Genomic DNA, 71118 nt, shown 5'->3' on the forward strand with positions numbered 1-71118 from the left:
TCTGCTCACGATCATAGTCATCCCAGTAGTTGCCTATGTCGTGGGCATTGTTTTCATATTAATTGTATCCGTGTTGGCATATGTTGTCTTTGTCCTAGAGGATGTCTATGGGAGGAAGGCAATGTCTAAGAGCAAGGCCCAGCTGAAGGGCAAGCTATGGAGCATTGTCTGCTGCTTCGTGTTGCTCGTTTTGTGCTGGTCATGGCAAGGTCTGAGTTCCTCATGGAAGGTGGAGTCGTGATAAAGCTGAAGGTTGCAGTCTGGGTCATGTTAGAGATCTTCTTGTTGGTCGTTCTTACACTCGTGACCCTCTTCAGTCTGGTCGTGACAACCGTCATGGACTTCGCTGCAAGTCTTACCATCAGGAGAACCTGGATGTGTCCTACCTCGCAGATCGCCTCGAAGTTTACCACAAAAGTATCAAGGATGTCCAGTTCGAGCAATCCCAAGTTTAACTGCCCTTCCCTAATAGCAAGAGTGCCTATATGGGTTCGATTTTACAACTGGTCCCTTGAACACGATATATATATTTTTTTTAATAGTAAAATTCAAAACTCCGCCTGTGTAAATAAAGTACACTTACATAAAATAGAATTTGTTAGTTTCAGAATACTTCAACTGGAGGACATTCTAGAAATTTAAGAATATTATTTATTTTTAGTTAACTAATTAAGTTTGTTATCTAGAAGTGATTTATATATTATAATAAAAAAAATCTATACATACAAATATATAAAAATGTGAAGCTGCTTAAAATCTCTCTCGATTTTTGTATGTTCCAAAAATGCCCTCTAAACACTAATAAGTAATAAGTATTCATCTTTCTTCAATTGTAACCGCAAAAAGTACCGTCTCGCATCCCAAACAACTTTGTAAAAGACCTATTCAGTTGTCTCTTCTGTTTTCAACCCCGCATTTTCAACTAACCGCTCCTCACGCTCCTTTCTTCCCATGACAAAGCTCTGCTCCTCCAGGCTTTGAGAATCGAACACTGATCCCCTGATGAACTTCCGAACGCCCAAGATAAATGGAGCTCTCTCGGCGGCTGCCCAGCAACCTCGTTCATTCGCGAGACAACAGCCCACCGCTGGCAATCGCTGCCTGCTGCTGCTGCTGCCGCTGATTGTCCAATCTACTCCGACCACCCATCTAATGTGTGTTCTCTCCCGATTTTAGCCTCACCCTTTAAGTCCTTTCCACTTTCGTGAATGCCCAATCCATCAAACAACTGCATTACACTTTTTTATTGATAGAATCAGTGGGTGGGTGGAGAGCAGAATAGAGGGACCAGTGGAGATGATGGTGGAGAACAATTTGATAACACAGTCACTGGGATTTGGTCAGGAACAATTACAGGGAGTTGAAATGGCTTATCCCCTTGTAATGTATTTAATAGTTAATTGAGGCTTATGGTAGTATTGAATTATAGATTAACTGGTCAATTTAATAGTTACTTAGCCTCATCTTGTCTCTTTTCTTTTTCGATAAGCTTATTCTTACTTAAATTAGGTTAGCGAGATATGGAAAGGAATTGGATTCAAAATTCCCTTAGGGGAAGTCCTGAATATATTGCTGGGTTGAATGCATTTATGGAAGTGGCTACTGTACGTGCTGATTCATTAAATAGGACACGATGTCCTTGTTGTAAGTGCTTGAATCGATACTTCCAACATTTAGATCATGCGAGAACCTTCCTAGGACTTTTAACGAGGCCAAGAATATCATGCGAGAATTGGGCTTGTCCTATATACCGATACATGCTTGCAAGAATGATTGCATTTTTTTCAGGAAGGAATATGATCAGTTAACTAAACGTCTAATATGTGGGGAACCTAGATATAAGAGTACGGTAGGGAAGAGAAAAAAAAGTTCCACGGAAAATACTAGGGCATTTCCCACTTGTACCAAGACTGCAGAGATTATTTATGTCAAGGAAAACAGCAGCTAATATGAGGTGGCACAAGGATAAGCGGGACTCAGAGGAAAACGTAGTGAGGCATCCTGCCGATTCTATTGCATGGCAGGATTTTGATGATAAACATCCATGGTTTGCAAGTGATCCACACAATGTCAAGCTGGGTCGTGCAAGTGACGGTTCAATCCTTTTGGTAAATGAGCAACTCTTATAGTGTCTGGCCGGTAATGCTCATGCCATATAACTTGCCACCATGGAAATGCATGAAGGATCTCTTATTGTTCATGTCATTGCTCATTCCAGGCCCTAGATCCCCGGGAAATGACATTGATGTTTACTTACAACCAATGGTGGATGAGTTGATCGAGTTATGGAAGCATGCTGTTCTGATACATGATGCAAGTTTGGGTAAAAATTTCCAAATGCATGCTGCAGTTTTATGGACCATTAATGATTTCCCTGCATATGGTAACTTGTTTGGATGGAGTACGAAAAGATACTTAACATGCCCAAGTTGCAATAAAAACATATTCTCTATGTTCTTAAAGCACAGGAGGAAGATATGTTACATGGGCCATCGATGTTTCTTGGACAGAAATCATATTTGACGAAGACGACCTAAGCAATTTGATGGTACGAACGAGGAGAGAATGAGACCTAAGAAGTTGACCGGGGAAGAAATGCTTGAACAGCTTCATAATGTTCCAAATGTTACCTTTGGAAAATTATGAAGCAATCGAAAGAGAAAACGAAGTGAATCAGAGTTGAATTGGATCAAAAGGAGTGTGTTCTTCCAGTTGCCTTATTGGAAGCTTTAAAACTAAGGCATAACCTTGATGTCATGCATATTGAAAAAAATATATGTGATAACATCTTGGGAACCTTGCTGAATATTGAATCGAAGACAAAGGACAATCCAAAAGCTCGCATGGATTTACAAGAAATGGGAATAAGAAAGGATTTGCATTTGATTCCTGATAATGATAAATTTCTCATGCCGCAAGCTTCTTACACATTGTCCTCGGAAGATAGAAAGAGATTCTGTGAATGGTTGAAGCTGGTCAAGTTCCCCGATAGGTATGCATCCAATTTAGCTCGATGTGTGAATGTAAACCAAAAAACTATTTCTGGCCTAAAAAGCCATGATTGCCATGTTGTACTACAACGACTCCTCCCCGTTGCAATCCATGGTTATTTGGATAAAGAGTTATACAATGTACTGCTGGAGTTCTGCTTCTTCTTCAAAGAACTTTGTAGTAGAACATTGAAAATGGAAGACTTGCAGAGGTTGGATAATGATATTCCAATCATATTATGCAAATTGGAAATGATATTTCCACCTGCCTTCTTCGATGTCATGGTCCATTTGGCAATTCATCTGCCCAAAGAAACAATGCTTGCAGGACCAGCGCAGTTTCATTGGATATATCTGATCGAAAGGTCATAAATATTCTTATTTGTAACTTAAATTTTTTATCTATCTAATTTTACATACTAAGTAGTTTCTATATTTTCGGGCAGATTTCTTCACAAGTTGAAAAAATATGTGAGGAATAGAGCTCGACCTGAAGGTTCAACTTCTGAAGCTTACATTGACTGCGAATGCTTCCATTTTGCTCAATCTAAGTGGAGTAGAATCAAAATTCAATCAAGAAGAAAGGAATTATGATGGATCAAAATTCAATTGAAATTCATCCTTCTCCCTTGAGGGGGGAAGCTGAAGCAGCACACTTCACCATCTGGTGTGCTCAATCTATTAAACTGCAGCATCTTATGTTGGCTGGTGATTCTAAAGACACCATTGAAGGACTCCTCTCTTCCGTCTCTGTCCAGGACTCGACCAGCTCCCCTCTCTTCTCAGTTATGTTACTAGATTTAGCTTACTTCTTATCTTGGAATGCTATGCATATTCTCCAGGCTGAAAACTTGCTTGCCCATAACATTGCCCGTTGGGCCTCTTTTTGTAATGTTAGTGGCCCTATCGCCATCTCCTCCATCCCGAGTTCCGTTTTTATCTGGGAAGAAGAGATGTGGTATGGACCACTAAACCTTTTGTTATTATTAATGTTATGTCCTTCAGAGCAAAAGAAAAAGGGCTATAGTAAAGGCCGTGGCCATTTCTAGAAAAGCCCTCACTAAAAGAACTTGTACGATGGGAGGAATGGCCATTACCGGTCGTCACTGCAGGTCTCGTCGCTAATTCTATTAGTTATTGTCAAGGACAGACGCTTACAATACATGACTTCTCGTGAAATCCCATAAAATGGATCATAAGTTCTCGGCGGTATAATTTACAAAAATTCCACATAATTCATGCATTTACGTTTGGATTAAATATACAAATCTACAAAAGTTAAATAAAACATAACCCATTTAACTAAATATAGAATAAATCAGCAATAACTAGAAAATAATAATTAAAGATATTAAATACAATGAGACCTGCCCCGTCCCTTTTCGGGGATGAGTGCTTACCATTGGTCCACGACCACCACCCCGGGTGGGTACGAAGATAATTAAAGATTTATCAGGACTTCAACCTCGCCCAAAATTCCTAGGGCGGAGCCACCAACTCGCAGGATCAGGTTGCTATCAACTTCTGAGTTCACAGCGGACGTCATCCCGTGTGATGGTACAGGCTGGTGAGGCGGCCGCCCCTAGTAAACACCCAATGGCTGGGGGTGGGTGTGAGTTACTTTTTTCTAAATTTTATTTTCTTTTATTATTACATGTTACTTTACTTTTTTTTTTAACAATTGACTATGTGGCGTGCATTGTGACTCGGAAAATTTGACTTCGATTAACGGCAAACTAGATTTGAAGCAAAAATAAAGCATTATGATTTTAAAGAAAAAAAATACATGCGAAATTTGAGAAAAATTGAATAATAACATTTGAGAAAAGTTGAACAATACGTTATTTTACACGTAATTTACCCTTTTGCTAGTAAGTTACAGTGGTTTACTGACCTTTCAGATTTTTCGAGATAAGCCTTGTTCCACGATAGGACTTGGGGTCGATAAGATATATGGGCTATGCATTAAAGTGATACTTAATAATTTTTTATATCCCAAGATGTGTCAACACTTTTATGACACTTCAAAATTATCTCTCGTTAAGGTATAAATAATTCATAAGCTCTTCATTCTAACAAAAACTGTGAACCCGTTGAGAAAGAGGGTGTTAGCACAGTAGTGTTGTCACATAAGAAGTTGTAGGTTCGATTCTTATCATGATACTACTTATTTCCTTAATTACCTATTAAAATTTAATTTCAATGTATTATTAGTCAACCACCTCTTTTATAACTGAAAAAAATCATTTTGTAAACAAAAATTTTGCCGACATTAGAGCATCCATATGTGAGAATTACTTTCCATGAACTTATCTGGTCCTAACCATATAAGCACTGAAGCAAAGTCTCTTTCTTTCTTTCTTTTTTCTTTTTTCAATAACTCATAAAAAATATCATTGATAAGGAACAATTTAAAGTGCAAAAGCAGAGATCATAAGATCCCATCAGACAGAACATCACCAAGAAAAAGATCAGGCAACAAAATCTGTAGCTCTAGTAACTCCCAAATCAGTCGAACAGTCCGCGAAATGCATCTGACTCTCTAAGAGAATGTTGGTATCGAAATTGCGTAAAATAAAGGGAAGAGAGATGGATGTCAATAAGGATGCTTCGATGATTCCATGACCAACGAGGGGATTTACGATCTAAGAGATTATATTTATAGCGTTGGATTCGATGACGAGGGAGGAGCCAAAAAGCAAAGGCAGCTAGCTGAAGAGCTTTCCATAGGGCAAACAAGTAAGTTAGAATTGAGTCAATAACTAATCATATCACCAGCATGTTGCGCAGGTCTTTGCAGTTTTTACTTTAAATTAATTTTTTATAGTAAATTTGTTAATATTATCGTGATTACGAAAGGTATGAAATAAAAAAAAATCCTCGAAAACAACCAATTAAGTTAATATGTTATGAATAATCGAACAAATTCATGAAAATTTGAAAAAAAAAAAAAACTTGAGCTATAATTGATGCAGAGAATTGAAGGGACAATCAATCACGAGTTGAGAGTTTGTCAAAAACGGTTATGTGGAAGATGCGTCACACACAAGGGTGAATTCCGTGAATGTAGTCCGAATTAATATATACAAAAAGGTGGTGACAAACTTACAACTAAAAGATTTGGTTCAGAATGTCGTATTCATTTGAATTAGTTTTTTGGCATAAAAACTAAGTGCAAGAAAATGAAGGGTCTATCTATCTATTATAAGTATTTAATTTTGACTCATTGGTGTTGTGCAATAGGAGACCTCCATTTGTGTAACCTAAATATCCCACATCAACACTTTGAGAACTTTAAAAGAATCTAAGCAATTGGCCTTAATTTTTTTGCATTTAGTTTATGTGCCCAAAAACTAATTAAAAAGAGTCCCTTCATTTTCTTGCAATTAGTTTTTATGCCCAACAACTAATAAAAAAGAATATGACATTCTTAGTCAAATCTTTTTATTTTTGGGTTTGTCACCCGCCTTTGGTATATATTAATTGGGACTATACATTTATAGAATTCTCCCTTGTGAGTAACAAAAAAATTCATAAGAAAATCAATTTAAAATTAAAACCGAAAACCATGGACAACACATGGGTTGTATAGCAAAGGTTTTAATTAGGTTTCGGCATACAAACCAAATGCAAGAAAATTAAGGGCCAATTACGGATAAATTGCATCATTGGTACAAAACCTTCTTGGATTGTAATAGTTTGGTACAAAATCTATTTTTTCGTGACAACTTGATACAAAATCTTCGAAAATGTTGCAATCAACTACATTTCGTCAACTAGATACTGACGCCTTTAGCATTTTCTGACGTGATAAATGATGTATGCTATGATTTTTGACGTGACAAAAGTAATATTATAAAAAATTATTTCTTAATATTTCAATTAAAATAAAATAAAAATAAATGAAATAAAAAGGCAAATTAAAAAACAGACTCTCGCTCTCCTCTCGTCTCTCTCCTGTCCTATCTCAACCCGATTCAACCAACAAACAACAAATCAAAATCATATTTAGGTTAAGAAAATACTTTCGCGATTAGCCCAAGAGTTCCCTGACATCCGAATCAATCAGAGTCCCTTAGGACATCTGGAGCGATCATCAACGCTTCGTCTGCTCCGACCAGATAATTGTGGAAGCTACGAGAAAGTACAGTTTTTTTCTCATCCCCATCACCGATTCTCCTTCCTTCTCTTGCTTTTCAATCCCCAACTCAACCCCATCATTATTATTATACCTTTTGCCCACATCTCTCCCTCCTTACACCAGCCATACATAGAGAAGACGAAGAGGATGACAATGTTGATCGAAATTAATCTGTTTTTCTCTAAATTTCGATTGAATCAATGGTGGGGGCATCCCCGCCGGCGACCCCACCCCGATTCAGTCCAAATAAACTTATTATAAAAAGGGAACAGAAGATGGAGAAGAAGCAGTCGAGAGAGAGCACAGGCAAGCTTCTTCAAATGGCTTGAGCTTCCGACGACTGGTAGCCAAGCTCCACAGTCCGGCCATGGGAGGATTCGAATTTGTGTTCTCCTCCTTACGGGGGTGAACTGCTTACCACTCAACCAACACTTTTTGTTGGTGAATGAAGGCCTCTTATTACACAATACCAAGGAGTCAAAATTAAATACCTATAATAGATGCCCAAAAGAGAGGACAAGATGCACAGATACGGAAGCAAAGTCCCGTATAGACTACTATTGACTCTCGTGTTATTGAAGTAGATGGAAGGGGAGGATAATGAATTTCTCATTCAAATCTTTAGAGTACGTAAGTGAGAATGTACGATGTCCCTTAGAGTACATAGGTGATGAGAATATACGATGTCACATGGTTTCAGCAAATCAAAATATGAATTTGAGTGCTATATTGCGTTAATTTGGAGTAAATTTTATTGTACTTGTCACACATATATTCAGAAGGCATGAACGATTTATTTCTTATATATCATTAATTCACGGGTTTAATGGAACTTAGGGCAAACCACCGAAAGAGTTCACCATCACAAAGCCAGAACAGAAGCCCCCAATCCAAATTAAATCAAACAGAAACCTCCCCAGAGGAAATTCAGATATTGCATGGAGTAAAGATTTACTTATTGCATTAAAACCTAAGCTAAGATCTGTTCCAGAGGCTTGGCATCAAGCTTGGCCTTCTCCAAGTCCTTAAGCTCCTGCTCCTTGGCCAGCTTCTTTAGCCTCGCTAGCTCGAGGTCCTTACTCATCTTCCTCCTGTACATCTCTGCAAAAGTGATCGGCTCCTCGAGGATCGGCTTCTCTCCCTCCCTGACCTTGAGGGGGTAGACTATGGCCTCTGGCGCTGGGTTCTGGAACGTGGCGATGGATAGCCTGCTGCAGTTTGAGTTCACAACCGCCTGGTGATCGGCATTCTTAAACCTCCCGTTGCTCAGATACTGCATTTAAAAAGAGAACCGGTAAGAGATCGGGTTGCATAGTGTATAGTAACTAGTCTTAGCCTATCTAGGCTCACCAAAAGAAAAAATTTCCGTTTGCAAATGGAACACTTCACTTACATGGCCATGATCACCGAGATTCACCACGAAGGCCCCCTCAACAGGCTGGACCGTGATCCACGTCTTCCCACCATCCCGGGTGGCCTGGAGCCCACCCACTTGGTCCTGGAGTAGGAGGGTGATCGTCCCAGGGTCAGTGTGGCGCTTGAGCCCGAGGGTCAGGTCAGGTTGTGGGCACTTTGGATAGTAGTTCACGACCACCTTCTGGTCCATGTCCACGCAGGCCTTGGTCAGCGCCTCCTTCTCGAGCCCCATGGCCTCCGAAAGGACCTCCAGCAGCTTACAAGCTAGGCCCATCAGCTTCTCGCTATACTCCATGGTCACGGATTTCCAGCCCTCGGGCTTGTCGGGCCACCTAGAGTAGTCTCGAGCACGGATGGGATAAGAGAAGTATGTCACGATCTCGCGCCAGTCTTGGACCGCCTCTCCCTGTAAATAAATCATCATAAGATAAACCCAAATGTTACTGATAAACCCAGCATAACAAATAAAAAGAAATTATAATAAGATTAACGATGTACTGGAGCGCTTGGCGAAATGAGCAATGTTGAGCGCTCGCCGGCCGCTTGTCGTAACCAAAGCACGGTTTTCCTAAGATTTCCGATTGTTTAGTAAACCGGTCCAAATTCGCTCTCCCCTTAGCATTTCTCAGTTAAAATTCTTGATTTTATGACTTTTTCGAGATAGTATTCGAGACCTGGAGGTGGCTGGAGACAATGAACCCGCCCTTCTTCCCGCCAGACATATCGAACCGGAGCTTCTCCTCGGCAGGGAGAGCAAAGAACTCCCTTGCAAGCCTCGTCATGTCCTGCACGAGCTTCGCGTCCACCCCATGGTCAACCACCTGGAATATCCCCCAGTCCTCGCACGCCTCCACGATCTTCCGGCAGATCTCAGCCCTAGCAGGCCCATCCTCGTCATCAATCCCCTTAAGGGAGATGACCGGGATCTCATTGCTGAACTCGTTGTAGGCAACAGTGGGTCGCTCATCCTCATCCCGCACGAAGCTTGGCCACAGGGTCGGCTCCTCCGCCAGTGCCATCAGGGTCGAGACCGTGGGCGCCATCGGGATGGTGGCGGTAAATGACTAAACTGGGGAAAGATTAATTAACTTAATTAATTTGGGCGGTGGGGAGAGATTATAGGGGAGAGTACGTAGAGGCTTGATGATTTTTGTATGGCTTTAATTTGAATGGTGAGTGATGCATGGGTCATGTGTGTTTGTATATGTACATATATAAGTGTGTGCGTGGTGAAGGTTGTGGTGGCAGCTATAACTAACGCTCCTCATGAGCTCGTGCGCAGGCGTTAACTTAACAATCCCTTTCTCTCACAGCTACCGAAAATGGGCAAAGATGACTTTCTTAACCTTCTAGAGGGACCAAAATCCTTACCTTATGTCTCGTCGATGTAACCTATGTGTCGATTCGAAATTCAGCACATCGTGGTCGGAGTCAAGCCATCGACCGAACGGAGTCAGTGTCAGTGATAAAATCGGTAAAATGAGATCAGCCTAGACGCTTATGTTTATCGAATAACTGGTATAAAGGGATCAAAGTAATATTTACACCGGGGATTTTCGTTCCATATCAGGGGCTCAGATTCTCCTTCCAGCTGTGAGACTTCCGGATAGAAAATACAGGAAGCATCAGTTGTGGATTCGATCTTATCAATCGGGCAACTTGGGACCTGGCAATAAACTATAAAATGCTAGTTGATTATTATTATTATTATTTTATTTTTGCTCGAAGCTAGTTGATTAATTAGGTCGACGGGGACTATAAGTCTGCGATTGCTAAAGCGACTATGGGTGCCTCAAAGGAGGAAATACAAGAAATTAAAGACGGTTGGTAATTTTCTGTCAAGCACTGAAGAACAAAAAAAAGAAAAAAGAATGAAGTTAGGAATGGAAATAATTATCTGGTATTAATTCAAACGAAGAAAGAGGGTGTAGTGCAATTTACCCAAAAAAAAAAGAGTAGTGCATATTTACCTGTAAAAAAGGATATGGCACATATTCTTTCCTAGTAATTTAGTGATTTCAAATTCGATATTTAATGAAATTATCGTTGTCCTTTTATTAGCTATTATGATTTCTATTTTATTATATCTCATGGGTCACCTTATATAATTGAAAAAAAAAAGGTGCAGGAAGGTACATACAGCATGATATGAGGCCTAGGAGCTGCCCCGAACAGAAGGTCGGCACTCTTTATGCCATACATTTGCACCGAATATATATAAATGCCATAAATTCTTGAAGAAGTTGCCGATTTCGGAGTCAATTTTTGGATATAAGATTTGTTTTGATTAGAAGGAAAACGCATGACCTTAAGGGAAATAAAAAAAATATAATAAAGAGACATGGGAGTTCAAATCTTTAAGATACATCGTATCAATATGTCACTATACTACGCTTCATTGCTTCATTTCTCTATTTCATCGATGGTTGAGATCATAATGGTGATTTGATGGAATAGGAAATTATAGAAAGCGATGTTGAAAGCAATCGAATAAAATGTACCATGAGAAAGGGAGATTGTATCGATATGTAATATTTCCTATGTGTCTAGATACCACACCATAAATCAGTTGATTGACACATTCGATTTGATGCGGAGAAAATAATATTGCTGAGCTACCTGGCGCATTCCGACTGAATTTCCGTGTCCAGTAGTTTGATTCACCTTAATTATCTACTATCCTCCTAATATAACACTAAACTAAACAATACTATGAGTTGTGTCAAAGGTATTTTGCTAAGAGAAAACCATAATTAATTCTATCTGAAATGAGAAAGTACCGAATAAAATTTAAAAAATATAAAAAAAAATATAGAATGAGCGTTAATAATTCGAGAATTGATATAATTATATTTTATTGTGACAATCTTATCGGATCTTTCTCACAACCCCATTTTGATGTAAAATCATTTAAGATACTTTCTTATAATGATGTATGGTAAGAAGGAACAAATAAGATTGTTACTATGAAGAATGCTTAAGACATTTACTCATAGTGATTAACAATTATTCTGACATTTGTTACATCTTATTAGTTCTTCATATTGCCATATGTTGAGATAGGATCACTAAAAATTCTCTTTTGGTACATATGAGCTCTAGGATGATTTTTATGCATACATCGAACTGGATTAATATTTTTCTTTCATGTAAGCTACTCGTACTTGGAAGTCTTAGACACCGATTGATCCATGTTTAAGTATCGATGATCTATTAAGAGATAAAACTCTATGAACCGTCATTTCTCTCTATTCATAATTAGACTCAAATTCAAGACCTTAATCTGGAATTGTATTATTAAATTAACTCATTAATGGCGCATTAATGTGGAGCCTAATTTGTTATGTCAACTAAATAAGAAAGGGAAATAAATCAAGAAACTAACTAGCTATTATTCATTTTATGATACTAGTTTCTTTCACTGGTACACGAGATTTATTGAACGTTCTACTTTAAATGTGATTATAATTTTTTTCCCGATGGAGAATTTTTCAAATTTTATTATAATTTTATTTATCTTTAAAATTTTACTTATCTAGTTTTTTAGAACCGTGTAATGCACAGGTTTTAGTTAGTATATTTTTTTAATTATAAATTTTAACGTAAACTTTATTTTAATAAAAATTAACCTGAAATTTATTTTAATAATTACTATTAAACACATTTTTGGTAGAAACCCAATTTATTAGAGTGGGAAATAAACATTATTCTTTTTATTTTCTTTTTAACTTTTCTATAGGAATTGACTTAAAATTTATTTGGATATTTACTATTCTAATTATATTTAATATGGCAGAATACAACTATATACATTTTTAATAAAAATATTACCTTTTAATATTTGTAATATTTTAGTAAAAAACTCAAATTTTATTTCAATATTTACTATTCAAATCTATTTAATAGGGTGTGAGATAAATATCCTTTCTTTTACTTTTTTAATAAAAATTAACTTCAAATTTATTTTGATATCTATTCTAACCATTTGATAGGATCAGATACAATTTTATATATTTTAATAAAATATATATTGGACTTTGTACTTATAAGTTTTAGCTAGTTTATAGATTGTATAGTTAATCTATTATTTGAAAATTAATTATTTATAAATAAAATTTTCTAGAATGAGGGCAAAAATTCCTACACAAAATAATCCAAGTGAAGTTTCTTGTTTGGTTTTTTCATATTTAATCACAAATAAAAATTTTCAAATTGACGAGAAAATACCTAGATAAATTAATTCAAATAAAGTTTCTTTTCTAATTTTCTAATTTTTATGTTAAATTTAATCTAAAAATATTAATAAGATATTAATCTTTCTAGATCTATGTCAATAAATATTTACATGTCTAACCCTATTTATTGCATAGATGTTAACCTTTCTAACCCAATGACAGTAAATATTTACCTTTCTAATTCAATTTATTACATGGATACAATTATATATATATATATATATATTAGACTCTCATGGATCTCCCTTATAACTGACAATGGAAAAGAAAAAAAAAGTTATTGCCGAGATATGGAACCTCTCACAGCGGCATTACGGCGTAATTCCATGTTAATCTGCTTTCATTTAATTACTGCGCACGAAAGACAATTTCCTTGGTTGAATTCTTTTTTCCCTTAAATACCAGACATTTTTAGCCTATTAATTAAGACTAAATAGGTTTGGCCTTGCTTCGGAATACTTCTAGTAAAAGATCATGTACGAAATGTTCAATAAATAACAAATTATTGAAGATATATTATATGAATTTTTCAATGTAAAATACAAATGGAAATGAACGGGTACCCGTACAGTATCAATATGGATTAATACAAAATCCGTAAAATCCGCGAGAGTATCAGCACTTATTGAATAGATCGGATTCAAACTGAGTTTACTAGGCCTATTGAATTTTTCTAATATTAGGGTGAACACCAAAAAGTGGAACCTGTACAATAAGCTCAAGGACACGGATGGATAATCAACTACTATTGCCTTAATTAAAACCTCTTGCCGGAAAAAATAACAGGTACTTTTCTATGTAAATTTATATTTTGGCTTTATTCTACGTCAATGATTGTTTTTCAAATATAAACTTTTATTTGCGAATATTGACAAAATTCATATAAGAAAATTATACAGTTCTAGAAGATTCTAAAATAATAGCTTTCAATTAAAAACAAAATCATTTCTGGATATTGATAACATCTATCTACCAAGGTTTTACAATTTCTAAAATATTTCAAACCATAACTTTCAACATAAAAGTACACGTTTAACCTGAATTACATTTTCTTTTTACAATTCATTTTGCACTTGTTTCCATAATTTATTATATTATTGTGCGTTTGTCATGCACTTTTTTTTAATGCACTACCCAACCAATATCTATAAACCCAGATGGACCTCATTTATCAAGGCTCGAGTCATCAAATCCATTAAGAGCTAAAACTCGTTCAATTATAAATTTTTTCGATTAATAAGAGTTAAATTCAAGATTATGTTTAGGAAAAAGTTGTAACGGATTATCTCATTAATCCGTTGCTTGTCATGTACTTTGAAAAAGTCTAACGGGACTGCACGTGCCACATGCATAACCACCTAACCCCAAATCTAACCCCCCCAATGCCACCAGTCCTCCCAGTCCCATGTGCATATCTGCCTTTATGCTTCGTCTCAAACTGTCCCTATCGATAATAGTTTTGCTCGTCTCTTTCTTAGATTGACATACCACTTTTTTTCAGATTAATCTTTTTTCTTCGATTTTGTTTTTAACAATGGAGCAGAAGATGTCAAGTAACATTGGATCCACAACAAAAGGCGGTGGTTTTTGTGGTTCTAACTGTACTTCCACAGCATTTGGAAATTGAAAGGTCCTAATTTCGAATTTCGTTTACGCTCTTCTATCAAAACAACTATTATAAGTGAGCTTTTTGCCCGAACTGTACTCAACTTTTGATGATGGTACGGTGCTAGGACAAGCGTTTACGCTGGTCGTTTAGTTCACCTAATATATTCGTGGTTGAATACGAGACTCTGAACATTACATAGCGAGACAATAAGATCACCCTATAGTTTCTCACCATTTTATCTAAAGAAAAACATTGAATCCCACGCCGGCTATGAAAAATGAGTGCAAATGTTCCATTATCCCTTGGTTCAAATTTTTGAATTAAAATGCGTCCAATCGGTTATAAATTCCGTAAAAATTTTAAAATCATATCAAAGTAGATTACACGCATGGAACATCTACGTGCTCTTATATGACGTTTGCACCCAAATAAGAATTTGATCATGAGTCTCCTACTAGATTTTCTCATCGTGCAACTACCAGACCGATCATATTGGATCACTGTAGTTATTTTATGGGACACTATTTGAAAGAGTTGCTCTTAAACACGACTTTTATAAATGCAGAACTGGAAACTGTAATTTCTTAAATAAATGGGTGAGTTTTCAACTGACACCCCTATAATTTCATTAATATTACGTGATAGCGTTGAGGTTCCTCGCTTACAAGTTGAGACCAAAGGGGGGCAATTACCGCTATAATTAATTTATTATCCCAAAATTAAAATAAATGAATGAATAAGCAAAATGTCAGTACCCTGCCAACAAACAACCATTTCCAATCTCCATAATTGTATGAATTTCTTGAAATTCTCTTGCCAGAATTTAGATTGCTCCATATCTTGATGGTACTCATACCAAACCATAAGGGATCGGGCAGTTGCCGAATCGGTTGCTTGAATCATTCTAGACTGGGTCAGCCAGCCCTGGGATATGGTCACACAAACCAGATTCATTGGTCGGACGAGGGCTGGCAGGGCTGGTTTTTATGGAGTTGGCGCCATGGCTAGACTTCCTGAAATACACTATATTTGAAGAGGTTATTTTCCACGCAGTTAGTTCTTTAGAAAGAACTCTGAAATCCCAGCGCAATGGATGAATGCAAGAGGTTTAAGATTCTGACATTCTGTAAAGAACATAACTTTGATTGGTCATACTCGGACCGGAAAGAGATCCACTCAAGGTTTAGAGGTCGACGACTATAAAGAAACGATAGAACGGGACTGCAATTTTATTCATAGAATGCTTCATGAAGGACTCGTTACTCTCCTGGGACTTCTTACATACTAGTTCTGAACTCCCGGAAGTTTAAGTCCGGATAAAATCCAGAGACTTTCCTCCACACGGTCCATCTCTTCTCAATGCCAACAGTTCGTACAAGCTACGTCCTAGAAAATATAAGTATCAAGACTGCCCTAAGTAATAATTTGAAGATACGGGTCAATAGCTGAGCTAAATAATCCAGGGTTAACTCTAAACTACTTGAGAAAAGAATGAATTGAATATGCAAAAATAAGAAACCTGAGGGTTCGGGAAAGCTTGGGGAGATCTCAGTTGAAGTCCTTGAGTCTCTTCTTAAGCATGTCCATGGACTTCTTCCGGGAGTTCTGCTTTGTGTTCCTGTTCGAGAGGCTCCCAAATATGCCATCAGCAGATTCCTTGAACTTCTCGCAGATTGTCGTCACCTTTTTGTAATCCAGTGTGTTGTAATTCTTCTGCCGAATGACCGGATTCATGAAATTCTCGGGCTGGCTGCTGAGAAGAAGATTTATGAGCTGCCTCGCCTCAACCAAGCACCCTCGAAAGCTCTCCTCTGTGTATACTGCACTCAATCCTGTGCTGTGGAACCTCTCATCTGCAAAGGTCTCCAACATCTTCAGATCATTGTTAATTCCCATCACTGCATTCACGTTGAACCTCTTAACGCTGTCACTCAGAAAAGCGGACACAATAGTGTTCGAGATGTGCTCAAAGGCGCCAATCCCGACCTTGTATTGAACATCGAAGGGCAAGATCTGCTGAGCAGTGGACAAGACAGTGTCGAGATAGATAACAACTTCATTTATGTACTCGTTCCCTCCCTGAGGCATCTCCTCCACTGTCCAGTTGATATTGTCAGCCAGAGCCATGAACTCGTTGAGCTTGGAGTTCACAAAGTTCAGCAGAGCAAGGTAAGCCTCATCCCGTGAAGTTCTCAGAACGACTTTCGCTGTTAAACTACGCTGAGGCCTCTCGGCTGCTCGAGTGGGGATACCACATAATTGGGCAGCATGACGTGTGAAAAAATCACAAGCCCTCTCGAGGAAAGATATGTCTGCTGCAATCTGCATTGCTTGAGACACACCAATATTACCGTTCTCGATTGTGCTAAGCAGAGCTTCATTCAATACATCAATCAACAGCTTGTCCAAGTACTTTCGGACTGTTTCATAGGAATTAGCTTGCGCACCGTACGACAAGTAATCAACTGAGCTCTTGATGAAGGACCGAACAGTTCTACAAACATCAGGGACCATGGCAGAGAACGGGGCAACATATGGAAATGCAGGCATAATATCCGAAGTCTGCAGGTGGAAGGATAGCACGTTGCTCTCATAGTCGGTGTCCTTCTTCATCACCATCTGCTCGTACGTGTCATTGCCCAGAATATTAACGAGCTGTTCCCTGCACTCCTTTAGGAGAAGCTCATGGTACTTGCTCCGACTATTATCAAGAGCCTCAAAGAGGGGCCCCACTTCGTAGCCATATTGCCGAAGAGTCGATCCAAGAAGAGCAACGTAGTCCTTTACAAGGAGGAGATGGGTCGCAGAATCCATATGTGAGAACTGCCCGTTCAACACTGACACCATCTTGGCAACAGCAGAGTCCCACATCGTCTCGAGCTGGTCAGCAAGTAAAAGTCCACCAGCAGTTCTCAGGACACGGTCCTCAACAATGAAATGCCCCGCAATTTGAGCGAAGTATGACTGGTAAGATTCGACAAAAGGCTGAGACGAAGATCCTTGCAGATCTGAATTAAGCTGTAGCATCCGATTGTTATAGTAGTAATCACGGAACTGCTGGGGAACCCCAAGACATATATGAATATGATACACGCGATAAATTGGTGTGAGATCAAACTTAAGTACGCAGTCCTCCTCAATTTCCTCAACATCAAGAGAACAAACGAAATCCCCATACCCAGAGAGGTCCTGTTCTTCTGCTTTTCTTTGACGCTCCAGCATCTCCTCATCTCTCTGACGGGATGAGGCAGTGTGTCCAATGGCAGTTTGACCAATACTTTTTGCTGAGCTCCTTACGTGCACAAGCCATTCGTTGACCTGGCTGCTCATTTTCTTCTCAATATGCATTTTTATAACTGGGATTCTCCTCTCGATGGCCAGTTTCAGGGTCAGGACAGGGATGTTCTGCAAGTAATTCTTCTCGATCAGATCGACAGTTTTCAAAGCAGGATAAAACTGACCCTTGGCGATATGGTCATTGAACTTTGAGCAAAGTTCAAGGACCTGCACGCAGTTCTTTGAGGTCCTTATAGCTTCCGTCACGTTCCTTTTGATCGAGTAGGCCTCTATAAGTTCCTCTACCTTAGCGAGAAGAGCCGTCCCTACCTCTTGCAATTTGAAGTTGTCACTGGCAAGCTCACCTTTCAATTCCTCGGCATCAACGAGGACCCCACGGAGCTCATCAACTGCAAGAATGAACTCCTCATAGTGTGTCTTGCACAGCTCCTCAATTTCTATTTCCTTCTTCTTCATGACGGTCTTGAGCTGCTGCAGGAGCGACTCAGGTCGCCCCATCTCGAATGCGAGCCTGACAATCGGGCCCAGATCCTCGCCATTGCTAATCGAAGTTGCAAGGACCAAGTCCTCGCTCGCATCTCCATTCTCCGCAACATTTCTCCTCTTCGCTTTGGCATTCATCTTGGAACTAAATTAACTAGCACAAAGAAAAATAAAAAATTGCATCAAACACATGAGCAGAAAATACACGAACTTCGGGCAAAATAATCATATCAGAGGACAAATAGTTGTTCATATGACAATAACACAGACACTGCTCATGCTAGTGAGCTATGAATTACCATAAAGAACTAGCAATCTCGGCAGACACTATGCAGGGAATTCACAAACTTCGGGCAAAATAATCGAATTGGAGAACAAATAGTTGTTGTATAACATAACACAAACACTGATCGCGCTAGTGAACTATTTAATAACCATAAAAAACTGGCAATCTCGGGGAACACTACGTAGAATAGTCGATTCGTATATTCCATCAATACGAACAGCAAACGACATCAGATCAACAAAATTAGCAAGATCAATCGTTAGAACAATCACGATAAACTTCGCTCACGACTATTCAACTGAGTCAACAAAATCACGCCGGCAACCAGAAAAAAAAGAGAACTTCAATCCAAATGCCGCGATTGTGATGATGAGAGAGGTGAAATTAAGGCTTTCGAGCTTCCATTTCTCCGATCGAAATCGCGAAAGGAGCTTACTTACTCACCTCTAAGAAGCCGACGTGGGGATTGCGACAGGATCAGGCGAGGTCGCGGAGAAATGCACGCGGGCGGATCGTTTCAGAGCTTGCTTCCAATTTCATGGCGGATGGAGAAATCTTCCACCCAAAGATGACACAAAGAAAGGAACAACGGCGGCAGCAATAATAATAAAAATAAAAATAAAATTATTATTGTTTTCTGGAAATCAAGTAATTTTTTCTTTTTTTAACAACACCACTTATAGGCTATATAACAACCTTATCAGAAAGAAAAAAGAAAAAACAACTCTATAACAACAATAATAACAGTAAGTAAGGACAAAAATAATATTATAATTATGATGGTTAATTTTTTTACTGCATTTAGATTATTCAATTAAAAATCCCCTTAATTAATTATTCAGGAAAAAATGATATTTTATACAGTCTAATATTGGTTGAATTAGTTTAACAGTGCCAGTTTGAGAATGTCTGAAGATCAGAATTCAGGTATTACCTTTCAAGCCAAATAAAAAATAAAATAAAAAGATCGGAATTCAGAACATTAAATACATGTATATGTATTACTATAATATATGATGAAGTGAAATTCAAGCTATACACGAAAAGATACATAGGGTATGTGGTTTGAAAATGTATGTTAGAATAATAATATTTCATATATGGAAAAGGCAACTCTCATCTCAGATATATATTTTTTTCCCTATTATTTCTTTTCAAAAATTATATTTTGAAGGACAACTTTTAAATACTTTTTAATTAATTAATAAGGAGAAATAATAAGATAATCTCTACCTCGTGAGATTTAGGGTAGGAGAATTTTTTTCTTTTCTTTTCTTTTTTAGAAATCAATGCTAAGAGTGCAGTACTCTTTAGTGGGCGATCTGACTCGAATTGAATGAGTCAATTCCCGTCGAGCTTTTGGATTTCAATAAAATATCCAAAAGCCACGTTAAAATAAAAAATAGGAAATAAAAATAAGCATACTAAATCCTAAGAATTGATGATGTATAGAAACAGCCGTACATGTTTAAATATAAAGGAAGTGATCTTCAACTTTTTCAATAAAAGAGACGCATGAAATACTGAAGGGATGAAGACGTGGGTTAAGCAGAGATCTAATGTGACTAGGCAAGACGGCCTTTCTCAGCTTGTAGATGTTAACATTTATTTTTTTGTTGGGTGATTGCAATGTCTTATTATTCTATGCCAATATTTCTTTTTAAAAGAATAGCAAAAATACCAAATATTATAAATTTTAAATGTATTTGGTCACCATTATCAAATAAATAGAGTAGTTAAGGTCGAGATGGTCAGTTGGGAGCTATTCTATACTATAAAATATGGCACCAAAAATAATCACCACGATTGTTTTATTTATAGCGATGAAATCCATTACTTAAGATCATAAATGTATACGTGTTTTAAATTCTTTTATTTTTAGATTCACACCCTCTTAGTTTGATTATCCATATTTTTTGCCACGCATCTTCTCGTCGACTCTCGATCTCGCCCGTGAACCAGCCGGATCCGTTTCGTATTAAACAGAACCGAATTGCACCGGTCAACCAAATAAAAATATAAATTAATTACTTTATATATATATATATATATATAAAGCCAGGCTACACTGTACGATGTCGTCTTCTCCTCCTCTTCCCAATTGAACAAGAGACAATCGAACCCAACATACAATCAGTCAAGTAGATGCCTCATCCCGTCAGATCTTGTTAGGGTTTGCTTCCTCTTGATTTCGCCATACTTTTGATGGATTAAGGAATCAAATCGATTGTTAATTGATTCTATTGTTGATGATTGATTTCATTGATCGATATGCCCAATTTCTTTTGTTCTTCTCCACCAGGTCGTGGAAGCTGGGTGAATGAATCAATCATGTTTCAATTAAATATATTTAAACCCCAGATTTGTATCAATTTCATCAAGATCAAGATTTTAGGGCATTCTCTCTTGACCAATTGGATTGATCTTGAGCTTCAATTGCTTATTTACGGTGATTTGCTTGACCAATTTGGGGGCTTGCAATTTTCAATCTTGGAGATTGATAATGGGGCTAACTCTAATTGAGGAAATCAAATAAAATGGCCGAATGTGGTATCCTTGATCACTGATTGATGTTGGGACAAATTTCCGGTTTAATTTCGAATCGGGTTTGACTTGTTTCAGCTGCAAGCGTTATCGGAAAGATTTGTGGTCGAAGGTATAACCAAAAAAAATATAGGTAAGGAATATTTGAGTTACATAAATATGAATACTTGTACGGTCCATATATTATCTACTAAAATCTAGTTGCTAAAATAAAAAATAACCACCACCAGTTATTATTTTTGTTATCAACCATGGTATCATCACCCATTCCTTCAAAGAAAATGGATTTGAGGGAAATGAGTCCAGAAAAGTAAAAAGAAACAAGAAGATCCACTTGCGGTCCCATATCAACAAAGGTTGGAAACTAATTAATTATAACCATTAGACAAATCCCACTCACCCACTTAATTCAATTGCGTTTCATCAAACTAATCTGTTTATCAGTGAATTGCGCGAGACTTTTATATTTATAAATTTTAATCAATGCTTTATGTAATATAAATTTGAAATACAATAAATTGATAGCTTATAGTAAATGTATTTCATTTTCAATGAGAATTTAGATTTTCAAGAAATGGAGACTTGAGAAAATGTACAATCATTTAATAAGATTTATATATATATATATATATAAGGGATGTGAATCAGAAATTAATTTCGAGCTGAGATATTATTTTTGAAAGCTCCTTATCGCTTGAATTGGAAACTTTTGGAAGCTCATTACTCGAGTGGAAGGCTCTCGTGACAGTATTTTGAATTATTCAATATATAGATTTTGCAATAAAAATCTTAGCAAAAATTTACCTGAAAATTTTTTTAAAAAAAGCCAAAGAAATTGTTGTGAGGGCAAAGTTCTAGTAAATCAGAAGAAGTCCCAAATAGCAACGTTATTTATTTCAAATGATTCGGCATTTGTTTCCTTTAAACGAGATCGGATCTGAGTGTTGTGAATAGAGAAAATCCACAGTTCAGAGAGTTTTACCCGTTAATGAGTTGACTAATCTCAAATTTAAATTAATCAGGACCCACTTAATTTTAGGATATCAAGTGGTGCACGCTAAAAAAAGAAAAGTGCCAAATATGAAAGTTGCCCTATAGTGTGAAACATGGTCTTCAAACCACTCCAACTTACCACTCTTACCTCGCATGTAAGGAAAGGAGGGGCAGCCCGAGGGAGCAAATTGACAAATGTGTAATCGATCCTCAGCAGTCAGCCCTCTTGATTTGGAATGAGATTGCTAATTCTAGTTTTTATCCCATCAGCCTTATATCTTTGATGTTTTGAACTCATTATGTTCGTGTGTCAAATATGCAATAAGCTTTTTAAGATGAGATAAGGCAAAATGGCCTTGATAAGTCATTCAGAATAGTTGGGATATCTTCCGTTTCAGCACATTTTATAGAGGTAGAATTGTTGATGCGATGTTAGAATTGACGAGTAAAGAGGTACATATGAGGAGATGGTTTCATGCCGCTCTCAAAGATCGTGGGTTGAGAGCTATGGGAGAATCACTAGCTTGAAGCCATATCTAAAAGTTGCGTCAAACTGTATCTAGTTAGCCATGCGATCACCAATATATAAGCAAACCTTGTGAGAATTTATTGTATATTACAACGGACTGATAATAATGTGGGTGTCTAGCATATCTAACTAGCTGGATCTCGTCATGCTGAACAAATCGTATTCGCTTATTCGTTTATCTCATTAGCGTAGAGGTATTATCGCAGGCCAGGATGCTAATATCTGCATTTAAAACATCCTCCTACTCTCACAAGGTAGGTGATACCTAGACATCCTTTGAATACGTAAGTTGATACTACAGCCTGCGATGCATGTACAAAGACATTATTAATGGGAGAGGAAATGACATCATTTAAGAACATTAAAGAGAACAAGAAAAATGGAGTTTATTGATATTAAAAATTCAATTCTCACTGTCTAGATTCTCTATACCCCTTATTTCTTCTCTTCCAATGTATCCATTTTTCAGTTATAATAAAGGTTTATGCATTTAGTACAAAAAAATGAAATTTTAATAACTAATAAAAGAGTACGAATAGTTATACAATGAGTATTGAACTTGTGACATCTTAGTTATCAGGCAAAGGTTATGTCACGTTGCTAGACACTTCTTTGATAATCTATTCCTTTTTAGATTTATGACTCTCCTTTATAATCGAAAATGGAAAAGGCAAAAAGAAAAAGAAAAAAAGAAGACAAAAAACAAAAGTTGTTGAACAAGTTGGCATGGAGATGGTATCCAGCTATTTCCAAGGCAAAGCTGGCTCCTTTCTGGCAGTTCAATACTGAGCTTTCCACTTACCTTCCCTGCACAGACTCTAATGTACATAGTCTTCACTAAAGATCTTAATTATTAGTTCTTCATGTTAAATGTTTTCCATTTTCTAATATTACTGTATTGCATGTCCATTCAAATATCACTACTACAATCTTTATGTAAATAAGATGGTCCCCCTCGTGTTTTACTGATCATCTCGTCAAAATCATGACCATATGATATCGAAAACGGGTCATATTCATCCCAATTTAAAGCCAACAAATAATGCGGGGGACCACGTGACTGAAAAATGGGAAGCATTACAACTCGGGCCTGGCCATCGTTGTACAAGCGAGGTCCTTTACAGCCGGATCACCGTCCTCCAGCAGTCTATATTCCAATTCGACGACTACCTGGTAAGATCTTTTGAATGCACCCTTCTCCAATCACTTCCGCCAACCGTCCCACATAACCACTATATAAATGCATGCATGCCCTCTTTATCTTCAAGTCACCGTTCACTAGCTATACTAAATTGTTCTCTTCTCGAATCTTACAAATCTCCTCTCTGGATATTGAAATCGATATTCCTTCTACATGATGTCCTCTACCCAAGTTACTCTGCTGGCTTTGGCGCTTCTCGTGTCGGTGATTTTCCTCTTCCATGTCACCGATGCTCAGAAAGTGGTAAAGATTACTTATTTCCGGAACCAACTTATCATTAATTATAACTATTTCATTTGCTGTCAGGATCTTAACGATGTAAGATATGAAGATGCTCGGTGATTAATTAGTACTTTCGGTAATGTTGTTGGCAGGATGGCTCTAAGGAAGCAGCTTCTCCTGTACCAGTGATAAAGCCCATAGGTAAGAAAAAGAACACTACTTCTCGTGAGAATTCGAAATATTGCACCAGGCATATCATTTAGCTTAGTCCGAGTAAATGATCAACAACATATATTTATGAGTTTATCTAATAATTATTGATTTGATTTGTTCATTGTCAATAGATTGTGGGGAGGCTTGTGCTGGAAGGTGTAAATTGTCGTCGAGGCCGAACCTTTGCAAAAGAGCATGCGGAAGTTGCTGTGCAAAGTGCAGCTGCGTTCCCCCTGGCACTGCAGGCAACTACGAGGCGTGCCCGTGCTACGCTAGTCTTACAACCCATAAATTCATCCGCAAGTGCCCTTAAAATTTGGTCTTCGCGTATTCCAACTTAGCGGGGCTTGTGCTACACATATATTGGGAGTTTCAGTATTGACGGTATCTTCTTATATATATGATCGTGTGTTCTCTGCACAACTTTGTGGTTTATGTAATTTTTTCGCGAATTTTATGTAATTATTCTGTTTTCAATTGTTTGAGCCTTACTTCCTAATCATGTTCAGCTACATAGGGATTTGATTTAAAGTTGATGAAAGATTGGAGGCGTCGTTTAAAAGTTTAAAGTTTGAAAAAGAGTATGAAGGGGCTGATGGGCACGGCACATATGTAAAGATGGCCTAATTGAAGAGTGTTATTCAATTTCACCCAAAAAAAAAAAAAGAAACTGTAATTAGGAAAAACAAAGAAAGTTAAACCAATTTCTCGATAAGAAGAGCTTATGACTGCTACTGAACATGGGAGGTCTCATCCAGTGATAATGGGTGTCGCAGGTACCTTACCCGAGCTCATAACATCTCGTTAACTTTCCATTTTCATAATTATATGGTGGCAGAGGCCACAGCATTTGCCAAATCCTCGAAAAATTGCCCAAATTATTGAAAATGAGAGGACCTCTTGATCTCGAAGGGAGAAGCTGGTACAGGAGAAGAATAGATCGCAGAGAGCAAGAATTTGATCACATATAATACTCAAGCAAGGTGCTTAATTTTACTCAGCTCGCTCGCATTAATTACCTCACCGTGCTGCTGCATAATCTGATCTATTTATAATATAAGAAAGCCGGTAAGTGCTTATGGGGATTCGTCTTTTGAAAACCCTCGGCTTGTGGTTAATCGTCTTTTAGATTGCTCAAAAAATCTAATTCTTTGAATGAGATTCATGTATCTATCTTGAGTAGCTCCAAGTGGATAAATACCTTTACCAAGTTCATGGACTTTGTTATCATATTCAAGAAATTTATTTTATAATGTGGAGATTCGTACATTTGACTTTTCATTTTCGATTAAATGAATTTTTCTATATTTCATTTGTAATCATATTCGTTAAATTTTGGATATATGTTCATATTATTTGTATGTATCAATACTTTTTTGAAAAATTAACGATGTGTTTGGTTTCAGAGTTAAAAGTAATTTTGATTTTGATTGTGGAAAAGGACAAATATTGTGTAGTGTGTTGAGTTAAAGTTAAAGTTAAAATTTTTATGATTTTAACATTGAAAACAAACATGCCATAAAAGTCTTTCTAGATAATTTAAAATAACTTATCAAAATACGTGATAGTTTGTCAAATTTAACGCATTTAATTTCCTATAAATAGTAGACTTAAGAACTCAGTTTATACCTGTCTTTATTTTTTTATTAGCTTTCTTGTACCTTACTCTTACACAATATCGCTATTAGGTAGATCTCATGCATATATTTTTTACGCGCTAAATTTACTATAAATAGTAGACTTTAAAATTTAATTTATACGTGTATCTTTTTTAGTGTTTTCTACACCTTACTCTTACGCGATATCTGGGCAAGATTTAATGTACATTTGTACATGTTGTTGTATATCCATAAAACCATGGTAAGTACCTATTAACATCATATGGGTTGATTTTCTGTATTTGATTATAAAAGAATTGATAAAATAATACCGCACGTTCGGGTAGAGCCTAGTTTGGTTTTATAACCATGGGATTTCACTCAAACCAAATCATGCTGCAATACCGTTTGGAAGCGCATTAAAAGAGTGCTCTTGTAATCATTGTCACAATTTCATTCTGAGAAATGGAGAGGGGAGGGTGTGCGCGCGGGATTAAACATAATTTCAATCTATAATGTATTCGTGCTAAGCGCGATTTCGTGTCAATTATATTTCATATTATTTTTTAGTTATATTTTAATATATCACTTTATTGTTTAATGCAATATATATTTGTTTTGTCTAATTAATTATTGACTTGCACCTGCATTATGTGCGGTATCGGGTAAAATATATAATATTTTTTTATTGCATACTTTTAAGATGGTAATTTCTTACTTAATGCGTCATTTTAATAATCCATGAAAAGATAAAATTATGCTATTAGTTTGGTGTAGGAGTACATGTCATAAGGTGAATTTGATCCTTGCCACTAAAAATTCCATACTTCTTTATTTAGATTTGGCTATTTTTGTAATCTTATACTAGGCCAAATCCCCTATAACCCAATATATGTGTGTGTGTAAAAAGGAAAAAATGTCACATTTGGTCCTTAATCTTTCACGCTTTTATCGTTTTGGTCCCAAACATTTTTTGTAACTCTCGTCCTCAATTTTTCGCCTTTTTCCACTTTGGTCCGGATGTCCACTTTCCATCAGCGCTTGCTAAGTAAACTTTTAATTTACGAATTTAATATTTACTTTGGAAAAATATCTTCAAATTTTAAAAATAAAATAAAGGAATGGGAACCGGCCCACGAGAAGAGCTGGTGAGGGAAAGGGCAGGGGCGACGGCCAGCAGCACCAACCCCCTCTAAAGTCACCAGCATCCACCCACGGCTAGAATCGAATTTGAGATCTCGGTCAATTTGGCCACGTCGGAGGCCACCTCTCCCATATAAGGAGAAATGGGGATTGCTTAAAAAGAGCACGTGACTTCTTCCCCAATGGACCCAATTGGAGTTCAGTGCCCACGGCCCAAAAAATGGTCCGTCGGCCATTTCAGAAGGGGAAGTGCAAGATATATATATATATATATATATATATATATATATAGAGAGAGAGAGAGAGAGAGAGAGAGAGAGAGAGAGAGAGAGGGCGCCCTCATTCAAAAAATAAGAGTAAATGGAAACTCTAACGGCTAGTTTCCAGCAATGGGTATTGGGGTCAGTCACGCTCTAACGGTCACATACCATACAGAAACGCCGTTCTCATTCCTTTAAAAACCCCATCACAGGGACAACACCGCATCGCTCTCTCTCTCTGTTTGTGTTTGTGTGATCGAAGCTTTTGGCTGCTTCTTCTTCTTCTTCTTCTTCTTCTTCTTCTTCTTCTTCTTCCTTGATCAGAAAAGCAAGTTTCGATTCCGAGAGCTCTCCCTGAAACCCAAAAATGGAGACCCCCAACTCGTCCATCAGAAGAGTCACGAGGTCGCAATCTGCCGCCAGTTGCAAGAATGTCCCCCTGTCCAGTAAGCCGCAAATCTCTCTCTCTCTCTCTCTCTCTCTCTCTCTCTCTCACTTGGTGTCTTGATCTGAATTTCTTGATTGATTTCACTCTCTCTCACCAAAATCTTAACTGTGGGGTATCATTAATTTTCATGCAAGAAGCAACTACGGGTTGTTCTTTATCGTTCAATCACGGATATCTGCGATGACATTAACTTTGTCTGACGATATGGCAGAGTTGATTGAAGACTCGGAGCAGATCCTTTCGAAATCGAGGCAGGGGAAGAATGCGATGCAGCACCAGCAACAAGAAATCAACAAGTCCTCCGCGCTTCTCGACATCACCAACAACTCCCCTATCGTCGGGCTCGCGATGGGGAGCTTGCAGACTCCGTCGTCTTCGGTTGCCAAGAAGAGAAGCAACTTCAGGAAGGTTATGACTCCTGGGTCCGGTGAGGCCCTGCTGAGGGGTCAGGTGAAGACCCTACTGCAGAAAGTGGAAGAGAAGGTTGAGCTCTCGAAGATCCCGCTCGAAACCCGACCCATCTTTCCTTACCTACAGGGCTTCGTCGACTCTCCTATGGGGCTACTTCTCGCTCCGACTCCTGCTAATACACCTCAGGTTTTGAACCTATCAGAGGATGAAAGTGCAAAGAATGGTCTCGACTTGGTAACGAGCTCTCTGAATCCCAATCAAGAATTGATTTCTCAGGTTTGTGCACACTCAGATCTTTCCACAAAAGTATTATTTCTATTGTCAAACGAACGAAAATTGACACCGGAGAGACCCTGACGTTTATAAACGGTGAAAAATCTTAGGTTGTGAATGAGACATTTGACGGGAAGGAGCACGGAGAAGAGAGTCTTGAGTCACAGAAGAGCCTGATAACCCGGTCCCTGCTACTGGACTTCTCTGACAAGTCAGAAATCTCTGATGCATCGGAGTGCTCCTCGGTGCTGACCCAAGCCGACGGAGACACCCAAGAGCACAACAAGGACAAGTCTCTCACTGATGAGGACAACTCGTCTGTTTGGTCTATTCAGGCCAATGCTAGCACCGAGAAGGAGGACTTCGATGAAGAAGCAGAAGAGGAGGAGGAGGAAATCGAAGAAGACGACAACGAAGACTATTATGATGACAATGATTTAGAAGAAGAGAATGGTGGGTCTGTGGAGGAACTATGCTCGGGAATTGAGAAGATATCGATAATGGCAGTCAAGTTCGAAGGGAAACACAAGAGGTTCGTGTACAACAATGATGATGAGATTGTCGGAGAAGAAGAAGAAGAAGAAGAAGAGAAGGAAGTTAGTGGAACTGGTGAAGGTGTCTCCTCTCCAAGCATTGTGAAGTTGAATGGGTTGCCAACTCCCAAAGGAAAGCATATGAGGTTTCCATTGATGGAAGAGGACAAGGAGGAGGAGGCTGACAGCTACTGAAGGAAATGGAATTCATGTTCTCAGTTCTTCTTCTTGTGTTTTTTTTTTGGGGGAATTGATGTTAGTTTTTCATCGACAAGATGAAAATAATTGCTGATGGATGATGAAGTTGTTGGGCTGAGAAAGGATTCTTTTTCGAAATAATTGTTTGATTGGCTCAATTTTAGTTTAGTTGTTCGTTCTAATTTCCGTAAGGCGCAAATTTGGATTAGTTGCACTTTGCCGCATTGTGTACAATGACCATTATGGATAAACTACTCCATCGAAATATCTCACTATACATATAATGGACTAACAGGCTGCAATGAAAGGATAACTACTCCATCGAAATATCTCACTATACATATAATGGACTAACAGGCTGCAATGAAAGGATAACTACTCCATCGAAATATCTCACTATACATATAATGGACTAACAGGCTGCAATGAAAGGATAACTACTCCATCGAAATATCTCACTATATATATAATGGACTAATAGGCGCCATTGCAGCACATCGATCATCGAAAACGAAACATTTTGCTCTGCCATAGCCATTTCATGTAAGCTGTTTCGTACATTCAAACTCTTTGAAGATGTATGCAGCAGGCACATTACTGTTGACCCTCCTTGCTGTGCTGCTCGTTTTTCTCGTGCACCCACTGATGGCTGCAGTAGCTGCTGGGGAAGGATCAGCAGCTGGGACTGAGCCAATCATTGAGCTGTACATGCACGACATTCTTGGGGGCAGCAGCCCTACGGCTAGGCCGGTCACAGGCCTGTTAGGGAACATATACAGCGGCCAGGTGCCTTTTGCGAGGCCACTCGGGTTCTTGCCCCCAGAGGACGGGGTGGCCATTCCCAACGCGAATGGTGTGGTTCCCACCATTAATGGAAATAACGGAGTCCCCTTGGGGACTGGCCTAGCTGGGACGCTGTTTGCACCCAATGGCCAAAACCCAAACCAAAATCCAAACAACGTCCAGACTCAGCTGGGTCCCGATGGGCTGGGCCTAGGGTTCGGGACAATCACCGTGATCGACGATATCCTCACTTCCAGTCCTCAGCTGGGTTCTCAGCCCATCGGCAAGGCACAGGGAGTGTATTTGGCAAGCTCTGCCGACGGAACGACGCAGATGATGGCATTCACAGCCATGATGGAAGGCGCTGAATACGGGGACACCCTGAACTTCTATGGAACGTTCAAGATTGGGAGCGCCATGTCGCGTCTATCGGTTACTGGTGGTACTGGGAGGTTCAAGAATTCGTGTGGATTTGCTGAAGTGAGGTCGCTCATCCCAGAAGGACAAATTGCTTCAGGTGGCGTCGAGTCACTACTGAGGATCACAGTCCATCTCAAGTACTAGTTGGGTTTTATGTTATTGATATGATGACGAACATTATCGTGTGATGTTTTTCGAAATTACAGAATCTAAGACATGTATGTTTCCAATTTGTGAAATATCCCAAAGCACTTGTTTCATGTCTAGCAAGTCGTGAAATCAAAACAAGATAAAAGCTCAACCGATGAGGTAAACTTCGAACATCCAACTTTGCGAATATCAATAATATTTTCATAATTTATAATAACTGTTGGTAATGTATAATTATCCAAAAGTTTTCCCTTTCGATGAAGGAATCCGAATTTTGAATTACAAGTTACTATCCCATCTAAGTACAAAACATACCATATGTACAGTAGAGATATACACAAACACACACAAACTTATCCTACTTACTACTGGAAGCTCTAACCCTCGGAAAATCTACAGTCTATCTCCTAAGTTAGAACCAAGGATGCCTCGTCGGATCCATCATAGATAAGTCCTGTCTCCTGAGTTAGAACCAAGGATGCCATGTCGGGTCCATCATACATAAGTTCCGAGGAGTCAATGCTGCTTCTACCAATTCCATCACACCCCGCTGTACCGACTGCGGTGGGTCCATGGCATTCTCATCCTGAATCATAAGAAGTATGAAAAGGAAACATTACCACCGTGAAAGAGTAACATCCGATAAGAAAGACTATTGCTGGTGGAAAATGAAAAAAACATTGCAGCTCGAGCTCAAGGTGGCTTTCATTCCATCCATCAAGATTCTCATGCCAAAAAGCTAACTCAAGATTAGAAATCCATCCCTGTATGTATGAGGGCTGGGTCCAATAACGACAGATATTCTAATTAAACACAATCACTTACCTCTTCGGAGTAGAACTGAGGTGATATCCTGTTTATGCGGCCAATCACATGCTCAACATTGTTAGTGATCTTGTGCTTGAAGTCTGCGGGATTCAAACTTCCTCCACCAGCGAGAGAAGCCATAGGCATGCCCAATGGTCTCCTCCAAGACCACGACAGCAGCTCATCCCGGAAGAACATGGCCAGTTGATGCCACAAATGCTGGTATTGCTGCAGCACATTGAACATGAGAAAAGTTAAAGATGCAATTCCTCAATAGAACAAGCTGGGGACTGATTTTGAAAAACAAATTTAAGTTTTCTTCTTTATTTTTTTTTTCATGTAAAACACACGTGAGATATTTTTCATCTCAGCATATTCTTAAGAAAAGAAAAATCTCTCGGCTTCCTTTTCAGAATAATAGAGGTCAAATTGTTATACTCTCAACTAGCTTGCCAGATCGCATTATAGGCACAGACTATTAACTAACGTATCTCTAAAATGGTTCACATCATGGAAATAAGTTTGCATGAATGATCAACGTCGGTCAGGTTTCCACATTTCTCTAATTCTTGGGCTGCCCAAGTTAACTGAAAAAAGCCACCCCATGCCTTTCATTAAAAACAGAATTTTAACCTTTAAAGAGAAGGAAAAGGAAAATGACACATTTTCCAACAAACCAACCACAGCTTACCTTCGGTGATGTCACAGCCTGGGCTGCCGCACACATTGAGGAGACGATGAGGCCTTCTACACCAAAGTGCGAGAAGAAAGCCTGCATATTTCTCGTTAGTCTGAAGGGAACAGGCTCGTTGAACTCTATCATGCCATTCGCATCATATGCAGGGTGGAAGTCCGTCTGGAATATCTTCCCAGTGTTCTTCGCAAACAAGATCTTGTTCGGAGATCTCCCACCAATCTGGAGCATGAAGGACATGAAGCTTGACAGGGCCAACTGGACGGCGAACTGCTTCTTGAAGGCCCACATGTGGTTCCCATTGTGGAGAGTCTTGTACATGTATTGGGAGAAGATATTGTCCGTCACAAGGTTCTTTGTTATGTCATTGTAGGCTTGGAGCCGGAGATCAACCACAGCTTCAGGGGAGACTTGGCCCGATATCGCTTGATTTAGCTGCTCCTTGAAGTAGGTGATTGGAAGATCAGCCTCCCGGTCATTGCGAGCACAGTGGTTCTCATACACCTCAAGGAACGTGCTGTACATTAGGTCGTCCTCCACCATCCGAACCTGTTGAGTAAACCCAATGATCAGCCCAGAGACCTTTCATCAATGCAAAATAACCATACTTATCAATGAATGGAGAGACCGCAATCACAGTTCATTGGTTAGTATATCAAACATTACTTTTAAATGTTTTTTCATTATGCACATTACTGAATGACGCTTGCCTCTTAAAAAATTTCCAATTTAAGTCAATGCTTCAATATTTTCCAACATCCTGAACAAAATTCATGCAGCTTTCTAATTGGTAACTCCTACTTGTTTCAAGTCATTGTCCTGTTCTAACCACCAATTAAAGAGAGAACTGGTTCAACCACATACACGATCAACCCCTCCACAAAGAAGCAAGCAAAATCTTCACTAGAAAGAGCTTACAACCTGTGACCAAACTGGGATAATGATGGGCGTGTGAATGTACAAGTGCCGCCTTCTCGACTCTTTGTGCTTGTCAAACATCTGGTTCATGACTCGGAATAGCTGAAGAATACGTTCATCACTCCGAGCATTAGGAGGCAGAGATGTCTGCACAATAAAGTGGCGTTGAGAGCCATCGGAGCCAATTAAAGTCAGTCGCCTGAAGCTGCTTCCATGTCTTCGCACAATAGGAATATCGGCTCCTACTCTGTCCAACTTCACTGTGTGGTCTGGTGCAATTTCCTATGCAATATGAGAGTGTTAGACACCACTAAGTCTAAATCTAAACCAGAAAAGCATCAACAGCTTCTGTTAATAAATATATGTAGGCAGATATTCATCCAGAATATTCACCTGGTCGGTGAAATATTGCCCTGGAACCTCCACATCGACAACATGGAAATCGCGCAGGACCCTGCTTTCCTCCTCCAACTTCAGAACAGCAGGGAACCTATCTTCCACATTGCTCTGTAGAATATTTTTCCAGTTCTTGAGCCGCTCAGTCAGCTCCGAGAGGGTGGAAGGGAAGGTGGTGGTGCTCTCTGGGTCAAGGTCCCGCTCGAATTCTTGCTTATACTCCCTTACGAACTCCACATGCTTATTGACTGCATCGGCCGAGAAGCAGGCTCTGCAGACTCCTGAGAGCTCCTTTTTGAGAGATTGCGGGACCTCTGCAGTGGTGGCAGTTGGATATTTATAGCAGCGGTGGAGGAGGGCATTGACCACTGCAAGCAGCCTCTCCTCGGGCAGAGTTACAAACCTTGAGCCAATCTCTGTGAGCAGGATCTGCAGCAAAAAAGGAGTATTCCCCCGCATTAAGAGAAAGTATAACAAGGCAATCCCCTTGGGAGGAAGGGAAGCTACAGTAAGGATAAAAAAATTTAACAAGGCGATCCTCTTGGGAGGAAGAGAAGCTACCGTAAGGATAAAAATTAGAACAGCCTGCCTAATGTTACTTTCTCCAGAAAAGGATCTTCGACTTTTCTGATTCTATATCAGGCTTGAAAAAACCACTCCTTACAGATTTCTGATGCTATTATTCTAGTTATATCTTTCCATATAGTCATTGACAAACAATAGCGTAGAGTTATATCCTATACCGATCAAGAGAAGTAGTGAAAGAACAAACATTTGTATTTTATTTGTCCAAAAGGGGGAAAGGAAATTGAGTAGAGATGAAAAGCAAAACATTGAAAAGGTGAAAACTCTTCTCCAAAGTAGACGCATTAAATATATCACAAGAAGGCATTAAAGAATAAGGATGCACATAGAAGATTTCATCACCTCAAGCTCAGTAGCCAAATTTGAGTGCTTGCTCCTGAGAGCCTCCATTATATCTTTTGCAGCATCAAAAGCACTAGCCGCAGAAGCTACCAAACCAAGAGCACTATTACGCCTTAATGCATTCTGACTGCTGTCGCCCATGTTTGAAGAGCCTTGTTGCATAGATTGTTGCTCATTTCCGCTGTGGATGCTGCTATCCGTCACTGCAGATCTATCAGGTTCTTGTCCATGACTTCCACCGTCATGAGGTCCCATCCCACCACTTGATGATTGTGCACTTTGATGGCCTTGATTGTCTGCGGCCAAAGCAGGCCCACTGTGACCAAGGGAACCTGCACCAGGGCCGGGCATATTTTGCTGCATTCTCTGCTGAGCCATCGCCATTCTACCATGCTCCGATTTATTGGCCACATCACGGCGTTCAAGCAGATATGTGCGGAGCCAGTAGTAAAGAGCCTGAAATTGGAAAACAACACAAATCAGTTTCTTTTCCTACCGCTGATGGAGGGATTTTTACCGAGCTAGCCCCAGCACCGGAACGCGCCACAAGTCCATTCCAAATAAATCTAGACCTCTTCAGGAAATACATGTGTATCAAAATAGAGACATATATCGCCACACCAGTGCACTCCTTGAAACACATATCTGGCCCACTCAGATTATTTTTTGCCTTTTACACCACTGATAAGATCTGTGAAATTAAGGTAATGGAAAAAGGATTTTCACCTGAGGGTACACGGTGGCGATCTTTAGTAGAACGAGTTTGCAATGAGGTGCTTCTGTCCTCTGTAAGGACAGGAGTAGCTGCGGAATCCACGAAAGCCAAACCCAGTGCGGAATTTGATCCAAACACTTATCAAATGCCCGACCCACAGGCTCATTGGGAGTGTCAAAACTGAGAAGATAGAGAACACGAGCGAGATGGCTTCGGGAGTTGGACACACCAAATCTGATACCTTGAAGGAAGCAGCTTACAGCATACTCTAACCAAATCTCATCATGAGATTCTTTGTAAGCCTGTGAAAATAGGCGTTCCATAAGCAAAGGGCTAAAAACTGTCTTGACTATAAAAACATTAAAGAAATGATTAATTACCATATCACAATAGCTTCCCCAACTTATCCACCCTTTGGGCAAATTCTTGAACAGGCTGAGGGCATTTGAATATGCAAGATTAGCACCTTCAGAATCATTTAGCTTTAGCAAGAAATCTCCCTTGATGCGGAAGATTTCAGCTTTATGTTTGGGAGGAAAATATTCCAAGTTAGTACTATTGATCAAATTTAGACCAGTGTTGAGCTCGCCCTTAGTTTCCAGGTATGCCTTTGCCTGTTCGCTTATCTTAACAAATGCCTCCTGTGGATAATAATTCATATCATCAAAAAGATGCCAACAAAGGCCCACAAGCAGAAATAGGAACAAGATCATTAGGATTTGCAGACAATCTTATCCGTAGTCAAACGTAGCCTAGATAACACACATTAACTCCCATTTCCAAGGCACAGTGATAACTTTATCACTCTGTCAAGTAGTTTCCTTTTGGCATGGTGTAAAAAATCTAAAGTTAACCATCACATGATCACAACCACCATAAACCCCACGATTTAGCCAGGGTTCTTATGGATATAACAGAGCATTATCTAATAAATACTAATAGTACATAATCTAATAAACTAACGGAAAAGGGAACTGGTAAGCAAGTGACCAACTCAATAAGAAAACTGGAATGGGTTGGCTGGGGGTTATGTAAGAACCAGGTGGTTTAATTATTTGCACATCTCAGTCAAATAACTGGAACTGCAAGAGCTCCAGTTACATGCGATTTGATTACCTGAACCTCCATTGTTGAATGTCCGTACATCTTCTCAAGTATGGTGACACAAACATCATAAAGCCCCTGCTTACGAGCAATGTGAGCAAGCTTGTTCACATTCCACGCTTTGTCTCGGTACCCTAGGTGGTGAAGCTGCGGGTTCGTACTCCCAAAATCCTTAAAGGCGTCGATCACAACGTTGTACATCTCATTCCTCCACTGTAGCAGATCATACCAAACAGACATGTTGTCCCACTCATTGGGTGTTCGAAGCCTCCATGTCTCTAAAATATCCTTCAGATCTGCATACAAACTCCCATGGGCCCCGACCATGGAATTCCCTGAGTGTTGCTTGTTCCCATTGGAGATGTCCATGAGAACCCTTGCAGATTCTTGGACTTCGACTAGCTGCTGAAACTGCTGTAGGAGGGAAACCCTTGCATGAACTGACATTTCAGGGAGTTGCCACCATTGTTCTAAAGCAAGATCAACCCCCTTCCCAACCATGTTCTCAGCATCTGTTACCCCATTTGTGTTTCTATCATGAAGAGCAAAGAACGCCTGAATTAACCGTAGTTTCGGGGTTTCCTCTACCTGGGCCTTGGGGATCACTTGATCCTTCAAGTAAGACCAGTCCGGCAGTTTCCAGAGACTGTCAAGAAGAATCTCATAATTCTCAACACTCTTTCCAAAGTCCACAAGGGCATCCCACTGACTCAGCTGAGTAGCACAATGAAGCCACTGCTCTTCCCATAAACACATCTCTGCCTTGGGGACAGTGTTATTATAAGTTCCCTGAGTTGCCTTCACCATAGCTTGATAAAAGAGGCTCTGAGCCCGATTCCAGTAACCATGTTGAACTAAAGAAAGTCCTGCCTTTGTTTCTGCTGTAACAGATCTCTTTTTCCACAGACCACATCTCATGTCCTCCTCATTCAGTAAACGGTAGAGCTCAGCAAGAGATTCAGAGCATTTGGTCTCATTCATGAATAGCATAACATGGCTTTCTAAAAGGGCCAGCGCAATATGCCAAGCATTGTAAGTTTTGCCAATGTACTTAATCAGTTCACTGGGCATTCGAGGCTGAGGATGGCTCAACTGAAGTCCTTCTAAAAGTGCTTGCACGACGTTTGGTCTGCTCGTTTGCTGCTTCTTGTGGTAGTCCTTTGATAATAGAGTGATCATGGGCTTAGCCAAAGTTACCTGTTCTTCTTTGTGTAGAGTTACCCAGACAATAGGAAACACAAGCACCCACAAATGGTATGCAACATTCGGATCGGTATGAGCAAGCTCTCTCAGGGAAACAACAAGATCCGCCACCTATTACAAGTTTAGTAGAAAAAGGAAGAAACAAGGCTTAATGTTGGAACTCAAGTCAAATGCAAGTGGACCATGATGACAAGAACATAAAGAAGAGCAATAATGAGATGCTTAGTTCTCACTAAAAGGGAAAATTAAGTTTTCAATTTGCAACATATAATGAGGAAATGAGATATATAGGTGGAGAAGTTTGGACATTAGTCTTGAACCAAACAGAACATGAACCACATGATAAAAGAAAACAGAAGGAATGGTAAAGGCATCTTCATTGTGGTATTCAAGAATCATTGTTAATATTTAGAATATGCTGATAAATGATTCTAAGAACAAATAAAAATAGATAAAATTAATATGCCTTCACCAAAATCGTTACCTGAAGCTTACTCATCTCATTGAGAAATTTGGCATGCTTAAGAACCAGCCCGTCAAATGTTAAAGGAGCATCTTCAGAGCCCTCTGGAACATCAGTGACCATGGGCTGTGTAGTCGTAGAATCATCAGGAGAAGAACTAGACACGAGAGGAGAAACCCTGGCAGAATTTGAAGCGAGTGTAATAGGTTTGTCCACCACTAGTATTGCAAGAAGGAGATCAAGACCTTGTTTGAGCCAGAAAACATCTCCCAGAGCTTCCCAGTCCTGAATCTGAATAATATACTGTAGCCTCGCAAACAGTGTTTTCCCGATAGATTCATTGTAAAGTGCAAAGAACTTTTTTCTCATTTCTGGATCCCTTGCTCTCAGACCCAGCATGTATTGTCTCTCTACCTTCTGAAACACCTCTTGGCGTAAGGCTAATGGATACCTGAAGTTAATGAGAAGATATTTTACAGTCACAGATGAATACAATCCAGCACGGTAGAACATACTATCACATTAAGCATATTATACTTAACATATGCAGGCAAAAGTGATGTAATTATATGTGAATAGATCAATAATTAGCAAAAAAGAATAAATTCTTTACAAATTAAAAACCAAATGAATGGGACCTTCAGCGGTAATATATTCAATTATCATTTTCCATATTCAACTTAAACTATTAGGCTGAAATTGATCCTCAACATATAAGAGGGAAATGGAGAAAAATTAGATGGACTAGAAGTTTCCAGGACAATGAAGTGCTCTCAAAAGTGTGTATAGATGTTCGCAGCATGAAAAAGCTGGATATCACCCTATTCATTTTATATATAATAATATAGATACGTAACTAGTTAGATCTCTTACTTGGCCTCATTAGAACAAATTCCATAAAGAAGCTGGAGGTATTTACTATCCCATTCCTCAAGAGCACTTGGAGAGAAATTCTGCTTATCCACCTGTGAGAGCTTCTGAAGAAAAGCAACTATTTCCTTCGAAGAAAGAAATGCACTCGAGCCCATTTTGTTGAAGTCGTCTTCAATCCACCCCTTGATTACATCAAGTATACAGAGCAGAACACTTGGATCTGTTCCCTTCTCTGATAAGAGGACATTCAAAGTCTGGATTGTAGACCTCTTACAGTCAGGAACAAGCATGACTCTCTCGTTAATAAGTTTCAGAGCTGATTTCAGGTTCGAGATGACCGCCCCAACATCAGCACCTTGACGTGAAGAGGTAACTGCAGAGTCTGCATCCGTTCTTTGACCCTGCATGCAAAGATCATCCACCAAGAAGATTTTTGTGGAAACTTCAGTAAATAGAAAAGCCTGAATAAATAACATGCTGCTAAGAACACAGCTCTGACCATTTTGGAGAGTGCATTTTATATTACCAGGAGCTTCCTACATATAGTAGTAATCTCCACCACAAAATATCATTAACCAGATCACCCGGCGAATCTTAGGGCCTTGACGAGTCATGTTATCAATGCAGAACTTCGATATCTACTAAATAATTGCAGATCATAAAATGCTACACGAAAGAGCAGGTCCCATACCTGTTTCAAATGGGACCCAGCAGAGGAACTCATATCCCGCGCCAGTCTTTGAAGGATGCGGACCAAGATATGGGGATCAGTAAAGTTCTTATGCACCTCATTTAAGGTTTTCATGACAAGCAACACGAAGCTGATTGAATTGGAAGAGTTATCTTCAACAGTTGCCTGAACAGAAGTGACAGCACTTATGTGCTTCTGTATCAGCTCATCAACTTTCTGATATAAAAGCTTCACATCCTGGGGAGTCGTAGGAACATCCAATGGAAAAGCAATGAAAACCATCTTCAGTAAGGAGCATAGTGACTTCCCAGCATCCAACATCTTGTATTTGAAGCAGGGTTCAAGAATCTGGCACGAGAAATTATGCATTAGTGCCCAGGGAAGTAACTTAAGAAAAACTAAAACAGTATATACTGTTATCTGTTCCTTTTCTGGCTAGATCGACAAAAACTTGAGAGGCAGAAGTATTCAAGAACAGGAGGCAGAGACGTAATGAATACAGATATATTAATCAAAAAATCTATATATTCCGTATTAAAGAACCTGCCTCCAGGATTAGTAAAATGGAAATTCTGCTTACAAAAATATGGATGAAAACTTAATAACTCGGACAACAAATTGGGAAAGGGATGATGGGCTACAAAGGAACATACTTGAGAAATCTGATTGATGTTGTTCCTGATGAATAAGTGTGGCTGTTTCTCCAAAACCTTGTTCATCACATCTAAACCCTGAGCCAGAGCTGTTGAAGGGTCCTTTGACTGAGAAGGTTGTATACTGCTGAGCAGCTTCTCGAGATAATTGAACTTGACATTGGCATTTGGCCAGACCTCCAAAGCCTGTGAAAGGAGTTCTAAAGCTTGCTTGTACATGTTGCTCGCTTCCTTGTCCTTAGGCTCTATCACTAAGGCAACCTGTTTGAGATAGTAAGGACCATTTAAGGATCACACATGATGACACTGCCATAATCACTATATATTATATGCTAAGTTTCCTGCAAGCTCAAGGAAATCTTTGAAAACAAGGTAGAGCATAGAAATGAAGATATTCAATAGCAAAATCACAATTCAAGAAACACAGGCCCACTTAAGATTACAATTTCAATAAATTCATCAAAGCATTCATCAGATATGACACATTTAGGTAATCACACCACTCACGCATCAGGCATCACTCGTTCCAGCAGACAAGTTTCTATAAGTAGTCTGACAGATAAAATTACCAGTGACTCACCCTGATGAGAAAGTTGATAATCATCTCCTCCATAGCGGCATTTGGCTTAAACTCTTCATCAGGCTGACCACTGGGCCCGGGAGTCTCTATATTCGGGATAGACGAGGGCCCTCCTGGGGACATGACACAGATTGCTTGTAGGCCAGGCTCCACCTTTACCCGCTTAGACAGGTCATCTGAAAATGCGGGCCCATCCACTGGACGTTTGGGATCTGGGGCAATAGCATTACTAAGTCCCTCGCTGTTTTGAGCAGGCGCATCAGGATCAGCTACCACTTTCATCTCATTCTGCCTCTGCCTTTCCCACCCAACCACCAAGCCAGCAAGTTCAATTGCAAGGCGCCGATTCTCTGAAGTAGTATTGTAAGGAAGCCCCAGGCGGCTTAGAGAATTTACCATCTGAGGCACAAACTGTGCTCTGCAGCTGTAGAAGAGATCTGAGTGGCGGACAATGAGTTGGAAAATATGAATAAGATTAGGAATTGAGTGGCCTTCCTCAACAAGTATCTTCTTTGTGTATCTTATCCAGATAGGCATGCGAGGATCCTGAGGCAACCTTCGGGGTAGTGCAGGCATTAAAATATCAAGAGCCTGCTTGACCAACATCTTATTTTCTGGTTGGCACGTTCTAAGAAGTGCAACAAAAACCTGCAAATTGATCCCAAATATCTTTTTATAGTGAAGAGGACGATATCATGGCATTTGTAGGGGCCTTAACAAAATTCACGCTGAAAGCAGCATGAACTAGGCACACGTGGGAAGACCAAATTATTACTTCACACGATTAAATAAAAATTATTAGGATAAACTGAAGGACCAAAAGTGGAGGACCAAAAGCATATTTCTTCAGAGCACTGTAGATAGAGAAATGAATCACCAGTCGGAGGCCCAACCAAAATTACAAATATGTTATCAACACTTCAAAGAGTTGGTTAAATGAAGAATGGGCAATGTTAAAAAGCTTAAAATAAAGAGAGGGAAGTTGAGATATGGCTAATGCTTCAAGCACTAAGATTTGTCTTCTCTAGAGCATGTTATTCATAATCGTAATGTCTACTTGCTTGAATAAAACAAGCGAAACAAAAAAAAAATTCAACAAAAGAATAGATTATGGTTTACAACTCAATCATTTCAATATGCATTTAAAAAACAGAAGACAAATAAGAATTGCTTTGCTCTGATGTCCTATATATATATATATATACACTCATAAAAGGTACCTGGAGTATTATCTTTTCCGGGGCCTGATAAGCCTCCAGAAAATGGCAAACATTGACAAAGGCCCACTGCTTACTGGCACTATCCTCTCGTTTGAGATGATTCCAGCCAAACTTGATGAGTTCTTTCCTATGTTGGACGAGATCAGTTTGGAGATATTTAAGTAGTAATGTGGCAAGCTGCAGAAGCTCTATTCTAAGAGGTTCATCATACTCAGCAGAAACCTAAGGAAAAGCAAATGTCAAAAGAAGCAAACCAAAATTGATCAACCAATTATCCAACTGAAACATTATTAATAACTCCAGCCAATTTTGTTAAATAGAAACAAATGCAAAACCAATATTCCTAAAAGAGACCCTTTAAGGAACCTATCCAAGGAACATAACAGGTCTCAACCTGTTGAACAGTCAGTGGCTCAAACTCTCTCTAATTCAAATTTTTACTAGTTTTTCATAATACCAAGGACCAGTACCACCCATCCAAGTTCTCCTTTTCATTAATTGTCTTCTTTCAAGATTCCAAATCCATGAAAAGCTAACTTGCAAATTCCAAATTTCTCTCTTCTTTGAAAGGTTAAGATGAGCAACCACTAATCAAAAAGGAGAGCACGCCCAATATTGACACTAGCAAACCAGGCATGCAAGAATCAATCGTGTTCACAACTGAAGGTATAAATCTCATTTTCAACCCAACTATACCAAAATGTACATTGTCTTCTTAAAAATAAAATCTAGCAGCATTTTAACAGCTCCTTCTCCATTTGGTTCATAAGATGGAGAAAGAAATCACATTGGCAAATCTATATATCCAAGACCCAATTTACGATTTAATACCCATGTGAACAAATTTTCTGGAGAGATAATCCTTCGAGGTCAGCAAATTTTTTTACTTACTAGCCACCCTAATTACAAAATAAGGAAGAAAAGTTTTAAATCCCAAGAATCATATCAAAGACATGCAGTTAAATGTCCACTTAGAACGCTTCACACAATCCGCCAGGTCTGGTCCCATTCCTACTGTAAGATATGGACCTGGAAAGACTCTCCTTCCTAATTCTACTGTTTCCAAAACACAGTTTCATAAATCTCATAAAGTGTATGAGACAGGGAAACTTATAGTGAACATCCTAGACAGATAATCACCTCTTCAGGAGGATCAAGAAGCTTCTCGACAATTGTTTTTATGATGCCAGCATCAATGACTTCCCAGGTTTGGCCATTCTGAAAAGCATGCGCAAGCATAGGAAGAATGAGCATCTGCATTACCACCACCAAGTGACTGTGTCCTAATTGTTTCGATTGGAAAAGGTTCAGAAAATGCAGGAGAATTGACTTCTTCATAGCAGGTGGATAGCCTTCCGCAACCTAGAGGGGAATATGAAGTTTCAATTAGCATATCATGAAATAGTCAAGCTGTAAACAATTAATTGTTACAATTGATACCTCGATGATGTAAAATTCCTTCAGAAAAGTGAAGTCAATGCGAGTGTGGAACAGGAAGATGGAGAGAACGTCAAAAAGAACATTTAATTCAGTATTGCCTTGCCGCAGGTAGTTCAAGAAGCACTTGACAAGCCATTTGCTTTCTTTTACCTGTTCAGTGAATTATAATGTTAGCAAATAAATGTTTGCTCCACAACAGAGATAATGATGTTAGCAAATAAATTTGTTACTCCACAGCAGAGAGATTTCACACAGTTGCATTTCACTATCTAATGTCAATCAGCAGATAATCAATGAGCAGGGATATGACTGAAACAAACAGAAATTTCAGCAAGTGCCATCATCTTCTATGTTCAAAAATCTATTTGAAACACCACATCTCCAAAGCATTCCACAGTAGACCCATGTTATAAGGTCAAGAAAAATGCAAAGACATTCAAAAGAGGTAAAACCAAGAAGATTCCAAAAGTTCGCTACACAAGCATTAGTTCTGTACTTTCAGAAGAATATAAGTGAAGTCAAAAGAACAGTTCGAAAATCTGAAACATACATCTGCAGATCAAAAGATGGCAAAAGCATGCAGAGAGTCCCACTCATGAAAAGAACAATACAGCTGAAAGAGCTTCCTTCAGCCTCAAGAAACAAGTTGTTTCTAGAGTCTACTCTAAATTCAAACCCAAATCTAATTAGATAAAACCAGAAAGGTGGATTTGAAATAACAATATTTCCTAATTATTTCTCATTCCTCGTTGGTATTCATCCACCCTATATTAGTTCATTAGTACATTACTACAGTTGCCAAAATATAAGATCACATCTCTAAAGATTTAACAAATCCCAAAATTCTTGATGTTTGTGAGACTCCAACCATATACAGTATCAAGACCAATTTTAAAAGACTTTTTGTGCTGCCTGGAAAAAAAAAATAGCATCGCAAATAAAATTCTGTTTTGCCCATTTCCTCTTTCACCAGCATCAGGTGCAATAAGCGAGAGAACCGAGAGGGTGCCAGTCCCCATACCAGATGATATATAAACGATCTACCAAAAAGACAAGGCGTTGAAACATATATAGCTATGTAAATTATATTTTTAAAAAAAGGACGACTAAATGACAGTTCTGCCAGAAAACTTACTTGCACCAAATCCAACTCCTGTTCATTTCGCAATCGAGCTATTCTCGCAGGTGATTTCCATATATGTACCAGAGTATCAAAGACAATCCTATTACTCTGCAACCAACCAGGTATTAATTTCACCAGTGTTTTTATAAGAGCCAGACCCTGAAAATACCCATCAGAAGTTGAAGCAGGGCCAGAAGCTGGTAACTTAGAACCATCAGGCGGGGGAGCAGCTCCTCCTTCATCACCTCCTGCAGCTGGGGTTGCAGTGGAACCAGGGCCGGTTGCAGGTTCAGATTTTGGCATGAATTCAGGAAAAGCATTCGCAAGTATTTTCTGCGGCGACTTTGCAAGTTCATCTCGCAAAGTTTGGCCCGCATCAGAACGAATTATATACATAAACCTGGATGGGAGATACAATTCAATAAATTAGTTGCAACCAAAGCAAAAAGGAACAGCTTTAATATGGTTCCTATACTTTGTAGCATGAGCAAATTTGGTCCTTGAATAATTTTTTGCCACCAGTTCGGCCATATACTACAATCTTTCTGGTTGTGTTTGTGCTTGCACGTTCTGGCTGGCATGACATACAATAAATTTTATTAAAAATAGATTTTATCAAGTGCGGCACTACACTACGTCTACAGCAAACTTACTTCACTTCTATAACAAAAACTGTAATCTCAAACTAAAAACAAAGAAGGAAAGAAAAAAAAGTATTATCTGAAGCTCATATGACACTATCAATAGGGATACCTTATTGGACTGGATTTCCCTTTTTTTTGGCTTAAATTAAATGGGTTAAGTTGAGTTTAGGGTTATGGCATGGAGCCATGTAGATTGAACAATTAATCTAAAACGATACCATAGAGTAATGGGTTAACCTGAAGACAAGTATATAAAATGATTGCAGGTGCAATGAGCCCTTTAGCCAAACCTAAAACATCTTTCACAGGATAAAGCCTTACCGCCGAAAATATTTGGGCTGACCTAGTCGGGCAAGAAAATAATCAACGGCCTGTGCTGCATATTTGTTCAGGAACTTTGTGAGCGGCAAGCGGTAGGGGCTGTTAATTTCACTATACACTTGTCCCGGAGGAAGGGCCCCTTCCAAATCAATGGTCAAGGTAACAAGTTCATCAAGGAACTTAGAAGCAGCATTTGGAAGCAGGTGGAAAAGTTCAATTATGGCTGCACAGGGGGGGAAAAAGTATCACCAGATTATGCAAGACGCACAAAAATTATCTAAAAGTAGGAGCAGAAATTAGATGCATTTACCAGAAGCAATTTTCGGTTCTTCACCAGCCTTCCATGATTTCTGACTTTGTGCAAGTTTCTCAGGTTCCAACCATTTCTTTAGGTGCTCTAACAGCTTGCCGCCCAAAGTGACATTGAACCAATTGGATAAAAGCTCAAGGAGGCGAGCCAAGCCTTGCAGGAGGGGCATACTAAGATTTTTGGTATGGGCCAAATTGACCAATATAGGCCTGAGGCTGCTTTGCAGAAGTTCTTTAGGCATCCGTTGCTGATTGATAACCTAAAGAAAATGACATGCACCATAAGTAACAAAATAAAAAACCAGCAACCACCTACAGTCTACTGCAACAACCAAACTGATCAAGACCATTAATTACAAGGAAAAAATAGACAACAAAACGGAACTTCACAGATACCTGCCGGAGACCTTCCTTTGCAACAGCAACAATCTCTGGCGTCCTACACGTCAACGACTTGAAAAACATAGATATAATCTTAGCACGTAATTCGGAATGATTTGGTGTTTTGAAATCTGCCCATGCCATCGTGGTGCACAATAGCTCAATGCAAGCAGTGCGAAGTTTGTTTAGAGATGTAGCAACTTTCGGGTTCATGAACTTCACAACCCAGACATTTTCATCAGCCTCTGCGATTTGTAGAGCTTCTTGAAGAAAGCTAACCAACTCCTGAGTCAGCTTCAGAAGAGGAGGCCTCAATGCCAAGCAAAAATTTAAAGCAGTAACGGTTCCCACCTGTAAACCATCAACAAGAATTACCAAAGCATTCCCAAATTGATATAAAGGACTATTAATTCTGTTCATGACACGATCTCTTCCTCTAATTTTGTGCAAACAAGTGAACAACAATATATAATGTACTGTATTAGAAGCAAAATTAATGAAATTCAGCAAACAGAATATTCACAACATTCTCATTGCCGTCCGCTACATTTATCCAATAAAGAAAAATTGAATAAGTCATTTTATATTATATGGAGCATTGATATAAAATATTGTTTTAATTGCATGACATTACAGGAAAGTGGGAACAGGAGTTAGAGCATATGCAAAAGAGAACTTAGTTCATGAGGTAGGTTAAAAGGATAGACTTCAACCAGTTTTAACATATGTAGTTATATGACATAGATAAGATACATACCAGAAAATAGAAAAATTCCTTACCTGTTGATCAATAGTCTTAGAACGAAGTGGCCGCACTATAAGGGGCTGAAGAAGAGGTTGATAAAGCGGTTCAAGCAGCTCTGATACCTCACTACCAGTCCGACTGGCCAACAGAGCCAAACAAGACTGCACGTTCTTTCTCACAGTTAAAGATGCATTGGAATTAAATAACTCTTGAGCAAGGAATTCAACCACCCCTTGAAAACTCTGCTTCCGTGGTTCACTGTTCGCATCATCAACATTATTCACTACGCGAAGGACTTGTGTAAGCACTTGACTAGTCTCTTCTTGCTCCTTTGTCGCATAAGTGGGAAGCTTCTTAAGAACATACACCAGAGCCCGCACAATTTTAACTTGGAAAAGGCACAAAGTCTCAACAGTCACTTTTCCAACCAATGCACTGAGTCCCATCACGCCGCCCATCTGTGCTTGCCAAGTGTTCCCATAGCAACAATGCAAGAGACGAGGCAGCAGTTGCTCAAAGACGGGAATCCTAACACTAGGTGGTGGAGAGTAGACAGGATTCATTGATGGGCTAGAAACAATCATCGGGGTACTAGGTCCTGCTCTAGACATCATAACATCAGCATGTTTTGTACGAGCAAGAAAGAGGAGAGTTTCAGCAAACACATTCAACGCACTAACGGCAGCTTTGGCACGAAGCCTGTTTTCATCGGCGAGAACATCAACGAGAGCGTCCAAAAATATCAAGGGATCCAATTCTTTCAAGTTAGAACCGCTACTCCTTGATCTGGTGCTGACACTGGCAGTTGACGAAATGCTAGGAGCCCCGGCAGCAGGATTACTTGACAAGTGGTCAATATAAAATATCATCGCAAAGTGGCGACAAATGCTAGATAGGAAGTCATCTTTGGGATCATGTAGATCAGGTTCTGCACTGGCAGCAATAATGGTCATCAAGAGAATCTTGAAGACAGACTTTTCAGCCATAAGTTGAGTCTTCGTCTTCACCCCTAAGTCTGCCTGCAGGTTTCAGTTACAGATATTCTATCATCAAAATGAAAGCCAAATGTCGGGTAGCTCATAAATCATCACCAAACTTGACAGGAAGTATTAGCTTATAAAGATATACATGGATGATTTAGGGTCAGATGAAAAAATAATAAAATCAAACAAGTAAACTGAATAAGTGGAATCCACTTTAATGACTTTAGACGGACTGAGGCAGGCAAAGAAAGAATCACTGAGAGCATATAAAGATGTGTTATAAAATTAGAACTGAGTTAAATGGCCCCAAATGATCAAAAGAAGTAATGTTTAGACAGCATGAAGCAAACCTTTATATCCAAGGACTCAGACCTCCGCCAAGAAGCATCAACGTTAGACACCAATAAGGTGGACAACTGCTTGGGAGTATAGCCCTCATCAGCAACATTTCCAGGCAAATTAAGCTGAGATGATAGGCAAACGCGAAGAAATTTCAAAGCTTGCTTCCTGTAGAAGGCATCAATTCCGCCATTTTTGTTCATAACAGCTGCTACTGCAAGATTTATAAACCGATCCAAAGGAACCAGAAATGGCGTTTGGGGTTCAAAAGTAAGAATCAAACGAAGCCCGTGTTCTGGATTATCCTTGCACTCGAGGGCAAGGGGCTCTTTGAGGAAACGCCTATTGCGACCACCCAACTTGCCAAGGAGTTGCAGTGACTTTCCACCCCAAGGATAAGGTGGAGGTCTCAAGTGAGACCACAAGGCTAAGATAACCTCAGACATTACGTTAGCCATACTAGGTTCCAGGAAATCAGGATTCAGACTATCAACCCAGAACTCGAGTGTCCTCAAACCCAAACTGACTAAGTCATCGCTTCCCTTGAGACACCAAACCAGAGGCTTCATAAGCCGAGTTAAATAAGGCAATAACGAGCTCAATCGTGCAGGCAAAGTCAAGCATAGCTCCAGCAACAGGTCCCTCATATCTTCTCCAGTGGGACCCTCCAGCATAGTTAAAAGCATGTTCAAGCAAGGTTGCAACATAGGAACCAATTCTCGGAGTAGGAGTTCAAATTTGCATCCTGAAAGCGGCCGAAACATCATTCGAAGAAGTTGCATATAAGCAAGAGGCTTTTCCACTTCAGTCGCGCTTTTTATGCAAGTTTCCATTATGACAGGAACATGAGGCTGTAGGATCCTCTCGAACTCTGCTGGAGCTTTGGCAACAGCACCAAATATGAACCAAAAGAGCTGCAACACCAGCTTTGCAGCTGGTGAATCAGGATTCTTCAAGACATCAAGTTTGCTACTCACAAGGAAATTGACCAAAACATCAGCAAATGGCCGGTACACTTTATTTGCTTGCAGGAGAGTAGAGAATATATGAACCAATTGAGTGTTTGAGATCATGCACTCAAAAAGCTCAGGCATGCACAGAGAGAACATGTCCATAAGATCCCGAGGTTCCATGATTGCCAATATCTGAGAGAACAGGTGGAGCATTTCCCTTTCCTCATCCTTCTCTTTGAAGAGGGCCAAGCAATGAACACCACTCTTTAGAACACCGGCAGCTTTTGATACCTATTAAATGATGTGGTTAAGCAGCGCTGCAGAAAGGAATGCAAACTAAGCAGACAGGTTCGATCTACAATACCTCATCTTCTCGCATCCCTTTAAAACCTTGCGATGCTGGCATACTGGTAGAAGGTGAAACAAGCACCTGTTGATGAGTTCCATGTGCAGAAGAAGAAACCTAACCATCAAAAATTTATCCAAGGTAGAATACCTATATACTAAGAACAAAGATTGTAAACATATTTTATAATAAAGAAAGGCTATTGAATTGAAGAAGGAACCTGAGGTCTAGGGATATGGGCATGAGTTATACTCCATATAATTGTCTTCATTCCTGAAAACGATTTCAGCATAAGAAAATTAAAATGATATCAGGAACAAAGTAAATAATAAGATATATGAACAGAAAACAAATGCTGTCCTGATCAGGATAGAAGACATAAAAGAAACTTGACATACCCATCACCAATGTCTTAATCAAATGCTTACAATCATTCACCTCCTTTGCATGCTCTATAGGAACCTGCATATTGAGAACTGCCTGCCAGCATAGTATAGGAAAAGATTTCAGCAAATTGAAATGCAACTTATTGCTCTTAATAAGCATTGCACCAAGCAAAGAACTTCAACAAATTATTGACTAACAAAAACACAAATTATTGGGAAAAGGTAACGCTAATAACGAGTTAAGTCTCGTGCAACAGAAATGCAGAATCAGTGTCCACCCTCGAATCATTGAAATTTCATAACTTTTCACTATTAGGCAGATCAAATCAGAGTATGATGTCCATCAGATATTTCATATAACCCATTTTTTTTTATCACAGAACCAAAACAGATAATGCAAAGGAGTACAGCAATCATGACAACATGATTAATGTTGCTCAGTGATCCCAATTTACATCATGGAAATATACGCATTGCAATGATATAACCATAAATAAATCACTCCAATTTCAAAGATTCCAACTTGTTCTAGAGCGATGGACCGAATTTAAAGTAATAAAATTACATATAACAGCAGTTCAGTGACTATTTTTATCACTCAACAATCAGAACAGAAAGCAGATAGGGCCAAGATACAAACTTGAGCACAAGTAATGCGCACCCACTAAAGAGAATTATGTCAACTCAGAAAACCAATCGGGGAAAATATTACAGAAAAATTCAAAGAACCTGTACTGGAAGTTCAAGTTTAGCCTTCAAAGTTGCTCGTTCCTTTCCATCTTCCCCTTCCTCCAACAACTAGAGCCACAAAAAAGACAAAAGCATTAAATAGATAATTAAGAAAATCATGTAGTCTTAACCAAAACAGACAATTAATACCCAAAAATTTGATGGAGGCAACATATTTTGAGGAGCATTGTTTGGTATGTAGGGGAGCATTTATTGATACATGAGGGCACATATATAATTATGACTGTAGGAGATGTCAGTACAGTAGCTGTGGATGAGGCAAGGGAATTCGATAATTGTCTTAGAATAATTTTAGCAATACCCCACAGGAAAGTCACAAGCAACGATGCATAGAGTGAAAACTCAAATTTAAGCACCAGACATGAAAGATCAACCAAATAAGATGTGTATCTATATGCAAATCAAAGAAGCTAGAATCTTAATTAATATTCTAGAACAATTGACAAGCCTACATAGGTGACATTTTAACAAAAGGACAATGGAAAATACAACCATGATGACTGCTGATAAACTACCTGGGGAATGGTACGCTTGAAAGTACTGAACTTCCCGACAAATGCATCCAGTATACGTCCCTAAAACCGTGAACAAATACTTCATAAATGCCAAAGGGTAATACATCAAGTTACTAACTAATGTAATTGCCAAAAGCAGAGCTCGAACCAGTAATATACGGGCTTCATCCATAGATGGCTGATCAACACCTTTCTCAAAAATTGGCTCCACCTTCATTTCATGTCAAAAAATAATAGAATGCAATCGGTAAATCACAAACCACATGAAACCAAAGGCCCACAAGCCAATAGTACAGTATAAAATAGTTTAATAATCAAAAGAACAGGAGCAGAGTAGCAAATTTACCAGATTCAACATCAGCCTAGCACACGTTGTATGAATGCTAAGTGACAGTGAGGCATCGTGCATGTTGCTTGAGAATAAGTATATAATCCGCGATAACTGCATAACAGAAATCTGTCATCAGAATCGCTTTAAAGAGATAAATTAAACAGGCAACATCAAAAGGTCCCCGAAAGGCTCCCAAAACCATCCTTTTGTTTAGGTGCATATATGAAAAATCGAACGGCTGATGTGAAATCAAAACAGAAAACTCTTGAACTTGTAAAAGAAAGGCTTTGTTTGTATCAGGAGCAGCCCTTAACGAAACATTAATTGCTGATCCAGAAGAATATGAAATAATACAATTCAATTCAGTGACAGTACCACAATTTCAAAGATATAAGCAAAGAACTGATTTCCCCAACCAATGCCCTTACACTTATTGAAAAGGAGAAGAAATGCCAGAAATTCATGCACTATAGAATAAAATAATTTGACCTGTGAGAGGGAGAGATCCCCACGAACATGATGCACAATCTCTGCCAGTAAACTATAAGCTAATGGCCTCAAGGTCTCAAAGCATGCCCGACCAGGTCCTACTAGCACTCTGTTAGATCGTGGATAAGGCAAACAGTAGCCAAAAAGATCAGAAGATGAGCAGATGTCATAAATTTATGGATCAAGATTTCTGAAATAAATCTAACATAATAAACGCTTCAGAGTTGAGAGAACAATTGCATATACATAGGTGCACCAAAAACAACCAAATTAGGTTGTCAAATTATATATTTCATCAATTTTTCAACAAATAATTACTTCAGAGAAATTAAACTAAACATATTATTCCAGATAGCTATCTACATTAGAAATTGTCCGACTTGTGTATGAGTGGAACTGAGGACCTGATACAGTATTTTCAAAAAGAACATACTGGATATGTTATCTGTAAACAATTTGATATCGTTACGCTTTTCTGACATTGATTCAGTATATCTAACTTGTGCATTTATCTTTTACTGCTTACAAACATATCTTCCAGAAGACAAAAGGCAAAAAAAAAAACATTTCAAAGATTCCCGTAGAAGAATAAGCTTGGACACTGATTCAGAGAGAGAGAGCTCAAAATTTTAATCAGACCATCTGCAATGGTTAAGATTGAAAATAATTACCTCTCTTCCAAAAGTGTGTCAATTAGAGGAAATAAGCCCCTCTTAAAATCCGTCCCCAGAACGTGCTTTAACGCAACTAACAATTCCTGCATCCGACAATTTGGAATTACATGAAATCCACAGTCCAAAGCCCTAGAATATTCTTACAAAAGGAAGAGTTGATAATTAGCTATCTCACCTTTCTGGTAGATACAGAATCGGAACACGTTACAAGCAGGTTCACAATACTTCTACATATGCTTTCCTCATGTGGTCTAATATAATCCGCAAAACTCTTCAGCAAATAAGTCAGAAAAGAAACAGTCTGCATTTACAGAAAAAAGAAAAGGACGATGAGCAACAAAGACAAATGTGCACCCACAAGATGACCTGAACTAACACTAAAAGATTCCCATATTAACTAATAATGCATGCAATCTACCAATGTATGGAACTTCCTTCTCATTCTCTACAGTTAAAAGCATATATCAAAAGGGCAATCCGATTCCAGAGGAAGCACAGTAATAAAAGGAATGCTCATCTCTGTTTCCAGGGTATCAGAACAAACCTCAAATTTATTCACACTAACACAATACAGCGTGAAAAAGTTAAGTAAACATTGACAAATTTGTTTTGCTATTTGCATTAGATTTAATTTAGTTGATTCGACTTGTGGTCATCTACTTATCTTATCAAGAAAGAATTTTATTGCCAAAAGCCTGCTGTGCACCAAATATTCAAGCTCCCCAAGATAATTTGTTAAAACAGATTCTATAAAAGGAAACATTGATAACATACCTTAACCTGAGCACCCTTTAGCTCAAGGAAATGAGGTTTTAGATGGGGAGGAACCTTTTCAGGACCACGAACAGATATAGCAGCAACCATCAGAGGCAACAAGTGAGGTATATTTGTCTGCACAAGCCGGCCATATAATTGAAATAAAAACATGACCACAAGTGGACTTTCTGTGACTATCTTGAAGGACCGAGTGCTTGGGTTTAGCTCTCCAGTTCCACTGTACACAGTACCAGGAGGAGAAATTCCTTGATCAGAAGTATCCATTGGGCGGACATCTTCACTTTTCACTGCTCCGCTCTCAAAGAAATGGCTGACAGTCGCACTGAAATTCTGGTAAATCTTGCACACAAAGTCTAGAAATGGCTGCACCTCAGTTTCTAAAGTCGGCCTAAAATTTCTCAGCAAATCAAATATAATCCTAATGCAGATTAAGCCGTTCTCCTCGTTGTCAGTAGTGAGAACTTGCATGGCAACCTTCAGTAGGTCCTGAACGAATGGCCGCAGGACTTCACTGTGCGGCAGACGGTTCAGTATTTCCACTATCACATTACGAAGCTTGTGCTCCGTATTATCACTGGATTGTGGTTTCGTGATTTTTAATAATATCATGGAGAACGCCTGGAAGTACCACTTTAGAAAATTCAGATATTCCGCCGTATGGGCTATCTCGAGGCTGTCCCGTACCTCCACTGCGAGATTGTGCCTCGCCTGCATTGCTGTTGGAAAATAAAAAAGCACCCAATGAATATTTCCAGCACAAACTCAGGTCACTTCAAAGCGGACACATCTCAAAAACACATTTTTTGAACATCATTTATATCCATACAAATTCATTAAAAAAAACTATTTTGATGCATTTGGCTTAAATAATCGAATGAAATAGCTTCACGATCGATACATCCCATCTAATTCTTCATCTTCCGTATATAGTTAAGCAGAATGGCAACCTCAGAAGAACTCCTTTGCTGCCGAGTCTCTTTTCTCGGAACTACAAGACCATTACAGGCATGGATACATGGAAATCGGGTGGTTCAAACAATTTCTGCAAGCTCAGTGTACTTACGTGTTAGCCCAGGAGAGACGCTGACATCGGGGTCCAGCAGCTGCCGCGAATGCGACTCGAAATTCTGAATTGGACCCATGGTTTAGTAATTCCAGGAGGGAAGAAACCATAAAAACCCTAGCTTTCCGAAGCCCCAGCAGGATCGAACGTTGGATAGCAGTCCCTGAAGTCCCTCGCCGGGCAGCTATACAGGGGCACCGCCGTGAAGCTCTCGATCGCAATAAACTGCCAGCAGCATGGCACGAGACTGAGAGAAGGGTGGGGAGGAAGAGGAACGGGCAAGGGAAGAATTTACTGAGAGAATTGAATCGAGTGAGAAATTTAGGGTTTATGAAGTCAAGGGTTCTTCGTCCAGTGAAGGGTTCTTGAACCAGAGAGAGAGAGAGAGAGAGAGAGAGAGAGAGAGGATTTCCCGTCCGTCTGGGCTTTCAATTTTCCGGTGAACAGAACCGCTCTGCTCTCGGCCTCAATGTCCGAAAAAGTCCCAGGACGGACGGTCCATTCGGGCCATATATGCAATTTGATATGATTTGACTAGATCCATATATGCCACATAAAGGGTTAACAAATAAAAAATTTAAAAAAAATTTTAAAAAAAAAAGAGAAAATGACACTTGAATTCTTATATATTTATCAATTTTTAACATCAAATCCTAAATATTTTAGTTTGAAAAAACAAATCCTAAATCGTTTAAAAAAGTGCCACCATTGATCTTATCCGTCACCCCGTTAACTGAATTGCAAGCAAGGCAAACGGCCCCTCCAGCTGGCTGTTAAGTGCTGACGTGGCACGAATGGCCCAATTTCACCCGCGCTGCCAGATTTTAACCCGTCTTGCTCTCGCCGACCCGACTTGCTCCCGCTAATACCTGACACCTCTACTGACATAGCAGCATCTACAAGCCCTGCAACCTTTGCCTTCTCTTGTTCCTATTCCTCTTCGTCTTCGTCTCCATCTTCCAATTCAAAATCGGATTACACCCAGGAACCCTAAATTCCCAAATTTCCTAAAATCGAACAAACGCCCCAGAGCGGACACAATCACTGAGGAGAAGGGGACCGAAAGAGCTGAGGAAGAAGAAGATTACAGAGGAGAAGCAAACTAGAGAGGAGGAGAGGAGAGACGCATTAAGGAAGAAAGAGGGGAAAGCGGGAAAGCTCTGAGCTTGTTAGCGACGACGACGAGATCCAAAATCAATCAACAGCCACCCGCCGCACGATCTTATCTTCTTCCTCCAGAGCCCGGACACTGTGCCGTGAAGTTAAGCGAAGAAATGGAACTTTGTTCCGATTTTGTTGGACAGCTTTACATTGAACTGAATTGGCGATTTCTGGGGATTTAAGCCGTTCTTTCACAAGATAGGAATTATCATGGATTTAGGATGCTTTCTCATAAAAGCAATGGATCTGATTGATTCTGCTGCATAACTAATTGATGTTAGTCTGTGACATTCCAGCTAAAGGAAAACATATTTGATGCTATTTTCAGCTATTTTATGTGACCTCTTCTTTGAGATCTCAGTGAAGGAAAGCGTTCTTGACTTCTAAGTGGAATGAGAGTCATGCTAGTGCTGAATGGTTGCAGGAGCGAATGGTACCATTTTGAGCAACTGGACTGAACGTGACTCTGCATAATAGAGACCTTACTCTTTTCAGTAGCCTTGAGCAAGCAGGCAAGTTTTCTTACTTGTGAGAAAAGCCCCTTTGCTACAAGCCATTTGTATCTACCTCTGTATATTTGATCTTGTAAGCTCCTTTTTTTTTAATAGCATCCATAATTTTTGAACATAGCTCGTTTCCAATTCTTATGAGATTTGGCTTTATCGTAATATAGTTGAGTCCTGTTCCATGATTTTTGAGATTTATGAAAGGCTTGTGCTCAAGTCAAGAGAATAGGACTCTGTTCGTGTTCTGATCTCAGTGCTTCGAAATGGTAATTTCGCTAGTCTCTGCACAATTTATGGAACCATTGCAGCTCCAAACTGTAATATGATGCTATGCTTTTGGACTTTTATGGCGGAATCAACCACGATTGTCGCCATTGTTCATCTGCAAACTGCCATAGTTTTGCATATAGAGATAGCTTTATGGATATTTTCCTTCTTTATGATGTAAAGTTGTTTCTCTTCCTATTGCCAGGCACTACTTCATTCCTCCCACATGTTTCATGAATCCAAGCATCCATTCGCCCACCATGGGGTGAAGTTCCCATCCGTTGAGCTCGACTTACCCTCTATGATGGCTCAAAAAGATAAAGTCGTGGCTAATCTCAGAAGTAGATTCTTATTCCGTGTCTAGTTATTGGTATGTGCGGTAGCAACACGGCTTATATTGTGCATAATAGAAACCCAATGTATGCATCTACCGGTGTTCAATGTATATATGCAAATTATATAGATGCAAGCGTCAACAACCCACGTAACCACCATGGGAAGATTTCTTCAAAACCCGAGCACCTAAATTACAAGTAAAGAGAGGAAAACGAAACAATTATGCACAATATAAGCCTACAGAAACAATTTCGAATCAAGTCAACATCAGTTCGCTTTGATGCTCATCGCAACTCGTAAAAAATTGGATGATGTTAATTAGTGAAATTAGAAGCTCAGAAGCTCAAATCTTTCATTATTCAGATCATGTACATATACTGCCGATGTACAAAGTAAAAGAGGAAATCTAATATCTATTGCCTAATATATGAGTGACTAATAAGGCTAGTTATAAATATATGATACAAATATCACCGCTAATCTTGGTAATATAGATATATTATGTAATACTCCCCCTCAAGTTGGAGCATGAGGATCACGAATGCCTAACTTGTCCAAGAGAAAGCGAAATCGATCTCGCCCTAAAGCCTTCGTAAAGATATCTACAAGTTGCAGCCTTGTCGGAACATGTGAAGTCTTAATCACGCGAGACCGAATGTGTTCACGAACAAAGTGGCAATCTATCTCTATATGTTTCGTTCGCTCATGAAACACCGGGTTAGCTGCAATATGTAGAGCAGCTTGATTGTCACAGAACAACCGAGTAGGTTCACCATAATCTATCCCAAGAGAACGAAGCAAACTTCGGAGCCATAGGACTTCACTGACTACTCCTGCCATGGCTCGATATTCTGCTTCAGCTGAAGAGCGAGACACCGTTGATTGCTTCTTTGTCTTCCAGGAGATGGGACACCCTCCTAATGTAACAAAATATCCTGTGGTCGAGCGATGCGTCATAGGACAACTAGCCCAATCCGAATCGCAATAGACTTCAAGTTCCAATGACCTTGGCCGTAGAAAAATTCCCTGTCCTGGAGACTGCTTTAAATACCGAAGTACCCGCATCGCAGCATCCCAGTGTTCCTGACGTGGCTTCTGCATAAACTGAGACAATATATGCACGGGATAGCTAAGTTCCGGTCACATAATCGTTAGATAAATCAGACGACCAACTAGTCGTCTATACTGGCTAGGATTACTGATAGGAGCCCCCGAGTCTGATGAAAGCTGATGATGTTGCTCCATTGGAAAGGAGGATGGTCGTGCGCCAAGCATCCCGCACTCCGTGAGTATGTCGAGCACATACTTCCTTTGATTGAGAAAAAGTCCATATTCCATCCTGCTTACTTCAATTCCGAGAAAATATCGTACTGGTCCTAGATCCTTGATGCAAAAACACTTATCAAGGTACCGCTTGAAGCATGTGCACTGCTCATGATTATTGCCCACTACAAGAATGTCATCGACATATACCAAGGCCGCAAGAAAAATATCACCACGATTAAATACGAAGAGCGAATGATCTGCTCCAGATTGTCGAAATCCATAATGCTGCATAGATTCTGCAAGTTTAGCGCACCAGTTGCGCGAAGCCTGCTTCAACCCATAGAGTGATTTCCGGAGTCGACAAACTACTCCCTGCCCTCGAGAAGAATATCCCGGTGGTAATCGCATATAAACTTCTCCGTCAAGATCTCCATGCAAAAATGCATTGTTGACATCCATCTGATGTATCTCCCATCCCTTTGCCACTGCCACATTTAATAGACATCTGACGGTGACCAACTTTGCCACGGGTGCGAAAGTCTCATTAAAATCCACTCCTTCAACCTGAATGAATCCTTTTGCAACAAGTCGTGCCTTGTATCTCTCTATACTCCCATCGGCTCGACGTTTAATCTTGTACACCCATTTGCAAGCAATTGGTCGCTTCCCTGGAGGTAAATCCTCGACGGTCCATGTCCCATTGGACTCTAGTGCTTTGATTTCTTCTGCCATAGCCTGTCTCCATCGAGGATTAGCCACTGCATCCTGATAAGACGTAGGTTCTACCTCCGAGTCCAAAGCACTCACATACGCCAGATATCGATTAGATGCAGTAGAATAAGATAAATATTGCCGAATAGAATGAACCATACCTGAGGATTTCGATGAAGTAGATGAGCCGGGGAAGGGGCGTGTAAGGCAGTGTGAATACGGACTTCAAAATCTTTCAGATACTTGGGTACAGACCTAACCCTATCAGAACGTCGCAATGTTTGTTCCGCTACCTCTACTTCCTCTGTCAATGGTACATCGGTCATCCCATCTGCAAGAATGACATGTTCCAACTCATCACTTTCTTCCCTCTCATTACCGATTGGGCCTAAAGGATTCGTAAGCCCATTTTCTCCTTCTCTTTCAGCTGAAACCCTAAATCTCGACTCCCCCTGACTCCTTATCTGATGAACATCTTTCTCAGCGTCAATAAAGAAATGAATCTGACCCGTATCTTCCTTGCCCGCATCAACCATCTGCAAAAAAGGAAACTCCCTCTCGTAAAATCGAACATCTCGAGTCACAAATATCTCGTTCCTCTCAAGGTCATAAACTCTCCAACCGTTCTTTCCGTACGAATAACCGACAAACATGCAACGACGAGAGCGAGGTTTGAACTTATCCTTGTCTCTCGGCCTGTCGTGAGCGTAGCACAAGCATCCAAATATCCTCAAGTTAGAATAATTCGCTGGCCTTCCAAGCAGAACTTCATATGGGCTCTTACCTTCCAAAAGTGATGTGGGAGTCACATTAATCAGATGCGCCGCCGTGGTGACACATTGTCCCCAGCATTCGGTCGGTAGTCCTGCTTGGAAAAGTAGTGAACGCGCAACATTTAATATGTGCCTATGCTTTCACTCGACACGTCCATTTTGTTGAGGTGTGTCTGTGCAGGATGTTTGATGAATGATACCTTTGATGGAAAAATAATTCTGCAAATCCCGTGAAATAAACTCCTTCCCATTGTCACTTCGCACTATTTTCACAGTGCGATCAAACTGATTCTTCACCAATTTGCAGAAATTAATTAGATGACGTTGTGTCTCCGATTTTTCCCGCAATAAATACAACCAAATTGCACGACTATAATCATCCACAATTGTCAAAAAATAACGAGCCCCAGAGATAGATGCCACCTTATATGGTCCCCACAAATCACAATGAACCAATTGAAATGGAAATACAGCTTTATTCAAGCTTAAGTCAAAACTTGACCGAGTCTGCTTTGCTCGAAGACAAATATTACACTCCTTATTTGTAGCTGCAGTTGATTCTAAATTGATACCAGTAAGTTTGATTCGTCGTGATGGATGCCCAAGTCGCATGTGCCACAAATCACCCGTCTCATCACTGATGACCTGATTAGCCTGCTCCCTGATGCCCACACGCCGAAGATAATACACACCCCCTTGAAGCTCACCCACTCCAATCGTCCTCCTCGTGATACGGTCCTGTATAAGACAATAATCGGTGTAAAATATTACACAACAATCCAAATCTCTAGACAGTTGAGATGCAGAAATAAGATTGCAATTCAATTCTGGAACCAATAGAATGTCCGAGAGGACGAGAGGGCCTATATGTATGCGACCAATCCTGTAAGCATCAGAAATTCCTCCATTCGGTATATGGATCTTCGGTCTCTTGGTGAGTATTCGCGATTCAACAAATAAATCTTCACATCCTGTCATATATCTAGAGGCTCCACTATCAATTATCCAATCATGCCCAAAATTCACTAGAATAAAATTTTTACCAGTATTAGGTTGCACATTATCATCATCAGGCCCGAGAAAATCAAGTAACTTCTGGAAGGCCGAATCTGAAAGACGAGAAAGCTTGTTCAGACCGCTGCTACTGGGCTGACCAATCTGAGACTGGTGGGCCGACAGCCTAGCGAATTGATTCGGGCCCAGGTGTGAATGCCCTAATTGAGCCTGATGGCCCTGCAGCCCAGAGAACTTATTTGGGCCCAGACCTGCCCCGCGTTTCTGCCCCTGATGGGCCTGCAGCCCAACGAACTAATTCGGGCCCAGACCGGCCCCACGCTGCTGCCCGCCCATTCCTCCTGTCGCTCCTCCCGTCTTCCTCCCTTGAATCGAAAACCCTAATTTTCTTTCTTCTGTCGCTCCCTTCGGCTCCCAATTCGTCGGGTAGCCATGCAACAACCAACAAGCGCTCTTGATATGACCCGGACAACCGCAATGGTAACAAGTCTTGGCCGCGATTGTTGCTCCTTTGCCTCCTCCCTGTCCTCCGTAAGTCGAATTGCCGCCTCCCTACATCTCCAGTTTCTTTTCTCCCATTCTGCCTAGAAATGCCGCTCCATCCGATGCGGTGTTTTCGTGCGATAAGACCACCAAATTTTGCCTTTCTTCATGCAAAATCATCGCTAGCACTTTATTGAGGGAGTGGGCAGGCTCATGGCTAAGGATATTCAACCTCACCGTGCTGAATTCCGAGCCTAGACCCATCAAAAATGGATGGGTCTTCTCCCGTTCCTTCTGTGTCGTGTACACCCTGAACGCCGAGCACGAACACATCGGTGTCTCCAGGTAATTTTCCAGCTCGTCCCAAAGGGTTTTCAGCCGAGAATAATATCTCAAAACTGACATCCCTTCCTGTTTCAAACTCCCTATTTCAGCCTTTAACTGATAAATTCTTGTTTCGTTTCCTTGCGAGTATCTTTCACGCAGATCTTCCCACAAGTCCTGTGCTACCGTAGCACAGGCCACACTGGACTGAAGTTCAGGATCCAGTGTGTTGAAAATCCACGATATCACCAGGGCATTGCACATGTCCTATCGTGCACGATTGGGGTCGCCTTCTGGTGGTTTTGGCACTGACCCATCCACCATGCCAACCTTGTTCTTGGCGATCAAGGCTGTTTTCATGACTCTCGACCATGTCAGGTAATTCGAGCCGTTTAACTTGCAGTTAATTAAACTTACCCTGGTATAATCTGACGGGTTGATTGTATAAACAGATGATTGATCAACCCCGACAGCCACAATGCTGCCCTTTTTTTGACGATTCTTCATTCCTCTCCATTCCTGCCAACACTCAGATAACAACAACGGCTTTATGCAAGGTATAATCCAAAACCAGCCCCACACTTCTCTGATACCATGTTAATTAGTGAAATTAGAAGCTCAGAAGCTCAAATCTTTCATTATTCAGATCATGTACATATACTGCCAGTGTACAAAGTAAAAGAGGAAATCTAATATCTATTGCCTAATATATGAGTAACTAATAAGGCTAGTTATAAATATATGATACAAATATCCCCGCTAATCTTGGTAATATAGATATATTCTGTAATAGATGACTTCAACTATACACTCCCCTTTCAAATTCAGAAGGTGCGAGAGCAGACAAAACTCTCTTGACGCCTCTAGTCATAGGTCTTCTCGCATGTCGGGCTTCATTCTCACTTGCATTGCAAGCCTCACATCTCTCTCCCGCTCAAATCCCCAGTAATCTGCACGCTGCAAGAAAGAAACCCTGTCGAGATACTGATTCGAGCTCTTCTTGTAAGCATCAAGCTCCTCTTCCAGCCCTTTATTTTCTTCCTTGAACTCTCCCCAATCCTTCTTGGTCTTGTTGAGCACACTAAGCTTCGGCTTCTTCTTAATCTGCTCAAGGATAGCATCAACCGCAGAAGGAGCAACAACTTTCCCCTTATCAGATGCCTCCTTTGAATCAGCATCAATGAACTTCCTTACTTCAATCTCTTGTCCAACAAAGTCCCAAACCTCAGTGACCTGCATCGTAACAAGGTTCTTATTTCACACAATCCAAGGAGAGTAAACAGCTTATGTGATGTTAGAATTTAATGTGGTTTTTTCAATAAGAAAACATAGATCAGATGGGTCTATGTTCTAGTTTGAAACAGTCTCTTTTCTGTTCTCACTGAAAATTATTATCGGGTAACTGAAAATAGCTTCAAATATGTTTTCCTTTTGCTAGAGTGTCACGGACTAGCATCAATTAGTTATGCAGCAGTACAAAGTTCAACAAAATTGGTACAAAGTTCCATTTCTCCACTTAACTTCACGGCGCAGTGTCCGAGCTCTGGAGGAAGAAGATAAGATCGTGCAGCGGGTGGCCGTTGATTGACTTTGGATCTCGCCGTCGTCGCCAAAAAGCTCAAAGCTTTCCCGCTTTCCCCTCTTTCTTCCTTAATGCATCTCTCATCTCCTGTCTGCTACTCCTCTGTAATCTTCTTCTTCCTCAGCTCTTCCGGTCCCCTTCTCCTCAGTGATTGTGTCCGCTCTGGGGTGTTTGTTCGATTTCAGGAAATTTGGGAATTTAGGGTTCCTGGGTGTAATCCGATTTTGAATTGGAAGATGGAGACGAAAACGAAGAGGAATAGGAACAAGAGAAGGCAAAAGTTGCAGGGATCGAAGATGCTGCTATGTCAGCAGAGGTGTCGGGTATTAGCGGGAGCAAGTCGGGTTGGCAAGAGCAAGACGGGTTGAAATCCGGTAGCCTGGGTGGAGTCAGGCCATTCGTGCCCCATCAGCACTTAATGGCCAGCTAGAGGGGCCGTTTGCCTTGCTGGCAATTCCGTTAACGGGGGTGACGGATGAGACCAATAGTGACACTTTTCTAAACGTTTTAGGACTTGTTTTTCCAAACTGAAACATTTAGAACTCGATGTCAAAAATTGGCAAACATGTAAGATCTCAAGTGTCATTTTCCCAAAAATAAATTCCAAACTTTTCACATTTTAATAATTTTAAAATAAACTTTTCTTCTTTTACATGAAAAAATTACCATATATTGATTCGATAACAATGTTAGCATGATATCAATATATATCCAGAATTACTAACATGTACCTAATGGTGTTACGTGACTGAAATTGATAGACCAAGTGAATCTCAAATATTTTTTGACATAAAAATTATTTAGAAAAATAAAAAAAAATATATATATATTGAATAAAAATCCTTAAGGGAGGAAGAGGGTAGGTGGCCAACAGTGGGACTTGTCACCAGGCACCATCCCCAATTGGGGTTGTTGGCGACATCAATGGTCGGGAGCAACCCTGCAAAGGCAATGGTGGCCTACGAACAAATATTAGATAATTAATGAATATATAAGTTAGATAAGCGATATGATCATTGGTTTCCTGCAAACAATGTTTAGATAATTATTGAATATATAACTTAGATGAGCGCTATGATCATAATTAATAATTAACTATTACGAACAGTTAAATTTATTATTGAGATATGATTTGGAGTAGGCTCAGTCTAGTCCTTATCTAATTATATCATTCTCGTTCTGGGTTACCGAGAAATTCAAAATTGGGAGGGGGGATTCTAGAATTTCATGAATAATAAATGTTGAGACATAGATGATAAAAAATATATATAGTGTACATAAACCCGCACATTGCCCAGATTTTACAAATAAAATTTATGATATTAAATTGAATGTATAGTCATAAAATTATAAATTCCATTCAATTATAATTATTATCATGGATTATATATATAAACTAGCACTCCAATGATTTATGTCTTTCTGTCATGAACGATATAAGCCTGAGGGCATTTGAGTTAAAACCAGTCTTCGAACGAGTAGGAGCATGCCTTGTTCCAGCGAAATTGAAATTTAAAAACACATACTACCTAACAACCGTACCTAAATTGAATATAGCTAGAAAAAAATAAAGGAAGAAAATTGATTTTAATATTTAATTGAATTTTCTTTTAATCCGCAGCATTTAGTGGGTTTAGCAAGTCCCCCATTGAAAGTTTAAAAGCTTCTTAACAGATTTATAATTTAGGGAAAATAACCCCATATAGCACAGTTTTGACCTTATTTTCACTCCCTAGCACGTTTTTAAAAGTTATCACGCTTTAACGAGAATCACAATTTTATTTCCAGATCTAGCACACCGTTAAACTTCATTTATAAAACCTAATAACGTCTTATAATGACGTCAAATGTTAATTGACAGGTCCTTCTTCCTCCTCCTCCTTCACGACTCTATCTTCCCAGCTCCTCTAGGGTTCCACCAATTTCCTCCTCCCGTGGCCTTCTCCAACTCCTTTCCTCAGCAATCTTCGCCGCCGCCTCTGTTCCCCTCCTTGCGAGGAGTCTTCTTCTCATCCTATTTTCTTTCCTTCGATTTCTCCATAGCGAAACCCTAGAACAATTGATTGCATAGATTGCTTTGGGAAGGTCGGGATGGTGGACATGGTGTGAAAGTTCTTTCATGAGATGAAAGTTCATGGGATAATGCCTGACGATGTTACACACACGAGCATGATTTCGGTTCTCTATAAAGCCAATAGGTTGGGTGAGGCAGTGGAGTTATTTGAAGAGCTGGACAGAAATAGAGCAGTGCCTTATGTTTATGCTTACAATACCATGATAATGGGCTATGGTTTAGCAGGAAAGTTCGACGAAGTATATAATTTGCTCGAGAGACAGAAGGAGAAAGGCTGCATCCCAAGCGTAATTGCGTATAATTGCATCCTTACTTCCTCTGCAAGAAGGGAAAAGTTGAAGAGGCATTAAGGTTATTTGATCTGATGACGAACGATGTTGTCCCTAATCTCCCGACATATAACATTCTCATAGACATGCTTTGCAAGGCAAAGAAATTAGAATCTGCTTATCAAATTAGGGTTGCCATGAATGAAGCTGGTCTGTTCCCAAATGTTCTGACTATAAGCATAATGGTCCATCGGCTCTGTAAAGCTCAGAGAGTCGATGAAGCTTATTCTATGTTTCGCAAAAATGGATGGCAAAGTCTGTACCCCTAATGCAGTCACATTATGCTCTCTCATTGATGGGTTGGGAAGTTGATCATTGCCCAATATCAATTTTTCAAAATGTAGTACATAAATAGAACAACTATCCTATTAGAAATTTAACAACAAAATCAATTGATTTCAGCATAATTTTACACCCGAGACTCCTATGTTCTGATGAAGAACACAAACAGCTCCACCAACGTAAGTAAACTGAAAAATTCTGCACTAATTGTCACTGTGACTAAATAATTGACGGACCTTTGGTACAAATTAAGCCGAACAAAACTTTTGCTTGTCATCTTATTAATCAAACAAACACAGTGGCTTATTTGCATAACAAAAACCTCTTTTAATTTTCTCTGTTCTCAAACTCGATTGCCATAAATTGAGTTTTAACTTTGTGGAGATCTCTGTAACTCCCAATAAGTGAGGCTAAGTGTTCGGTTTGATCAAAATTCTCGATCAAATTAGACAATTGATGGAGAAGTTCTTGAGTGTCCTCAGTATTCTCTGATTCATTTCTCCTTGGACAAGCTGTTTGGCACGACTGGATGATAAAAGCTTTGTTCCAGCATACAAAGCTCTACATGTAAACACTTTAATTTTCCTTAACCAAAAACATCAAGTCTGACTCTACATCCTGTCAGCACCTAATTTCGGTCCATCGGCTCCGAGGGGGGCAAAATTGTCATTTCCCAATTTATCACCTTTTCTTTTCTTTAAAAAAAAAATTAAAAAAAATTATTATTTTTAATTAAATTAAATATGTTAAAAAAAAGGAAAAGAAAAGAGTCGGGCAGGGCCGGGCAGGCCGGGCAGCGTTGACCGGCTGCCCGTGACTGCCGGCCTTCTTTTAAAAAAAAAAAAAAATTCGGTCAGGCCGGGCAGCGCTCGCCGGCTGCCCGCGATCCCCGCCGGCCCAGAACGCCCAAATCGCGGGTATTCGCGATTTTCCCCGAAAACCGGCCGAAATCTCAACGGAAAGCGGATGGAATTGCAATTAAATGGACAGAAATACAATTCGGCTAGGGGGAACACGACCCAGCAAACGAAATCAGAAAATTGGATCTCGATTTGGCGAATTCTGAAATCGGAATTTCGGAGCTTTCGCCGGAAAACTGCAACCTTTTCCCCCGATTCCGACTGATTAAGCGCCGGTGAGGTCCCGATCGACCACGGCGAAGCACCAGCGGCGCCCAGAGCTATCCCCCACGTCCATTCCGGCTGTCGTCGAGGCGTCCAGGGGGCGAGAACCGCCGGCCCCAGCCTCGCGCCGCCGCTGCCCCCCGATCCCGGCCACTATTCGGCTAACGGGCCTCGGCCCATTTCTCTTCCTTTGCAGGCTCGGCCCATTCAGGCCCAAGGCACTCCAGTCCGGCCCAGCTTCTCTTCCGGGCAGTTTCTCCTTCGGGCGGTCCGGTCCGATCCGATCCGGCCCGATTCATCCAGCGATTTTTTTTCTTTTTTATTTACAGAGAAGCCCCTCAACTTTCCGAACTAGGTAAATTCTCGACTTAGTGGCATGATTAGGGTTCCTTTCCTGATTATTATTGCTTGCTTGATGGATATAATGTGAAATGAGTGTTCTTGGGTCGCGTGGGTGATCGGACTTGTCCCGAACTCGATTTTTACGAACTTTCTGTTTTGTCACATTTCAGTCCAGAGGACGTATTTTATTTTTTTTAAGATCTGCCCCGAATTTCAAAATTATTTTCAATCAAGCCCCGGTCATTTTATTATTTTCCAATAAGTCCTTGGATTTTCCAGAAATTTTCCAAGAATCCCAAAGAACTTTTCAAATTGTTTCAGTTTAGTCCCGGGACCATTTTCACCCTTCTCAGATCTGCCCCGAACTTCAAAAATTCTTGTCAACCAAATCCCAGTCATTTTACTATTTTCCAATAAGTCCTGAAATTCCCAGAATTTTTCAAGCATCCCTAGGAATTTTTCAAGTTGTTTCAGTTTATTCCTGGGGCCCCTTTTTGTTTTCAGATCAGTCCAGATTTTCAAATTCATTTCAAATAAGTCCTAGGACATTTTCAGTATTTTTTTTCAGTTCCTTTTTTAATTTTCAGATCAGTCCCCAATTTTTTAGAATTTTCAAATCAGTCCCTGCTCTTTTAAAATAGTTCAATTTAGTCCCCTGGACATTTTCTAAAATATCCGGCCCTTTTCTATTTGGGATAACCCACCAACAATGCATGTGCCCCATTTAAATATTTCATTTTTGTAATTATGTGACCATGTCGGAAATTAGAGTTTATCGAGCGGTCAACTAATGGCTATCTCGACTGCTCGAAATCCGTAGATTAAAGCATTCGGCAAATTTCTAATTAACCTAAGATTCTACATACGGGATAATCGGGACGTTAAATTTGGCTAAATTAAATCACTTGACTTCTTTAAATGGATTGTACGAATTGATTAATAATTTGTAATCGCGTCGACAGTTCAAGAACTGTTAGTCATGCCCTTTTCGAAATTCACAATTTCAAAAACACCGAGATACGTACAACGTAATCTTGATTTTCACGCACACACATATTTATTGATTTAAGGGCATGATTACCGGTTTTTGTCCTGCCGTGATCCTAGCGTAGGTTTGTGCATAGAATTTGTCAAAACATGGGAAAACAAATTAATCACAAACTCGGTTTAAATCAAACATGGGCAATAGTCGAATAGAGGGTTAGGTTTTGGGTTTTTAGGTGAAAAACACTCTTAATTGGTAAAAGCCATATTGTCACGATACAGAATAATCTAAAAATAACCCACTCATTCGAGACTTGACTATGGACATCATGTCTGTCCGTTAAATGATGCCGAATGCTACATACCCTATCCACCCCTTTTTGCTTGTTTTAAGGTAGGATTTGTATGCCAAGATACTGCTAGTTTCACGGGGCCTACGGAAGCGTGAAAGAAATAGAAATTCAAAATTTCCTACCCGTGAAACTAGATCCCAAGACCTTTTAGTAGAATGGGAATAGATAGTGTACCTGAAATCTTTTAAACTGTCGATCGAGCGTCCCACGCGTGACGCCTCTACCGGTATCCACACCGACTTCGTCGACGAGTCTTCGAGATCAACGGTGCTACCGGCCAACGCTCGAAGGAAACACCGGTGCGACTCCGATCTTTATTAGATGAATTGAGCTCTTCGAATCAAACAATTTGATTCGAAAGTTCATACACATATATGGGTGCACATGCATACAAAGTCTTACAAATGCATCATATGCCTTCTTCTGTACGCGCACACATTCATATGCATCATATGCATATAAACTATACATATGCCCATCCATTCAATTCTTGAATGGAAGCCATGTGTAAGTATGCATGAAAACATGCAATGTAACACATGTCTTGAATGGCCATGCATGCATGCCATTATCTGGCCGTCCATGCAAAAGCCAAATGGCTTTATTTCATGCCGCCGTGCGTCTCTATTTCGTGTATAAATCGAGTCCAATTAATCTAGTAAATCGGGTCTAGTTAATCGGTAAATTTAATCTCATTAAATATCCGATTAACTAATCGCACCATAACTCGTTTAATCTCTATTAGACAGATGTAGTGTTTCAAAACCATCTCGTCGATTTGGTCGTAGTGTGTGACCCTGTAGGTTCCCGATTACGTTGACAGTAATATCGAAATCTCTATTTCAATATTACAAACAGTGAGCGGCATCTAGCAATGCATCACTGCTACTCAAGTAATCAGAAAGTCAATTTCTCGATGAACCTTGTGACCTATGTTACCGTGTAGTATAATCCCTTTGTCCTCTATATCTCTATTGAGCCCAAGGCATGGTCGTTGTCATCCTTGTATGGCTCAATCTCTCTTTCTTGGTTTACCGGGTAAGTCTATCAGAACAAATGAGATCGATATCCCTATATCGACTCATTTGGGTATGCATACACTTGTAGACTCTACCCACCAAGCGGCCATGAGATATCACTCCCATTACGAAGGAGGGACAAATTCTATCTTGGTCACTCACATTCCTCTCCATGCTCTGTGGTATACCCAATAACTGTCTTTATAACCAGCCTGTTACGGTGGCATTTGACAGTATCAAAGTATGCGACATTACATGTAGGAAACTATGATGACCTCAAGTCAAAGGACCACTGCACCATAGTCACTATGAGATCTGCTAATGACAGTCACGTAATGACCCATGTAGCAGTCTCATGACGGATCAATCCAGTACACATTACTCCTAATGTATACCTGCGGTGTGACTCGATGTCTCCACATCCATGACCTGTGAGACTTGGTCATCAATCTACACCCACACTAGTCTAACCGCATTATCATTGTCCTAATTAACGATAATACTTTGACTAGGGACATTTAGGAATAGTGTTCAGTCATTATAGGATCTCACAATCAAGTCACACTTGATGCCTGTTGAACCTACTATTCTAAGGACGTTATTGTGTAAAAATGAATATTCAGCGCAACCCACACAATAACATAAATGCCTCGTATTATAATGAAATATATGTCATACTACAGAATTGATGACAGATTGCCTCTAGGGCATACACCAATTCCCAACAGATACCTCGGGTAATAATCAGTTAATTCACGTAAATTCGGCGATAACAAAACCCCATTGATTATTTATTTGAGCTTGCTTGTTACATCTTTTGCACTTGATTGTTATGCGAATCGAGCCTGATCCCTTAGGACTCGATTCACACTAGGTCCAACGCCCATAACCGTCGATCACGGGATCCAATACCCCCATACACCGAGTGCGCATTTAATTTAATTTTCGGTCTTTTCCAAACTATACGGTGAGCATGAGTGAAATCATGGCCGAATGCGAACCGACCGGGATTTAGTCATTGTAGTTTGTCTTTTATTTATTTGAGAGAACAATGTAAGGTTTTACATTATACATTTATTCATGTAAAATCCCGGTTGGAGAGTGGACGGTCAGAGTGTTTCTTCGAATTTACGGTGTCAAAACGCATAAGATGAGCGAAACTTAATAAAGTGGTAATTAAATTAAAATGGCAAGCCTAGACAAGCTAGAGTACCGAAAGGGCGTGTTGGATATAGGCCCACACGTAATAGAACCCCCGAATTCGGAATTTTCGGTTCCGTACAGACCATTGCCTTAGCATCTTAGGTGTACCCCGTACCCCTAGACCCGGGTAACTTGCCAGCCCTCGACCTTCGGGTCGTAAAATGGCAAGTGGCGACTCCTTCTCACGTACGTCCGTCGCGCGTCCCCGGGAAGGTGGACACTCCCAAGCCGCGTTACATTTAGGCGCGCGCATGCGTGCCCCGACGAGACGAAATTCGGGTGCGCACACATCCCTAAATGGTTGCCTAGTGTATAGATGAAGCTGCCCCTCCCTCAGAACAAAGATTTTCATAGTTTTCGATTTTACTGCCTCTTTAAGTTCTTGGAAGAGCATGCTCATTTGGAATTTAGCTTGAAAATCCCATAAAAGATCGAATTTTTACAATATTATTTGCCATTGTTCTTGAGCTTTTCTTCAAAACTTCGATTGTTTTAGGGTTTCACTCTAGAGAAATCGAAGGAAAGAAAATAGGATGAGAATGAGACTTCTCGCAAGAGGAGAGAACAGGCGGCGGCGAAGATTGCGGAGGAAAGGAGTTGGAGAGGGCCGCGGGAGGAGGAAATCGGTGGAACCCTGGAGGAGTTGGGAAGGCAGAGTCGTGAAGGAAGAGGAGGAGGTGGAAGAAGGACCCGTCAATTAATGTTTTATGGTGTGCTAGATCTGGGAATAAAATGGTGATTCATGCCAGACCGTGACAATTTTTAAAAACGTGCTATTGAGTGAACAAAATTGTGC

At 39.8% G+C, this 71118-nt stretch overlaps 7 protein-coding genes across 11 annotated transcripts; 3 read left to right on the forward strand and 4 right to left on the reverse strand.

The window, feature by feature from the left end:
- Window positions 1–7903: 7903 nt before the first annotated feature.
- Window positions 7904–9741, reverse strand: LOC116211316 (naringenin,2-oxoglutarate 3-dioxygenase). The gene is made up of 3 exons (XM_031545642.1): window positions 9222–9741; window positions 8525–8953; window positions 7904–8404 (listed from the first exon to the last, which is right to left on the reverse strand). Exons 1-3 carry the CDS (start codon window positions 9588–9590, stop codon window positions 8102–8104), a joined length of 1101 nt encoding a protein of 366 aa, XP_031401502.1. The 5' UTR covers window positions 9591–9741; the 3' UTR covers window positions 7904–8101.
- Window positions 9742–14971: 5230 nt separating this feature from the next.
- Window positions 14972–19105, reverse strand: LOC116211443 (exocyst complex component SEC15A-like). Of its 4 annotated transcripts, none has more exons than XM_031545837.1 (3): window positions 18902–19105; window positions 15911–18325; window positions 14972–15515 (listed from the first exon to the last, which is right to left on the reverse strand). In XM_031545837.1, the coding sequence occupies exon 2, from the start codon at window positions 18307–18309 to the stop codon at window positions 15940–15942; it is 2370 nt and encodes a 789-aa protein (XP_031401697.1). In that variant the 5' UTR covers window positions 18310–18325; window positions 18902–19105; the 3' UTR covers window positions 14972–15515; window positions 15911–15939. The 4 variants fall into 4 exon arrangements, with proteins under 4 accessions (XP_031401697.1, XP_031401695.1, XP_031401694.1 ...); XM_031545835.1 differs by having other exon boundaries at window positions 14976–15404; XM_031545834.1 differs by having other exon boundaries at window positions 14976–15414.
- A 4635-nt stretch (window positions 19106–23740) lies between these two features.
- LOC116209994 (snakin-2-like) lies at window positions 23741–24728 on the forward strand. The gene is made up of 3 exons (XM_031543770.1): window positions 23741–23967; window positions 24099–24147; window positions 24291–24728. The coding sequence occupies exons 1-3, from the start codon at window positions 23878–23880 to the stop codon at window positions 24470–24472; spliced, it is 321 nt and encodes a 106-aa protein (XP_031399630.1). The 5' UTR covers window positions 23741–23877; the 3' UTR covers window positions 24473–24728.
- Window positions 24729–27362: 2634 nt separating this feature from the next.
- LOC116209992 (glutamic acid-rich protein) lies at window positions 27363–29231 on the forward strand. Its single transcript, XM_031543768.1, has 3 exons — window positions 27363–27606; window positions 27820–28295; window positions 28403–29231. Exons 1-3 carry the CDS (start codon window positions 27528–27530, stop codon window positions 29018–29020), a joined length of 1173 nt encoding a protein of 390 aa, XP_031399628.1. The 5' UTR covers window positions 27363–27527; the 3' UTR covers window positions 29021–29231.
- Window positions 29232–29489: 258 nt separating this feature from the next.
- LOC116209993 (dirigent protein 16-like) lies at window positions 29490–30492 on the forward strand. Its single transcript, XM_031543769.1, has one exon. It carries the CDS (start codon window positions 29600–29602, stop codon window positions 30368–30370), a length of 771 nt encoding a protein of 256 aa, XP_031399629.1. The 5' UTR covers window positions 29490–29599; the 3' UTR covers window positions 30371–30492.
- A 71-nt stretch (window positions 30493–30563) lies between these two features.
- On the reverse strand, window positions 30564–54672 carry LOC116209991 (transformation/transcription domain-associated protein). 2 transcript variants are annotated; one of them, XM_031543767.1, is made up of 35 exons: window positions 54190–54672; window positions 53124–53842; window positions 52525–52650; window positions 52347–52432; window positions 51676–51784; window positions 51202–51297; window positions 51004–51066; window positions 50856–50915; window positions 50320–50388; window positions 49603–49684; window positions 49425–49477; window positions 49223–49288; window positions 47917–49149; window positions 46619–47602; window positions 45854–46189; window positions 45459–45717; window positions 45149–45371; window positions 44196–44583; window positions 43061–43210; window positions 42761–42982; window positions 41621–41842; window positions 40401–41048; window positions 39821–40081; window positions 39168–39515; window positions 38477–38877; window positions 37625–38054; window positions 35950–37251; window positions 35214–35474; window positions 34845–35135; window positions 34119–34574; window positions 33189–33620; window positions 32799–33077; window positions 31875–32426; window positions 31202–31411; window positions 30564–30962 (listed from the first exon to the last, which is right to left on the reverse strand). In XM_031543767.1, the coding sequence occupies exons 1-35, from the start codon at window positions 54266–54268 to the stop codon at window positions 30843–30845; spliced, it is 11616 nt and encodes a 3871-aa protein (XP_031399627.1). In that variant the 5' UTR covers window positions 54269–54672; the 3' UTR covers window positions 30564–30842. The 2 variants fall into 2 exon arrangements, with proteins under 2 accessions (XP_031399627.1, XP_031399626.1); XM_031543766.1 differs by having other exon boundaries at window positions 49223–49321.
- Window positions 54673–61631: 6959 nt separating this feature from the next.
- On the reverse strand, window positions 61632–63065 carry LOC116210303 (craniofacial development protein 1-like). Its single transcript, XM_031544159.1, has one exon. It carries the CDS (start codon window positions 62267–62269, stop codon window positions 61898–61900), a length of 372 nt encoding a protein of 123 aa, XP_031400019.1. The 5' UTR covers window positions 62270–63065; the 3' UTR covers window positions 61632–61897.
- Window positions 63066–71118: the final 8053 nt, after the last annotated feature.

This window comes from Punica granatum, chromosome 6 (assembly GCF_007655135.1).
Source record: "Punica granatum isolate Tunisia-2019 chromosome 6, ASM765513v2, whole genome shotgun sequence".
Taxonomy (NCBI): Eukaryota; Viridiplantae; Streptophyta; class Magnoliopsida; order Myrtales; family Lythraceae; genus Punica; species Punica granatum.

Coding starts and splice junctions, on each gene's coding strand:
- LOC116209991 (XM_031543766.1), bottom strand. CDS start 54,268: ATGGGTCCAATTCAGAATTTCGAGTCGCATTCGCGGCAGCTGCTGGAC. Junction 49,478..49,602: donor GATTAAGACATTGGTGATGG/GTATGTCAAGTT, acceptor AATCGTTTTCAG/GAATGAAGACAATTATATGG. Junction 35,475..35,949: donor ATTCAACAATGGAGGTTCAG/GTAATCAAATCG, acceptor TATTATCCACAG/GAGGCATTTGTTAAGATAAG.
- LOC116210303 (XM_031544159.1), bottom strand. CDS start 62,269: ATGCAGGTCACTGAGGTTTGGGACTTTGTTGGACAAGAGATTGAAGTA.
- LOC116211443 (XM_031545837.1), bottom strand. CDS start 18,309: ATGAATGCCAAAGCGAAGAGGAGAAATGTTGCGGAGAATGGAGATGCG.
- LOC116209993 (XM_031543769.1), top strand. CDS start 29,600: ATGTATGCAGCAGGCACATTACTGTTGACCCTCCTTGCTGTGCTGCTC.
- LOC116211316 (XM_031545642.1), bottom strand. CDS start 9,590: ATGGCGCCCACGGTCTCGACCCTGATGGCACTGGCGGAGGAGCCGACC. Junction 8,954..9,221: donor TTGTCTCCAGCCACCTCCAG/GTCTCGAATACT, acceptor ATTTATTTACAG/GGAGAGGCGGTCCAAGACTG. Junction 8,405..8,524: donor ATCTCGGTGATCATGGCCAT/GTAAGTGAAGTG, acceptor TTTTAAATGCAG/TATCTGAGCAACGGGAGGTT.
- LOC116209994 (XM_031543770.1), top strand. CDS start 23,878: ATGATGTCCTCTACCCAAGTTACTCTGCTGGCTTTGGCGCTTCTCGTG. Junction 23,968..24,098: donor TCACCGATGCTCAGAAAGTG/GTAAAGATTACT, acceptor TGTTGTTGGCAG/GATGGCTCTAAGGAAGCAGC. Junction 24,148..24,290: donor ACCAGTGATAAAGCCCATAG/GTAAGAAAAAGA, acceptor CATTGTCAATAG/ATTGTGGGGAGGCTTGTGCT.
- LOC116209992 (XM_031543768.1), top strand. CDS start 27,528: ATGGAGACCCCCAACTCGTCCATCAGAAGAGTCACGAGGTCGCAATCT. Junction 27,607..27,819: donor CAAGAATGTCCCCCTGTCCA/GTAAGCCGCAAA, acceptor ACGATATGGCAG/AGTTGATTGAAGACTCGGAG. Junction 28,296..28,402: donor ATCAAGAATTGATTTCTCAG/GTTTGTGCACAC, acceptor GAAAAATCTTAG/GTTGTGAATGAGACATTTGA.